The sequence below is a fragment of the Bufo gargarizans genome, chromosome 1, assembly GCF_014858855.1.
Source record: "Bufo gargarizans isolate SCDJY-AF-19 chromosome 1, ASM1485885v1, whole genome shotgun sequence".
NCBI classification, from domain to species: Eukaryota; Metazoa; Chordata; class Amphibia; order Anura; family Bufonidae; genus Bufo; species Bufo gargarizans.
The window spans coordinates 109,110,248-109,165,598 of NC_058080.1; the positions used below are offsets into that span (position 1 = coordinate 109,110,248).

Consider the following 55,351-nt stretch of genomic DNA (forward strand, 5'->3'; position numbering starts at 1 on the left):
GGACAGAGATAAGGAAAATAAGGGGGCCGGTGGCAGAGCGCAGCGACCAGCCTACCACTGCCCCCTGCTACAATAGGAGCACTGTGAAAACAATAGTGACATTATACCTGACTAGTGGGAGAAAAGAATGCGACACAGCTGAGATTTATTTATAAACTGATTTATTAGGTCTAAAAAGACATTTTACATAAAGTTACGTTTTAGTATTAACAAGCGAGAGGCATATGTAACACAAGGCAACCATTAGTCTAAATGACTATCTGTAAATAATGGTATAAAGTGCCTGTATGTATGCCTTGGTTCTACTCTTTATGTATACATCTACTCCCATGCCTCCATATTCCATATTCCACTGGACACAAGCCGAGACCTAATACGAGATAATATTATACAATGGTACTTGTAGAAGACCCTGTGCAGGGACATCTTTATTTTTTGCTAATTTTTACCATAAAGCCATTGGATCTAACAAATTCCTGCTTGTTTATGACGCCATGTTACCTCGCAGTAGCATATTGTCAGCGTGGTGAATGTTCTCATGTTGGGTGATATGCTGGTCACGAGTATTGTATTATGCCTTAGGTCACACGTCAGTAATTCTCAGATGTGGGCTCCCCATGTTCTCCACGGACAGCATAAGTACCCATTCATTTTAATGTGTCTTTTTACACATCCGTGTTTTAGCACAGTTTGTGGTTTTAGCTCGGAAGCATGTGCTATTTTTGCCCGTGCTTTTACGGATCCATCACATCCATTATGGTTTATGGATCCCTGAAAAACACAGACCAGACACGGATGCCATCCATGTTTCGTCCGTGATTTACTGACCACTTATAGGAGGTGCTCTGAAGACGAATTTTCAGCTGTGCAGTGTCCGTGGAACACGGAGAGCAAAAAACAGACACAAGGAACAAACACAGATTCTTCACGGAAATCTTCACGGTCACGGCATATTGCAGTCCCCAATGCACAGGTACCGTCCGTGTGGCCTGGGCTGAAGGATGCAGACCCTTTCATGTTGAATTCAAGCATGTTCTATTTTTTGGTGGTGTGGAGGCAAAGACTGAAATGCCAATGAATCGCTCTGTAATGCTCCCGTGGCCTTCCACTCCATGCCTCTGCTCCGTATCTTTTGGATTGCGGACCCATTCAAGTGAATGGGTCTGCATCTGTGATACAGTGCGCACACTATTGGTGCCTGTATTTTGCGGACCCGTTGATTGTGGGCCACAATATGGGCATGGTCACATGAGCCCTTAGGCCTCTTGCACACGAACGTGTGCTGCCTGTGCTCGTGCTGCGGACCACAATGCACGGGCACCGGCCGTGGCCCAGCCGCATGCGGATCGCGACCCCATTCACTTGAATGGGGCCTGCGATCTGTCCGTTCCGCAAAAAGATAGGACAAGTTCTATCTTTTTGTAGAACGGAAGCAGGGAACCGAAACCCTCGAAAGCACTCCGTAGTGCTTCCGTTCCATGGTTCCGTTCCGCACCGTATCTCCGGATTTGCAGACCCATTCAAGTGAATGGGTACGCATCCGTGAGGCGGAATGCACACGGCCGGTGTCCCGTGTGTTGCGGACCTGCATTTGGATCAACTTGCAGGATATCAGCCTGAACTAGATGGACAGATGCCCTTTTTACAGCCTTACAAACTATGTTACTATGTTTTACTACAGCACAAACCACCATGTGTAAACCCAGCCACTACCTAAATAAAGGGTGTGCAAGTTTATATAGGATGCACTTGATTGATGTCTGGTGAGGAACAACTGCACCCAAATTATATTTTAGAGTTTCTGTATGATTTGGTTATTTTCATTATATGTATAAAGATTGTAGGCTCTTTTTTTTTCATTAAAGGGGTTGTCTCGCTTTAGCAAATGGCTTCTAGGGGGTCATTTATCAAACTGGTATAAGGTAGAACTTAGAAACCAATCAGATTCCACCTTTCACTTTGGACAGCTCCTTTGGAAAAGAGGAATCTGATTGGTTGCTATGGGCAACTAAGCCAGTTCTGCTTTACACCAGTTTGGTAAATGAGCACCTTAGTCTAAAGATGCGCCAAATTTATCACAGTAACTGATGCTGGATAATAAATCTGGTGCATCTTTATACGGGCTAGTCTATACCACCTTTAATTGGCTTACTTTAAGGCAAAACTTTGAAAAAAAATTCTCTAAAATAATAATATATTGGACATGCGCCGCTCAGGCACTAGTGAAAAACTGTTCCAAGAAGAATAAATGTAAACGGAGTCACGTGCCGACCTGGACATCAACCTCCAAACAAGGCTTCACTCAGATCTTGGATGCCATTAATCTCTCTACTTCGTTGCTATAGCCAACTTCATTCTTGGCGTTGCGAAACCCTGAAAACTCTTAAAAGGAATGCATGTGTAAACCCTAGAAGAAGCTAGAGCAAATCTCGAGATGGATGAATTCCAAGACTTAAGGAGTTTTATGATGATTTTATCTTGATATCCGTTCAAATTCTGAGTTCCTATCCAACCTTGGATCTAAGGTCCTGAGCTCTACTGATGCTGCGAGTACGGGACAGTAGAACTGCAGTCAGGGCAGACCACAATGATGCAACGAGTTCAGCTCACATGAGCCGTGGTTGGCCTAGGAAAGTGGCTGTCACACGGACGACATTTCATGAACCACACATGGCTGAGGGAAAACAGCCTAGACCTAATCGGAGTACTCAGAGGAAACCCAGGCAAACATGGAGAGAACAGCAAAACTCAAGGCTATTGCTCTTATGGATTTATTCTATTGTTGAAGTAGAAAGTCCTAAATTTCTAAAATTTCAAAGCAAACCTAAATGCAGAAACAAGGCCAAATGTGGGCGTGAAATAAAACAGTTAATGAATATTGATCTAATTGCCTGCATTAATTACATTGGTGCTAAACGTCAATCATGGTGGTTAAACACTATGAGGTCTACTGACATTAGCTGTCGGCAGTACGGAGACAATGCTACTGAGATGTACCTGGCATCAGTTAGGTAGTTTATTTTTCTCCGGGAACACTGTTTTGGGCGACAGAGTGGCGTCCAGTTATTTCAAAGTTGTTGTGCTGACATACTGCAGTGATGCTGAAGGCAGGGAGTCTGAGAAAATCTCATTAATCATTTTAAATTAAATCCAACCTTCCTGTCTCTCAGTGGCAATAAGAAAGCCAAGATTTGCAATTACGAACTTCCCTCCAACAAAGTTGTATGGCTTTTTTTCTTTTTTTTTTTTTCTGCTTTCCAGTTTAATTGGGAAAGGAGGGTAAACCTTTCAAACGTAAAAAAACAAACAATTGTCAGGATACAAATTACACAGAAAAATGAATGAGACTATCACGTTCTCTAAAATCTTTGCTCTCAGATGAACATTTCCTCCTGTCCCCATTCAAAAAGAAAATGTAGGTATCACATTACTATTTTTCCAGTTATCAGGCCATTTCACAGAGTTGCGGTTAGCCCTGTTTGCATAAATTTACAGTAACTACACTCTGTGTTTTCTTCCAGGAAAACATTTTCCTTCTTCTTCCAACCCAGAAGTTAATTTAGTTTGAAATTGTTTAAAATGGAGAAAAGTAAAGAATCAGTGCTCGAGCAGTCATGCCAAGATTGCATTTTTCTTGCCCAGGAATCTTGAAATTCCACCTTCTGTCCCGACGTAATGTATTAAATACCCATGGGAGAAGCAGGAAATCCTCTGTGCCTGTCCTTTGTCTCTGTAATTGCTCTTTGGGAGATTGTAAAGGACTTTATACACAAGCTAAAAGCTTTATTAGGGTCTGAAAAATTAAGCAGTTGTGCAAATTTGGCCAATTTTGTTTAACAAAATATACATAAGAAATACAACAAAAAACTGTAAAAGAAGAAAAAAAAAAGTACATAATATTCAAATGTAATAGAGTTAAAAAGATGTACATGTATAATAAAAGTGCAACATATATTTAGTCCATTTATTTCTCTTTCAGTCTTTTAAAGAAAACCTGTCAGAAATCCTTGGGTATATTTTACTAAATACTTACATTCCCAATAAAACTACTATTATGAGGCATCACTTCTTAGAACCCTGTATTGTGTGGTTCCTTTGTTATTCCCCCTGGAAATGTATGAATAAACTGACAACTGGGCGTTACAATTTCCCTTGGCAGGGGTGTCCCTGACACCGATCGTTACTTCCAGCATTTGCAGATCAGTACTTAAAAAAAACTTGGTAAAAGTTCTTTAAATGCTAGTGACACATTTGGAGTATTTTTTTTTTTATTTTTTTTTACTGAAATGCATGTGTTTTGGCAAAAATAATTTTTGTAATTGGGTTTCATTATACATTTTCAACTGTCTGCTGTAGCCTGCAGGATACATTGCACACTGCTCAGTTATATTTAGGGTGAAAAATGTCAGTTGAGCTCTCTTACAGCTCAGTCTGTAGTTCCTCTCTCTCCTCCCCTGACATCTCCTGTGGCCGCGCTGTAGGCACGCAGGCTGCGGTCTGTTACTTGCTGGCTAGGCATCTCTCTGCCAGTAGGGTGCACATGCACGCTCAGTCTGGCTCATAAAGGGCCAGCATGCACACCCTATACTTCCCCAGCCAATAGCTGGATACTCTGAGGTTCTTAAGGCATCTTCCAATATGGGAAGATACAGCTATATGTGGCGCTCATAGGGTGAATGAGTTAGGAAATGGTAATTATACAAAGGTGCAATATGCTCACCTGTTTGTGTTGTGCTACCTCTTGGACAACACCAATGACCGTGAACTGAAGATCAAGACAGGTGGCGTTTCTAGTCGGTGCAGCCGGTACTACCAGAAGCCGTTTAGGCAGGAGTCAGGGGGGGTGAGGTATGGTATAGGGAGTTGGCTTGACTGGTGCTGTCAAGCTGCTTGAAGATAGTCTAAGGCGCAATACACGAGCAGATAGAAGATCAGGTGGAATCTGTATCTGCTTATAATTTGGAGACAACGCGATTTGAGGTACTAAGACCCTTTATCAAGTCTGTGCTTTATGCTCCAAGATGGTCTGGAAATGTTCTTGTGCATGACATCCTGCTCATGCTCGTGCCTCAGTTTCAGCTATTATATATCTATGGTGGTTCTCAACGTAACCCCATGGGGTGAATGTGGACCTGGCTTTGTCCTCAGTCTTGCAGGCACTGCCACTCCAGCTCAGACTCTGATTCACCACAGCACTCCACAGAGCTTATGTCAGTGATCTCCTTTCTGATCCTGAGCTGTCTGCCATGGAGTCCACATACTCTGTGTGCCCTGACTTCGGTCAGTCCTTGACAACGGTTTTGCCTGATCCATTGGTACTTTGCACTGGTGTCTCTTCATCCGCATGGGTCAGCCACAGGCATGGGATTCAGCCGGAGAACCGGCTGAATCCCAATCCGGTGCAGCAGGATATGAGCGATTGCATTGTGGAAGCGCTCATCTCCCTACATTCATCTGTATCACCGTCCTTAGGACAGCAATGCAGATGAACACTGAGGGCAAGGGAGAGGCGTCTCCCTTCCCTGTTCCTCCGATAGGCTGCTGGCATAAGGCGTCATCGGGCCACCTGAGCGGGACACAGGCCAGAAGAGGCCTGCATCGCATCGCTGACAGGGTGGAGGTAAGTGTTTATTTTTTTGCTTTTCTGTGGCGAAACTGAGGGCATTGTTTGCACATATGCAACACTATGGGGGCATCTACTGGCTGCATGGCTAACACATGGGGGACACTATAGGGGTATCTACTGGGGGCATTGCTGGCACATGGGGACACTATGGGGACATTGTTGGCACATGTGGACACTATGGGGGCATTTCCTGGGGGCATTGCTGGCACATGGGAAGCATTTACTGGGGGCATTGCTAGCACATAGGGAACACTATGGGGGCATCTTATACTGGCAAATTATGGGGACGCTATGGTGTTGGAGGGGAGGAAGAACACTATGGGGGCATATTATATAGGCACACTATGGGGGCACTAAGAAGGGGCATTTATACTAGCACATTTTGGGGGACACTATGGGGGAATCTTATACTGGCACATTATGGGGTACTATGGGCAAGAGGAGATGAGCACTATGTGAGCATTTATCAGGGGCATTATATAGGGGTGTTTTATACTTGCACACATTATGGGGGCACTATGGGGACATTAGCTCAACTGGGGGCACTGAGGGAATTTTATACTGGCACACAGAACGGGAGCATTTTTGAACTAGTGCACATTATTATTATTATTGAAGGTGGCAGGTGAGTTAAGAAGGTAGGAGGATGATGGAAAAGTAGGAACCTAAGATGTCTTTTGTCAAACTGCAGAGACAAGAGATGGGTGAAAAATCATCATGGTGTATATTGTATATGTGATTATGTGAGTGTAGTGTCTATATAGTCTATGTATGCATACCTCCCAACCATCCCAGATCTGGCATAACTACTGTGTGGGGGGCACAATGGAGACTAAGCAGGGTTGGGACATGTACAGATAGACATTGGGAGGAGTTAGAGGTGTGGGCCAGCGCTGGAAAAATAACTTCATGCAACACTGTTAGTTTAGCTCCTTAGGCTTTTTAAAAGTATCTGTGTGTAGCGTATACATGGAGTATTTATGTATGTGTACCATGTATATGGTGTATTTAGGTGTATGTGTGTTGCATATATATGGTGTATGTATATGTAAACATGTGTCGAGATGCCGCGTATTTGCCGTTGAGTAGGGAATCTGTTCTTAAAAATTTGAATCCCACCCCTGGTCAGCCATCACTTGAACAGAGAGCTAGCGGCCCGGTGGCTCCTTTGCAGTGAAGTCCAGATCCCTGTATAGGGATTACAGGGTGAAGACCAGGAGTAGCCCTAAGCTAAATGTGTTCCAGTGACACAGCAGACCCACATCTGCTTTGTAACAAGGTCATGTAGATTTTCTGCATTTGGTTAAACAACACATTTTGGGAGAGGGAAGCTCAATAGAACTGTCCAGGTTAATTTTCAACTGAAGTTTTACTGTAAAAAAAATAAAAATGAAAAAGTCCACATATGGTGTGAGTACCATTGACCCACTTCCTATAGAACCCTCTGATGATGCCATCAATGTTATGATAGGTGAAGCTATCTGTTGTGTTTTAAGGTTTCCAGTTTTGCATTGTATATAGCGTCGACAGCCATCATCGACATTGGGTTCTTGGCTTGTAATACTATAGAAAAATTTACACATCATATTTTGGTGCGGATTTTCATTCCCCTTTTTTTAAATACTGTAACTCAAATGGTTTTCAAAGAGGGAAGGATAATTATCCATCTGTCTTCTCTAATATCCAACTATTCTAAGTTAAATAATACAAAAATAAAATAAAAAAATACAGGGGCTGTCCACCCTTTAAATGGTGGCCAGGGATGAGCAAATCTACTTCGGATGAAACATTTCCCAAACTGGGGTTCGGTTCCAAGGTACCACTTGGAACCGAACCAGAGTTCGGGAAATGTTTTTTTACAGTAAAAATTAATTTATGATGTTATTACCTGAAGTCTCGCAAGACTTTGTGATGCAATACCTTCGGCTCATCTGAGCCAAACATTCTAATAAGCTCCGTACAGTATTGGAACAAAGTTTTATGCAAATCGACTTTGGATGTTTCATCCGAAGTCGATTCGCTCATGCCTAGTGGTGACCTATCTTCAGGATAGGTTATCACTAGCTGATCAGCTGGGGTCCGAAACACCAAATTCCCTCTGATCAGCTGTACGGGAACAGCTCTGGCACTGGAAGCAGACAGCTTGGTCAACTTTAGAGTGGACTAAGCTTTTCACCGCTGAGCAGCTCCCACTTAAGTCAATGGGAGCAGCGCAGTAATGAACTACAAGTAGACAGAGCTATCTGCTTCTGAAGCAGAAGCTATTGCTGAACAGCTGATCGGCAGAGGTGTGGGATTTCAGACCCCCAATGATCAGCTAGTGATGGCCTATCCTGAAAAGGATAAAAAGGTGGACAACCCCTTTAAGGAGATATATATATATCTTAGAAATATACTGATGCCTGGGAGCCAGGTCCCTCCATGGTATAGCATTGTTCATCCAATGACGAGACATTTTTCCTTTCAAGGTCAAGTCTATCCATAGAATTATGGAAAGGTGCACTTTTCAATCTGATCCCTTCCATTCCATACAGACTGGCTTAAGAGAGGGTCTGAACAAATCTCGGTTACTGCAGACAGAGGAGGAGGGTTGCTGCTTGGTCGGCTCAGAGATCTATCATATATTGACACATAGAAGTGTTTTTTCTCTAATTGCACTGCAAGTGTTATGAAAGAAGCAAAGTGACTTTTTCCCGCCTTACATTTAGTATTACTTGAAAAGTATCGAACATGTTAAATGTATGCTATCCTCAATGTAACATCAATAAAACTCAACAAACACTGAAGCTTTAGTTAAAATACTTTACATATTTAATATTTATATTATGATTATAAATCTCTTTAGCTTAGTATGTACAAATTACAAGATATTAAAAAAACAAAAACAAAAAATGCATTGGTAAATGCGCTCCAAAAGAAAATCTAGTGTTTTAGATCCAACACCCTGAAGAAGGCTACATTGTAATGTCAGTTTAACAGTCATACATGGCTAGGTCAGTCTAATGGCACAGTTAGGTGCAAGACATAATAAGCAAATCTATTCATAAAAAATGATTCTCCAAGTAGGTAGATTGCTAAGAAATGACAGAACACATCATTAGATTGTAGACAGAGGTTAGAATGACCAGCACTATCATAACCCCATATTTGCCAACTGGGTCAATGCTTTGGAGAGCTGTAGTAGTAGTAGTAGTAGTAGTAGTAGTTGTTGTTGACTAATGTTTTAGAGGCTAGAGATTAAAGGGGTTGTGTCATTTTAGACATTGGTGGCATATCACTATATGACCTCTGGGACCTGCTTCTATCTCCAGAATGGGGAGTCCAAAGCAGGGTGCACCGCACATGCGCCATACGCTGTCACTTCTATAGGAGTTCCGATAATAGCCAAGCGAGCATGCTGGCCTGTTTTTGGAACTCCCATAGAAGTGAATGGAGAGGGCACGGTGCATGCATGGCCACCTCTGCATTCACTTCCATGGGAGTGCCAGAAATAGAAGAGCCAGTGCTCAGCTATTATAAGAACTCCCATAGAAGTGAATGGAGAGGGCACGGTGCATGCATGGCCACCTCTGCATTCACTTTCATGGGAGTGCCAGAAATAGAAGAGCTAGTGCTCAGCTATTATCAGAACTCCCATAGAAGTGAATGGAGAGGGCACGGTACATGCATGGCCACCTCTGCATTCACTTTCATGGGAGTGCCAGAAATAGAAGAGCCAGTGCTCAGCTATTATCAGAACTCCCATAGAAGTGAATGGAGAGGGCACGGTGCATGCATGGCCACCTCTGCATTCACTTCCATCGGAGTGCCAGAAATAGAAGAGCCAGTGCTCAGCTATTATCAGAACTCCCACAGAAGTGAATGGAGAGGGCACGGTGCATGCATGGCCACCTCTGCATTCACTTTCATGGGAGTGCCAGAAATAGAAGAGCCAGTGCTCAGCTATTATCAGAACTCTCATAGAAGTGAATGGAGGGTGGCCGTGCTTGCTCACTGTGCTCACCTTAACTTTGTGGAGCCTGTTCTGGAGATAGTTCCCAAAGGTGGACCCAGCACATATCAGTCATTTGTGGCATATCCTAGCGAGATGCCACCAGTGTCTGAGATGAGACAACCCCTTTAATCTTCTACACAGCTACATGGCCAACAAGGTAAATGTTGTCATAAAGGTGCCCTACAAATTCTTCGCTAATATTCTGAGCAGCACGACGTGTATTTCTGATAAACTCTCTCTTCGACATTTTGTTCTTCACATGGGGACTGGCGAGATCAATGGAAAGCAGAATCAAAGAATAGCACAGTACATATACCGCATCTACAACAGAAGACAAGAAAAGCACAAGTTAATAAAAAATACTTGCCAATTCTTTCATTTCCTTACCTACAGTATCTGACAAAATCACCACATTGGCAGCGAGGGGAGGGGAAGGAAGCAGAGAAGCATATTAGTCCACCAATGAATGCAGAACCAGATGGAGCAGAGGCGCTATCAGAGGCAATGATTTGTACATCGGTAGAAGATTTCTGAATCCCTAAGAGAAGCCACCAGCTCTCCTATTGAAATCAATGGAACTTTAAAGAGAACTTATCACCACAAAATGCAGTGCAGTCTGCAGGTTATAGAGCAGGAAAGTGGAGCAGATTAATATTTAGTTTTATGGGAAAAGATTCAATAAAATATGTAATTGATATATTTAAATCTCTGCTATTTCTGACTTCAGTTGCACATTCTGTGTAAGTGTGTATACAGAGATAACTGTCAGTCACTGATAGCTGTAAATGGGGGGGGGGGGGTTATTAGTGATTGATAGTATTGTCTGTGTAAAGCCTCATTCACACATCAGGGTTTAACGGATGTGTGCTGTACGTGTTCTCCACAGACAGCACACGTCCCCGTTCATTTTAATATGTGTATTCACACATCAATGTTTTAGCACGGTCCGTGGATTCGCGTTTTTAGCACGGATACATGCTCCATTTTGTCCGTCACGCCAATTATAGTCTATCTGTCCGTGAAAACCCTGGATGCTATCAGTTTTCCATCAGTGTTTAACGGATCATTAAGTAGAGATTCTTTGAAAATTATTTTTCAGCTGTTCAGTGTCAGTAAGACACGGATGCAACATGGATCCTTCAAGAACAGCGTCACGGATGCATCACTGACCACCTGCTCACGGATTTGAGCACGGACACAGACGTTTGATTGAGGCTTAAGTGTGTATACATAGATAGCTGTCAATCACTTACAGCTGTACATGGGGGGGGGATGGGGGGTGTTATTAGTGATTGATAGTATTGTCTGTGTAAATTTGTATACATAGATAGCTGTCTGTCACTGATGGCTATATACAGAGGAGGTGTTATCAGTGATTGATAGCATTCTCTGTGTAAGTGTGTATACATAGATAGCTGTCAGGCACTGAGAGTTGTACAAGAAGGAGGTATTATCAGTGATTGATAGTATTCTCTGTGTAAGTGTGTATATATAGATAGCTGTCAGTCACTGATAGTTGTACATGGGGGAGGTGTTATTAGTTATTGATAGCATTCTCTGTGTAAGTGTGTATACACAGATCGCTGTCAGTCACTGATTGCGGTACACGTATGTAAGAGCAGAGGTTTAAAATGTATAAATGACAAATTTTGCTGAATCTTTTCCCATAAAACCATATATCAATCTTGTCAGCTCCTCCTTCTCTATAACCTGCCTGTGGTTTGCACTGCATTTTGACAGGTCCTCGTTAATGTCCTGACAGCTACAGTATTGCAATAAAGTCGGTGCTTGAAAGAGTTTGTTTTAACTAAACATGCTTTCTAATCCTATCTGGCTACTGTTAAACTAACTGACTTAAAGGGGTTGTTTCACTTCAGCTAAGGGAATTTATCATGTAGAGAAAGTTAAGTTACTAATGTATTGTGATTGTCCATATTGCCTCCTTAGCTGGCTTGATTCATTTTTCCATCACATTATACACTGCTCATATCCAGGGGTTACGACCACCCTACAATCCAGCAGCTGTGGCGGTGCTTTCACACTAGAGGAAAAAGCGACAACCTCTCTGGTGGCCGGGACAGTGGGAGCACACACAGGTATGCATGTGCAGCAGATCCCTTCCAGGCCACCTCGTAGCTGTGCTGCAGCGGTGACCGCAACCCCTGGATAGGAGCATTGTATAATGCGATGGAAAGATTAATCAAGCCAGCAAAGGAGGCAATATGGACAATCACAATACATTAGTAAGAGCCTTGTATTAAAAGGGTTTTCCAAGTTTTTTTTTACTGATGACCTATCCCTGGGGTCAGCAATCTGCAGCACCTAAGCTGTTGTGAAACTACAATTCCCAGCATGCTCCATTCATTTCTATGGGAGTTTTGAAAAGAGAAGAGAAATTACACATGCTGGGAGTTGTTGTTTCACAACACCTAGAGTGCTGGAGGTTGCTGACCCCTGATCTATCCTATGGATAGGTCATCAGTATCTGATCGGTGGGTTACGACATCCAGCACCCCCGCCAATCAGCTGTTTTGAGTAGGCAGCGGTGCTCCTGTGAGCGCCGCTGCCTTCTTACAGCGTACCAAGCATCATGCGTCAGTTAGAAACTCTTGTAAAACGCTTTTAACTTTGTATACATGATAAATGCCATTTGCTGAGAGAAGTGGGAGAAATTATTATTTTATTTTTCATAAGATAATGCAGAACATGCTACAAACATAAGGAGATTCAACTGCAAGAACGCAGGAAAGGTGAGAACTCTTAGAATTCTTGTACTAAAACTGAATGCAGTCTCTTGTGGAGTATATAGTCTGGCAGTACCTGGAATAGTATGGCTTATACAATCAAAGAGTCTTGACTTATGATATTCACAGCCACACAATCGGATAGCAAAACTTACAAGAAATGAATAACTGGCTGCCAAGTCTGGCCCAGAGATGGAAGATGATCTGTGCTTTGAGCTTACCTATATATTAGACTACTCTGATATTTTTTTACATTTGACCTGTTCCCTACTGCATGTATTTTTACTTGAAGTAGGTCTTTCCATCCAGTCCTGAACTACAGAATAAGGGCTCGTTCACACGACTGTTGGTGTCCCGTTCCCGTATTGCAGACCACATTTGTGGACCTGTAATACATGGGCACCGTTCCGTTGTCATTCCGCATCATTTCAATGGGTCCGCAAATCCGGAGATGCGGAACGGAACACTACGGAGTGCTCTCTGGGGTTCCGTTCCGTGCCTCCACACCGCAAAAAGATATATCTTTTTGCGGAACGGAGGGATCGGAGACCCATTAAAGTGAATGGGTCTGCGATCCCCATATGTCTGCCCCACGGAAGGTGCCCGTGCATTGCGGACTGCAATTTGCGGGCCACAGCACGGGCTTCACACGTTTGTGTTAACGAGCCTTAAGACAGCAATAGCGGTCAACAAACTAAAAAAATATACTAATGCGCAGTATATAATAGTGAAAAGAACATTATTCTTCTATGTTGCTAATACAAATTCACTGTAGTGAAAAAAAATAAAAATCTATTTTCTGCTCACACTTAACCCCTTCAGGACCCTGCACTTTTCTTTTTTTTACTCCCTACCTTGCCAGAACCATAAATGTTTCCCTTCGTCATATGAGAGCTTATTTTTTGGTGGGACAAGTTGTGCTTTCTAATGGCACCATTTACTATTGCATACAATGTAGTGGGAAGCTGGAAAGAAATTCCAAATGGGGGTTGGGGGTAGTACAACTACAATAATACCACATTTATATAAAACATTTTTTTGTTTTAAAACTGAAGAGAAAAAATAACTATAGAAATGTTATTTTATTTTTTTCAATCACCATGTTTTGACCTTATTTTGGAGTGTGCATGACTTTTTGATCACTTTTTATGAAATTTTTTTGGGGTGGTGAAGTGACCAAAAAAAATGTCAAATTGCTATTTTTGATTTTTTTTTTCCGTTACACTGCTTGACGTATGGGATAAATATTTTTATGCTAATAGTACAGGTGTTTTCGGATGCGGTGATTCCCATGTTTAATCTCTGTATTTCAGGGAAAGGGGGAGTGATTTGAATTTTAATTTTTTTTTTTACACTTTATTTTTAGCCCCCCTAGGGGACTTGAACATGTGATTATTAGATTGCTAATACCATAGACTGCAATCAAACTGCAGTCTATAGTACATGATAGGCAGGTCTGGGAGCCTTCACAAGGTTCCCTGGTGCCATAGCAACCAAATGGTTCCCGCGTTCTTGTCATGAGAGGGGTGTTCGGTCACCGGAGGGAGCCCGCTCCATCTAAATAACTGCTGATTAGCTGATAAGAGTTGTCTCCAGTAACAGGCACTGCCAGTAGGTGTCTGCTGTGTAACACATGTTTAGCAGATGTAACCAAGGGGTTAATAAACGGAATGGTGATAGGTCCTCTTTAAATGGAGGAAAGTTTTCATGCTGCCCTAGGAACTTTGGTGCAGCCCACTGAAGTCCATATATTAACTAAAATAATATTCTTCTCAACAAGTGACGGAAACGTAACTTTAACAGGCCGCTAACTTCAAATAAAACAATTCCAGCATTTATCTCCAGGCAAACCTGATTTTTGGCTGGAGTTGAGGACTTTTTCCGCCATATGTTTAATTATCTAGGTTGTACATTGATCAGTGGTGTCTGATCGCTCTGACCCCATGATCTAGAGAATAAGTTGGATTTAGACCTACACTTGATGAAAGAGAAAGCTGCACGTTGTGAACGGAGCTAAGATCCCGTTCTTGAGATTGCGGTAGGTGTTTAGTCATCAGACCGCCAAGGATAAACGTTAGTTGAGATCTGCAACGATCAAAACCTTATTCAATCTTACCAGGGCTAAGACCAAGGTCTCGTGCTAGTGTAGGGTTGCAAGCACAAAATCGGTGTGAAAATTTTGTAATGAGTGTTTCCAGGTATTCCCCCCGTTCCTCTGGTGCATGTATGTGCCGGAAAAACTCTCTCAGTGCATTTGGTAGAAATTGATTGCTGAAGTTGTGCAAAGTCACGAGATCGTCCAATACATCTCTCCTGGAAAAATAAAAACACGTTAAGTACCATATACCTTGTCAGTGTAACATTGAGTATACAACATTAAGGGTCCATTCACACGTCCGCAAAATGGGTCCACATCCATTCATTCAATTTTGCGGAACAGGTGCGGACCCATTTATTTTCAATGGGGCCGGAATGTGCTGTCCGCATTTGCTGATCCGCACTTCCGGCTCCACAAAAAAATAGAACATGTCCTATTCCTATGCGGACAAGAAAGGCATTTTCTATGAGAGTGCCGGCGATGTGCGGTCCGCAAAATGCGGACTGCACATTGCCAGTGTCCGTGTTTTGCGGATCCACAAAACACATACGGACTTGTGAAAGGACCCTAACAGAGACTGTGGGGAGATTTACTTTCTAAGCAATGCTCCAATCTCTTCCACACCGCAGCAGTCAGACGCACAGTCCTCTTTTCCAACACATTCAGGCATATTAAAACAGTGGAGCAGGACTGCGGAAATATGGCGTTCATACCTAGTGGACTATTTTTCAATTAAAAGGGTTGTAAAAAAATAATAATTTGATAAATCTGTCCTCAAAAGTAATGTTTCCACTAACTATGGTAATGTCTTCCAGGTCTATCATATGAGGCGCCCATCAAAGCAGAGAATTTGAAAAGTTATTTTATTGTAAATGTCGCAGCAAATTTACTTTTTATTTGGGGATTTGCGAGTATACGGTCCTGCAGTACACCCACAAACAGGAGCTTTGCTTTTAGGGCTCATGCCACAGGTAAGTGCAGTCAGTATGAACGGAGAGTTACTCACCTTTCATCAAGGTATATCCTTAGCTTCTTCCAGTTGAGAGTTCTAGTATAAAAGATAAACTTTGCTATTTCCTTTGGTGAGTCGTCAAGTATACCCCGGGATAAAAAATATTCAACTCCCTGAAAGAGAGCAAAGAAAGCCAGGTAAAATCTACAGCCAACTACAAGTCTCATCCATACACGGAAAACTGAGCGTGCTGCTAATTTTCTAAATCGCATGCAGATTCATTATATGCGATAGAAATATTCCACCACCGCTGGAATACCCCAAAAGTGGTATTCCTATGTATTGTGTAAAAGGAAGTCAGGAAGCCGAACAGGGCTAGGTCATGCAGTGGATTCTGCCATTATCAAAATCCACCGCATTTTCAGAAATCTCTCTGTCACAGCTTTTCAATTTGAATGCTTTGGAACGGTTTGCGGTTTAGCCGCGCGGCCATTAACAATAAAGATCGAACATGCAGTGCGGTCAGGAAGCAGGGGACCAAACTGTGTCACGGCCGCTCCATGTGGTTGTACCCCAATACCACTCTGCACACCCGGTGGGAGGGTTGGTTGCATGGTGCTGTAATAAGCCACCTATATATCTTTATTAGATTTTATTTTTTTGGTGCTCTGCTGCCACAGAAAGCGCTGGGGGGGGGAGGTGCGCAGAGACCCCCGCTGATCTCTCCAACCAGTAGTCTGAAGAGCTCAGCCACTTCTCCTCACTGCTAAGGCTACTTTCACACTGGCGACTGGTGCGGATCAGTCATGGATCTGCACAGACGGATCTGTTAAGATAATACAACCGCATGCATCCGTTCAGAATGGATCCGTTTATATTATCTTTAACATAGCCAAGACGTTTTCTATTGTGCCAGATTGTGTCATAGAAAACAGATCCGTCCCCATTGACTTACATTGTGTGTCAGAACGGATCCGTTTGGCTCAGTTTCATCAGATGGACACGAAAACGCTGCAATTTTAAGTTGCCATGTCACATTTGAAGACCCCCTGATTCACCCCTAGAGAATCCTAAACTCCAAAAAAAGTTACCCCATTTTGAAAACTACGGGGTAAGGTGGCAGTTTTGCTGATACTACTTTAGGGTACATATGATTTTTCGTTGCTCTATATTACACTTTTTGTGAGGCAAGGTAATAAAAAACTGCAGTTTTGGCACCGTTTTTATTCTTAGTTTTTTTACAATGTTCATCTGACAGGTTAGATCATGCGCTATTTTTATAGAGCGGGTTGTTACGGATGTGACCATACCAAATATGAGTTTTACATAATAAAGCATTTTTGAAAAAAAATATAAATTTTTTTTTTAGTGTCTCCATATTCTGAAAGCCATGTTTTTTGTTTATTTTTTGGGCGACTGTCTTATGTAGGGGCTAATTTTTTTCGGTATGAGATGACGGTTTGATTGGTACGATTTTGGGGTGCGTATGACTTTGATCACTTGGTATTGCACGTTTATGTAAGGTGACAAAAATTGGCAATTACACTACAACCTGTGATGTAATGCATTGGCTGTCAGCTGACAGCCTGCCTGTGAGACCCAGCTTAAAGGGTTTCTACCATCAGAAATACCGTTATGTAGCTGACTGACATTAGCGATGCGCTAATGTCAGCACTACATAACAGTGTGTTTTTTACATTTCTCAATGCAGCTGTTCTGATAAAATAAGCACATATATAATATGCTAATGAGCCTCTAGGTGCTATGTGGGCGTAGATTCAGCACCTAGAGGCTCCGTCTACTCACCCTTTATCCCGCCCAGGTCCTCCGTTCTGCCCGCCCTGCTACTCTTAAATGATGTCCAAGTTCCATGCATCGTTGAGGAAATTCTGCGCCTGCGCCGTTCACTTCTGTATTCGGCGCAGTGAGTGAAGGTCGCGCTCCTGGTGCCGGCTTCCTCACTGTGACGTAGTTGCCGCAGGCGCAGTGAGGAAGCCGGCACCAGGAGTGCGGCCTTCACTCACTGCGCCGAATACAGAAGTGAACGGCGCAGGCGTGGGATTTCCTCAACGATGCATGGAACTTGGACATCAATCAAGAGGACTGGGGTGGGCAGAACGGAGGACCTGGGCGGGATAAAGGGTGAGTAGACGGAGCCTCTAGGTGCTGAATCTACACCCACATAGCACCTAGAGGCTCATTAGCATATTATAAAAGTGTGTATTTTAGCAAAACGGCTGCAGGGACAAATCTAAAAAACATACTGTTATGTACTGCTGAAATTAGCACATCGCTAATGTCAGTCAGCTACACAACAGTAATTCCGATGGTAGAAACCCTTTAAGGGGCTGGATGTCACAGGCTTCCGTAAAAGGCAAGCTCCGATGCCAATGGAAGGCATTGGGCTTGCCTTCTCTGCCATCGGGTCCCCGCCACTGCATGGCGGGGAACCGATGGAGAAGCGGAGGCCACCCGTACCCTCCGCATGCCGCGGTCAGCTTTGACCGCAGCATACAAGGGGTTAACACGCCGGCATCAGCGTTTTCACCGACGCTGGCATATGCAGCAGAGGCACGGCTGTCAGTGACTGCTGGGTCTGTGCCGCTGATCGGACAGGCACAGCTCCTGCACCCGCCCTATCAACCCGCTGTACATGTATGGCGCTGGTCCTTAAGTCATGTCCACCAGCGTCGTATATATACGGCGAGGGTCCTTAAGGAGTTAGAGGCCCTGTCATATTCCACAACATAAAATGCATGCATTATTATATAGATCTCATACGCCTGATGATACTGGTGTAGTTACTTTGAAGAAAAGAGCTAGAGACTGGACTCATTCTGACATGGATTTTCAAAGTAAGTACACCAGCCTCCTCCGGTCTAAGATATCTATTTAATAATATATACAGTTTGTATTGTAAAATCTGGTTACAGATTCTCTTTAAAATCTTTTTTGGGGAACATATCTGCACAAGGAATCTCCAACACGTATGAAAAGTTTTTATCAAATTTATATGACTGAAATGTGTAAAGTTATATCATCTGTATATTCCAATTTAATTGTTATCCAGGATTATCTTTGTTACAGCGCAATCCTTACTGTACCTCAACTGGGTTAGCGTTAAAGGTTAAACTTCCTTCATCCAGGCGCATGTAGAGATTTCGATACGAAAATCCTGGCGGGTGTCTTTTACTGTATATGGAACAGTGTCCCCAGGTTGATTTACATAACCTAAACAAAGAGAACATACCATTAGTTCGTGTCCAAAAGAACTTACAGTAAGCTTAAAAAAAATAAAATAAAAATAAAAAAAAATAAAACAAGTTGTTTACTGATAAAAAGGAGGTAAACAAAAAATAATAATTCAACCACTGAGATAATGGACAATTGTCCTCGAGTTCAAGAGCTCTAGAAAAGTAGAAACACATGCCTGCAATCTTCTACAAACAGTGCCATAAACATCCAAAGGTTGGGTGTGGTACTGCAGCTTAGCTCCACTGAAGTGAAAGGAGCCGAGCTGCAATACCACACACAATCCATGGACAGGTATGGCGCAGTTTCTGAAACAAAGTACCCACGTTTTCTAATCCTACACAACAAGGAGAACAAAAAAAAAAAAGATCTTTTCCAAAACAACAAAAAAAAAAAACAACACACACACAACTTTGTATACACATTAGGTTAAATGTAGATATCCAAAGCTAGGGTTATAAGATGTTTTTACCCTACAACAGACCGTTTTGGTCACGTTCTGTTCGCATAGGAGCATCTGCCGAGATTACATCCAATTTTCCTGAAATAATAGAGCAGCGTGCAGCGCTAATTTTGTCTGGTAAAATGACGGATGCTGTGATGGAACCTGACAGATCCGATTGATCCTAAGTCGATATGGTCTATCGGGGGTCTATGTTATGTGATGGACCTTGAACAGCTTGAATTCTCTTTTTCTACTCCTATGATGGATATCTCTGGCCTCAGTGAAGAGCTGGAGAGGAAGTGATGGATCTTGTAGGTAAGTAGAGCTCGCTTCTTTACTGCAGCCTATTCCCCAGTGTTGTCTGGTTTGGCACTGAAATCTGACAATTCCTTTAACAGAGTGGCACCCCCGCACGACATTTTGTGCCAACAAGGTCCATCTTAAACTAAAGACCAAGCTAGGGGCTTTTACCACCTGTTTGTAGACATTGATTTAGGAGATAACACGATGACTGTCTGCAGCCATTACTAGGGAGTGAACAGGAGCTTATAGCATAGCGTACTATACGTACCAGTATGCAGTAAGCTCCAAAGCTCCCTCTAGTGGCTGTTTATTTAAATTTACTCGCTTATATATAGCACCAACATATTCCACAGCGCTTTAAGGATACTTTCATCACTAGTTGTCCCCAGTGAAGCTCACAATCCAAATGTCTAAAAATCAGTATGTTTTTGGAGTGTGGGAGGAAACCGGAATACACGTGAGAAACTTATGCAAACACGGTAAGAACATACAAACTGTATGCAGATGTTGTCCTTGGTCAGCAGTCATACAAGTTGTTAAATGCTGGTATAGTCGCTGACAGTCTCGCTTAGACGTAATTTCACGAAAGTCTTCCTCGTAGACTGGTGGATTACATTAATAACTAAAAGCTTGTGAATCCAATTTCAAAATAAGTAGAAATGATCCAGAATTGCAGGCAATTATTCAAAACCTGAGCAGATCAAAGCCTACTCAACTGATGAAATACGGTACTTAGATACTGCAACAGGAAATGGAGATATAACATTGCCAGTTACAAACCCAGTACAAACTAAAACACAGCACTAACCAATAACACACAGGGAATTGGTATCCTAGTGGCTGCTCTGCTCCGACATAATGGGAACGGTTCCTAAACAGATGTTAGAATATGGGACATGGAGAGCATAGGAGGATTAACAACGGCTGGGATTTACTCCAAATGATAGATTTAATAGATTGATGTTAATATCCGATAAAAAGAAATGCCATTTTCCTTTTTTACGTCTAGATTCCTGATGCAAAACAACACATTTGTCTATAAACGTTTTTTAACAGTTTTTTCAAACTTTACTGGTCTAATTATTCTGAGACTTGTATATAAAGTATGGTAGGAAAAGCTGCAGATCAAGCAAAAACTATTTGTTTAATTTATGCACAGAATATCTACCATCCAAAAGGGTAGAGTTTATTGTATATTTGTAAAGTATTCCTATATTTTATGTATTTCATTATATTTCTAAACGTTTGTTTTAGATGGTAATTTCAAAGTTTTCAAAGAGCCTGGTTAAGCTAGTTTCACACTAGCGGCAGGGGAGTCCGGCAGGTGAACAACCTGTCAGATCCGTCCTGCCGCTAGTTCACGTGTGCCCCCGGACTGCGGCTCCGTCCCCACTGAATATAATGGGGGCGGGGCAGAGTTCCGGCAGCAGCACAGCAGCGCACGCCGAGAGGCGGCCGGACTAAAAGTATTGCATGTGCGCTGCTGTGCTGCCGCCGGAACTCGGCCCCCCCCCCCAATTATAGTCAAGTGCTTGTTTTGTAAAAAATGGTCCAGCCATCTTAGGAAATTAGGGGAGTAGATATAAAGCTGCATGAGCCTGTCACCAACCGATATCTGTAGTGCTTCTGGGTACATGGATGCAGAGGAGAGTTTGGTGGAGGATCAGGTTCAGAAAATGAAGATAAATGGGCTATATATGGAGAGGAGTCAGATCAGGGGCAGCGATAGGCCACCTTAAAAAGATGTGTTTTTAGGGAGCACCTAGAACTGTGTATACTGTGATTTAACCTAATTTCTTGGGGTAAGGCATTCCAGAGAAATGGTGCAGCTCGGGAGAAGTCTTGGAGACAGGAGTGAGAGGTTCGTATTATGGTGGATGTCAGTTGTAAAATCGCTGGAGAGCTTTGTGGGCGAAAACGAGCTGTTTAAATCGGATTCTCTACTGTATGGGAATCGGAGTAGAGGTTAGACAGATAGGTGACCCTGGCTGCTGCGTTCAGGATAGACTGGAGGAGGGAAAGTCTGGTGAGGGGGAGGCTAATTAATAGTGAGTTACAATAATCAAGGCAGGAATGGATCAGGGCAACAATGACAGTAGTGAGAAAGGGATGGATTCTAGACATATTTTTGACGTGCAGGCGACATATGTAAGCGGGCGAGAGATTGAATATAGGGGGTGAAGGAGAGATCGGTGTCAAACATAACACCGAGAGAGTAGGCAAGCTGTCTATGCGTGATAGTAGTGCCACACACAGAGGGAGATATCAGGTTTAGGTAGGTTAGTATTTCATTAAACCAACAATAAAAACTAAGGTGCCCACAATATCTCAAGAATTCACATTCCTGGAACTGAATGTGGAAAATTAAAGAGTTATTTAAAATGGGTCAAATGCCGGAAGCCTAGAAAGCAAAATGGGGGAGCTGGAGTCCATTGCACTGGAGGAACTCATAGTTGTGTGGCTGAGACATGGTTGGACTCTTCGGATGATTGGGCTGTTAATATTCAGAGTTTTAAACTCTTCAGAGTTTTAAACTATGGGTCTGTGTACATGAGGATAGGTCATCAATAAATATAACTTGGACAACCCCTTTAAGGGCGACTGGGCAAATAGAAAAGGTGGTGGTGTGTGCCTGTATGTTAGAAGTAATATGAAGGCAAGTGTGAAAGAGGAAATTGTGGGTGAGGACAGTGATAATACTTGCTGCAATCTATAGACCCAATAGTTACAAGAATAGGTGCACTACTGTGGTGGATAAAAACAGTAACATCTGACTAAGCCCTCACACTGATGTAAAAAATGAGACTTTAGCCAGTATATCCTTATATTAAGGACATACCTGAGCCCGCGCACCACACCAAGGTTTCTGAAGTGGCACAGGACCTAACGCTAAACCTACCTGTACCGTATGGGTAGTACCAGGAGCCATTGGACAAATTACAGCAGTGTAAGGTCCGACTCACAGCAAACAGCTCCCAGTGCCCTCCAGTGTGACTAACCACACATACAATGGGAGGAGGCTTAGAGTCCCACCCATGGCTGGCTGATATGTTGCAGACCTCACAGGTGCACCTAAATGCTGCCTATGGATGGTAATCAAGGCACATTTAGATTGGAGTTTATACACCTCCACCTATAAATATACGATTTAAATGACAAAAAAAGTGGTCTCAAAAGGCAGGAAATGCTGGACCCCAAATTCTGTTGTGCATTTATGCTCGGGGGAGCAGATACTGGGCTTGTGGTCCTGTGACACTTGAGAAACCTTGACGTGGTGCACAGGCTCAGGTATGTCCTTAATATAAGGATATACTGGCTAAAGAAATGTATATAAAACAGGCACTCACCAACTGGTATGTCTATAGTAGATAGTTTATATATTGATAAAAATCACATATAAAATATAATATAAAATATATATCATAAAACAATGTACACTGGAATCAATAGTCTGGATACATGTGACTGTCACGTTAACTATATAGCTGGGTAGCAGTAATTTACATAAAAATAAAGCTGTGCATATGTTAGTGATAAATAATAAACAATAAATATATAAGGTATGATATCCTGTGAATATTAGATAATAAATGTCCTGAGAGAAAAATATATATATAAATGTTCTGTGAAGGGATGAAGATAGGATTATCCTGTGAAAAATTCTGTGAAGAAAAACTTGTGATAAAGACTTGCAGAAATTTGGTATCTTCTTATGGAGATATTGTATCCATATAATATAGCGCTAGTATAGCAATAAGTTAGTTTTCCTGCATAGAAACTGTGTCCAATAACACTGCTATAGCAATACAGATCCTCCGATTGCACCAGCGTGCAGAGTCCGCACTCACGGTTCCATAAGGCTTATATTGGTTTATAAAAGGGAATCGGGTTTAATAACTATACAAGCGAGAGACACTCTGAAGGCAAGGTAAGAGGGTTGATGAATAGGGGGACGCCCCATTTATTAAACCCGATTCCCTTTTATAAACCAATATAAGCCTTATGGAACCGTGAGTGCGGACTCTGCACGCTGGTGCAATCGGAGGATCTTTATTGCTATAGCAGTGTTATTGGACACAGTTTCTATGCAGGAAAACTAAACTTATTGCTATACTAGCGCTATATTATATGGATACAATATCTCCATAAGAAGATACCAAATTTCTGCAAGTCTTTATCACAAGTTTTTATCACAAGTTTTTCTTCACAGAATTTTTCACAGGATAATCCTATCTTCATCCCTTCACAGAACATTTATATATATTTTTTTCTCTCAGGACATTTATTATTTAATATTCACAGGATATCATACCTTATATATTTATTGTTTATTATTTATCACTAACATATGCACAGCTTTATTTTTATGTAAATTACTGCTACCCAGCTATATAGTTAACGTGACAGTCACATGTATCCAGACTATTGATTCCAGTGTACATTGTTTTATGATATATAATTTTATATTATATTTTATATGTGATTTTTATCAATATATAAACTATCTACTATAGACATACCAGTTGGTGAGTGCCTGTTTTATATACATTTCTTCTCATTTGTTGGTTATATCGGATGAACAGGTGATTCATCCAAAAACAGAGCACCTTAACCATATCAGCAGATACGGGTGAGCCACGATATAAATTTAATTAATTTTATATACTGGCTAAAGTCTAATTTTTAACATCAGTGTGAGGGTTTAGTCAGATGTTACTGTTTGCATCCACCACAGTAGTGCACCTATTCTTGTAACTATTTATTCTACTATATATCATTCCACATATCCACACATTTCACCATCTGGTGTAGGATGTCTCTGTGGCACTTGTGGTCTGCTGCGGGCATCCTCCACTGTATGCATTTTTTGCTGGGGATAGCCCTTAGCAACAGACCACAAGCGCAGTATCTGCTCCCCCCCACCCCCCCTCCCGAGCATAATTGCACAACTGCATTTGGGGTTGAGCATTTCCTTCCTTTTGAGACCATGTTTTTTTGTCATTTAAATCTATAGACCCCTCAACATTACTGAGAAGATAGAGGGTCCAAATAACCAAATAGAGCAGGCTGCAGCGCTGGGTATACGTATAATGGGAGATTTTAACGTTCTAGGCTCTGCCTCAACTGAAAAAAAGAGGAGAAGATTCCTCAACTTGCTGCAGGACCACTTTTTGGGCCAGTTTGTAGAAGATCACACTAGGGGCAATGATCTGTTGGATCTGGTAATTTCTAATGATGAAGAGCTTGTTGGGAATGTCACTGTTTATGAAACACTAGGTAATAGTGACCACAATATAATTATATTCCCCCTGAACTATAAGAAGCAAACTCTGGCTGGGAGGGCAAAAGCACCTTTCCCAGAGTTGAGGGCAGCTTTTCAGAGCATAGACTGGGAGTAGCTACTGTCACATAATAACAAAGGATAAAGGAAGAGCTTTAAATCTACGTTGGGTAATTATACTGAAAAACTTATTCCTGTAGGTAACGTGTATAAACAGCTAAAATTAAATCGCACAAGGCTTACAGCTCCTGTAAAAAAGACAATAAACGACAAATAAGGGCATTTAAAAATACAAATCTGAGGGGTCAAATGTAACCTTTGGAATTTACAAAGGGCTTAAAGGGGTTGTCCAGGTTATATTTATTGATGACCTATCCTCAGGATAGGTCATCAATATCAGATCGGCTGGGGTCCGACACCCGGCACCCCCGTCGATCAGCTGTTTGAAGAGAAGGCGCACGCCGTGCCAGCGCTGCCTCCTCTTCATTGTTTACCTGCTCGCCGTTGCATCTGGAGCAGTGAGCAGATGTAATTACACCCAAGCCGTCCCAATAATGGGGGGGGAGGGGGGGAACTGCGCCACCAATGATTATAATATATAATACTGGGTTACTGGGTTGGGGGGGGTGCACTGCGCCACCAATGAAGATAATTAACCTGTTAATAGAAATGTAAGATGCGGGTGCTGGCGGCATCACATACCCGGCCTCTATAAAAAGGTGCTGCAATCCCCGTCAATTAGCCCCTCAGGTGCAGCACCTGAGGAGTTAATTGCCGTGGTTCGGCGGATTGCATCGCCCTGTCATAGAGGGCGGGTGCCAGGTATGTGATACTGCCGGCATCTGCATCCTACAGTTGTATTTATGGGTTAATTATCTTTATTGGTAGCACAGTGGCCACGGCTCCTCCCCTCTCCTCTGCTCATTGGTGGCAGCAGCACAGCGGGGAGAGGGGGGCGGGACTCTCTCCTTCTCCATTGTGCTGCTGAGGAGAACATGGCGCGCGCTGAAAGCAGCCCACACTATGTTCTCTAAGATACTAGGCTGCGCAATAGCGCAGCCTAGTATCGGTAAATAGCAAATCCCGGTATAGAATCGATCCTGGTCTAAAAATATCAGTTGGGTATCGATACTTCGATAACCGGTGCAACCCTAGTACTGTATAGTAGGAGACGTGCCGATAGTATGAGATATGCCGATAGTACTACAGCTCAGCTCCCATGGTGGATGACGCCTTCTGCTTCCAGCGCCATCCAATCTTTTGTTTCCGGCACGGGTAGCTGCCAAGCACAGCTGATCAGTGGGATGCTAGGTGTTGCACCTCCATCAATCTAATAAAACGCTAGAATGACCCTTTACGGTTTTCTTTTCCATTAATTCCACAAGAGGTTTTGTGAACGGACATTGGCTCCATAGCAGGTTCCCTACACAATGGGCTGCCAGTGGTTTCTGTGATTAGATCAATCACTTACAAATGATGATTTCATCACTAGGTCCCATCACTCAGCTTCTATGCACAAAATGCAGTATCCTTCTGTCCAGAGGTATTTCTTGAATTCTTCTGATTGAATCCTACATCTATTGTGGTATTTAAGTCACATCTGAATCCAATCATTCATGTTTCACATCAATCACTGGAGGTAACTGGAGTAGTGGGCTAAAATCTTGGTGAGCACTTCAACGTTTGTGCTTTTTAGCTCAACATAATTGACCTTTGACGTACAACTCTCAGACATTGTGGGTATTTCTAGAGGACAGTTTCCCACTGTTCTTACCTATGATCCCACCTCCGTTCCCAAACAGCAGTAAACCACAAAACTCTCTAGAGACCCTACGGAGCTCAGTTTCCATAAAATCAGTGCCATGCAATTATCCCAGAAGTAATACAAGAATGAAATACAAGACACCTTTAAAGGAATGCACTGAAGGTACGTAGGAGCGTTTGGCTTCATATTCATAATCCCACACGAGACAATTCAGAGCATTAGAGGTGAACTTTTATACCCCTTTATCATTAGAAATGACCCCTCCTTCAAACAGAAAACTTAAAAAAAAAATACCAAATAAAAAAAGGGAACACCCAGTTGTCCATTTATATATTTGTAATGGGAAACAGTACAGAAACATGTTTTATATGAAGAGATATGTGAATTGTTATTTTTTGCATTTCTGGCAGAGGCCAGTAGGAGAGATGTGAACAAAGGCTAAGTTCAGACATGATGGTTTCTGTCTTGGTTGATCTAGGAGTATGAGAATTTAAGAACTTCTAAAGCAATTTCAAAAAGTATGTTCCAATGACTTGAAAGGCCAAGAGGGAAGTTCACTTAAGAATATATCTATGTTTGTGAGAAGGATGGTTTTCAAGCCAAGGTTAATGCAGCAGTAAAATAATCATAGACTACAGTACATAAATGAAGGTCATTGAACTACCAGCATAAACAATATGGAAGGTATCTTCCTGGAACGTCATGCAGTCCATGCAGCGGCCTGTGATATTTATGGGTCATTAGTGTTTCCACTGAACTAGCCTATATTTTATCAGAAAATTTGAGGAAATGGAAGGAGAAACTAAACAGGTCATCAATAAGAAACAAAACTCTGAAGCTGTGGACTATAGAGAGAACATGAATTGCTGTATCAAGTGTATTCACATTAAGCTCTGGCAGGCTTCCACCATACTTGGAGGCATCTTCTACTTAAGAAAAGTTGCTACAGGCGCTTATCTGATCTTGTGTTGACATCTTAAACCTATCTGTTCACCATAAGGAGGAGGTTAATAGGTTTATATTTAAGTTCTGCGGACAAATTTTAGCCCCACTAAAAGGGTTTTTCCAAGAGAAAAAATATTGATGACCTATCCTCAGGACGGGATAGAAGGGTTCACCCAGCACCTTCACTGATCAGCTGTTTGAGGAAGCAGCGCAATGCCAGTGAATGCTGCAGTCTCATCACAGCGCCTTTTATTGTATAGTGGCAGTGCTTGGTATTGCACCCCAGGCCCATTCACTTGAATTGATATATAGCTCTATAATTTTTGTCCCCGTTTTTTTAACACATAATCCACTACTCTGCGCCTACAAAAAAAAAAACAAAAAAAACACATAGTGTAGCATAATATTTTTTTTTTACAATGCAATGTCTATGGGAGAAGTATGCGTTATTAGTTAGGTGCGCACTACGTGATTCTTTCCTAATGTATGTGATGAACGCAATGAAAAACAACCTAATCCATCCATACGTCTTCTCAACACCCATCATGCTTCTGCTACCATTACTTACCCATGCCAAAGCAGTTCATCATTAGCCAGGTCTTGCCATACGCAGGATGCCAGGCACAGGTCAGTTGCATTGAGATAGGACAATATAGTAAGGCTTAACTCGGGTGGCAGCATTTCAAGGTTAATAAACCCTTGTTCATCTTTTGCTTTCCTGGCTTTTAGTAGATGGTAGAGATCGATGCCTCCCTGGGTGTGTCTCCCATGGTTCATATTGCTGTCATGTTCTGCAGATAAGAAGCTCTGATCTATGTATTGCTGGTTTCTTGCAACTCTCCAGAGCCCTTGACCCATCTGTGATCCCTGTTTAATAAAATAGTAATTAGTACAAAAAGTCGAAAATGAAAATCAATAAAAGGGCAGGATGTAATGCAATAAAGGAACTAAGGGCACCTATGAACATATTAATCATTGCATTGTACTTAGGCTGAGCTTAACGTGGCAAAGTACTTTCATTAAACTTTTGATATGTTATAGGGAGATATCTAAAGTTTATATCAGTTGGGGTCTGAGCGCAGAGACCCCCACCAATCTCTAGTGCTTTCTCTCTCACTGCAGGACACCAAGACGGACTCAATGGAAAGTCTATGGGCCAGTCTCGATCCAGCCTCATGCAGCCCCTTGTTCTAGTGATCAGTGTGTGTGTGTGGGGGGGGGTCTCAGTGCTTAGACCCTATGTGCCTACAACATATCAAAAGTTTAATGAAAGTACAGTGCCACTGTTCAATTGGCCTTGAGTCTAAATTGTTAACCATTCATTGCCAGGAGCCTGCAAATTTTCACATATACTTCAGGCTGCTCTCCTTTTCCTGGATTGATACACTTGTCTCCCTCTCTCCATTATATGAAACATGCACACATCCGGGTTCATCATTTTTGTTCCCTCGTTGTCACGCCAAGTGGGAACAGACTGTTCATAGAGGGTAGAAGTTTAAGGGCCTCTGCAAAATCTGCTGTGTATTGTGCAGGAGAAGCCTCTGCCGTTTCAGTCTGTTCTTGGTTTAGCCTCATTGAATGGAGCCAAACCGTGACTGGACACCTACCACGGCTTCCAGTGACATCTGTCTGGACACTACGCCAAGAAACGATATGTCCCCTCTTGGTGCGGTTGTGGCTTCTAACTGCCGATCGAAGAGCTTCGCGACCTCCAATTGAAAACAATAGGAGGCGAACAGCACCCGGCCGCGTTTAAAATTTTGGCACAGAGTCTGCGCCAAAATCTGCTGCATGAACACAACCCTAAAAGGAACGCTCCAAACAAAACTGATACATTGTATTATGCCTAGTGCATGGCCTGAGGGAGCGGTCTCCCTGTCCTGCACCACAGTCCATGCAATGCCGGAGAATTAGTAAGCTAAAGGCACCAAAAACTGGTGTACAAGCCTCGCCCGATTCACTATGCATGCAGAAGAACAGACACAAAACCGCAGCTTGTGTCCGGTCACAAAACGCAATGCATCCTGAAGGGAGCATACACCATTCACAACACATTGGCCCGAAATGGAACAGTTTTGGCCCGGTTTTAGGATCCTCTGCCGGATCTCAAAACTGGAATAGCGAAACGCTGATGTGAAAGTAGCCTGAGCCGTAAAGAAACCATTCCCGCTAGACCCTGATGCACAATTCTCTCTGATGTCACCACATCTTTTATTTACTGGAAGACAATGGAAAATGCATCATCTGGTGAGGCAATTGGCGCTGATAAATAAGGCATAGGAGTCTGAAAGTGCGGCCTCATCAAATCGCTTTCATGAATGTATCCAGTTCATCCTGCAGGAAACGCTTGATGTCGGCTATAAATATTTAAAGAATGTTTTCCAAGAAGTAAACTTTACTCTCCGTACAAGAGGAAAATCTTTGAAGTGTCTTCCCCTTGCATCATCCTGACATTGTGCTGATCTTCCAAAATGCATTTCAGATTACAGAATAATCTAATGTTAGATACTAAAACCCCGCTAATGATTGGTCCCCGAGTGACTGATCTGTGTTCAGCAACAGTCGGCACTTTCCTGGAGAGAAATGAAACATCTTGCGCAGTGGGGAAGAAAAAAAAAAAAAAAAAAAAAAGGTATCAATGGAAATGGTAGGAGAAAGAGGGAATAAAATTGGGTGTACAGTAAATACATAGGGTACAGAAGGGAGACAAATCGTTCCAGAACAGCCTCCCATAAAGTTCTTACATTGTATCAGGTTGTTAAAACACCTACTATTTAGGGCACATTCACACTGCAGCATATGTTTGGCCTATGCACCTGGAAAGTCAAATGTATCAAACAGGCCCCCAATTCACCCAATGAAAGCCAAAAACATGTACTTTTGTTGCCTCCGTCAAACCAGTATACCTTGGTCTCCTCCCGACATACACTATATAAATGCAGTGTGAATGCATCCTTGGCTTGTTTCTTAGTTCTGACGGGTTCAGAGTAATTTTGCTGCATGACCAATATCACAGCAAACACACAAGTGTATGGCCAGTCTTCGTGAGGAGACATGAAGTACAGAGAGGAGGGTGGAGATGAGGCTGCTGAGCAGCAGCACTTGTCTGCAGTCTCCATTACCACAGCGTGTCCTGTCCATCCTCTCTGTACTTCAGGTCTCCTCATGGACTCCATCTCCTACAGAGATTCAGCTGAAGATCCTATTAATCTGTATTCAGGACCATAATCCCTGACAAGTAGGAGAGGAGGATGAGGCAGCTCTTTAGCTCAGTGTTGTGAAGTAACTTGTCCTGCAGTGTGATAGGACAGGTTTTGTGTGTAGGATGGCGGCTATTTTATTTCCCCTGATGATTTCTCCCTAGACAAGACAAGCTATTATAAATAATTAAAGGTATTAGGGAATATATTTATCATAACGTTATATTTAGGTATTGTCATATTCTTAATTCCCTGAGAACCCCTTTAATCTGAAATTAATGAATATACTGTTATTTGTGGGATTAAATAATCCCTTTATATGTGACAGCTCATAGAGTCCCATGGCTTTCAGTATCACTCCTACGCTGACGACACAGAAATCTACCTCTCTGGTCCAGACATCACCACCTTACTATCAAGAATCCCACAATGTCCATCTTCTATATCATCCTTCTTCGCCTTTCGCTTTCTAAAACTTAACATGGATAAAACAGAATTCATCATCTTTCCCCCATCTTGCTCAACCCCCCCAACAGACCTATCTATCACAATCAATGGCTGCTCACTCTCCCTGGTCAACCAAGTCCGCTGCCTTGGAGTGACCTTGGATTCTGCCCTCTCCTTCAGACCGCACATCCAAGCCCTTTCCACCACCTGCCGCCTCCAACTAAAAAACATCTCCCGCATCCGCGTTTTCCTTAACTTTAAATCTGCGAAAATGCTTGTACATGCCCTCATCATCTCCCGCCTAGACTACTGCAACATTCTCCTCTGTGGCCTTCCATCTAGCACTCTCGCACCCCTCCAATCTATCCTCAACTCTGCTGCCCGACTAATCCACCTCTCACCCTATTACTCCTCTGCCTCTCCCCTCTGCCAATCCCTTCACTGGCTCCTCATTGCCCAACGAATTCACTTCAAAGTACTAACAAAAACATACAAGGCCATCCATAACCTGTCCCCTCCCTACATCTCTGAGCTACTTTCCCGATACATCTCCACACGCACTCTCCGATCCTCACAAGTCCTCCTTCTCTCCTCTTATAACCTCTTCCCACAATCGACTCCAAGATTTCTCCCGCTCAACCCCCATACTCTGGAACTCACTACCCCAACATTTCAGACTCTCACCTACAGTGGAATCCTTCAAAAGAAACCTGAAAACCCACTTCTTTAGACAAGCCTACAACCAGTGACCCTGCTGCCTCTATACCGCCACGACCAACTTCACCCGCACCTACTGTGTCCTTCTCCCATACCATGTAGATTGTAAGCCCTCACGGGCAGGGCCCTCTCTCCTTCTGTACAAGTTTGTAACTCGTCTTGTTTATGATTAGTGGAATTGTCTGTATTATGTATGTGCACTGCTTCTCATATGTACAGCGCTATGGACTGAATGGCACTTTAATAATAAATAATATTGTATGTTCATAATAAAGATTACCAGTCAGTAGATTTTAAGGGGTTTTTGCTACATTCAGTAACTTTAAAATGCAGATTATTTTATGCTAAAACAGTTGGGCAGGACAAAGTAACTTAAGTGTGCTTAAAATAGATCACAGGCAAAAAAGATGTAAAAAAAAGAAGCTTGGGAGAAGTAACACTGTGCAGACCCCCCTGCCCTGTACATTTGTGACAGGCGAGAGGTGAAATGAGGTAGAGACTGTTTACTTTAGGACAAGAGTACAATGTTGTTTAGGCGGTAGAGGAAAAGGTACAGTAAACAGATACAATTACCATGGAGAACAAAGAGGGAACCGAAGTGAAAACCAAAAGACCTGAGGAACTGCAGTCTGGGACTTCTAAAAATAAGTGACATCATCGTCACTCAAAACCAATTCTGAGCTTTTATAGGAATTCTCACACTTTCAACATTTTGCTTTCCCAGCAGCGAGAAGGTGAAGGACATGTCATTTTCAATTTTCAGAGACGATACTGGCAAATTTGTAAATGGGTGGAGTTCATTGAAACCCCACCCAGAAGTGGATGCTCATGAGTGGGTTTAAGCTCATGAATGTCCTACAGAGGACTTGAACTAGTTTTGCACACCATAGGCCTCATTGGCATTCTTTCCCCCCAGCAACCAATAGCAGCACAGCTTTCATTTTTAAACTACAAGTGAAAAATATAACTTGCATTGGGATTGGTTGCATTGGGCAACATGGCCAATTATTCTGTTAAACAGCTTTGGTGTTTGAGGCTCAGTATTTCTGTGTGGATCACACAGGTCCACGGCTTGTTCCAGTATGTGAGGATCACACAGGTCCACGGCTTGTTCGGGTATGTGAGGATCACACAGGTCCACGGCTTGTTCGGGTATGTGAGGATCACACAGGTCCACGGCTTGTTCGGGTATGTGAGGATCACACAGGTCCACGGCTTGTTCGGGTATGTGAGGATCACACAGGTCCACGGCTTGTTCGGGTATGTGAGGATCACACAGGTCCACGGCTTGTTCGGGTATGTGAGGATCACACAGGTCCACGGCTTGTTCGGGTATGTGAGGATCACACAGGTCCACGGCTTGTTCGGGTATGTGAGGATCACACAGGTCCACGGCTTGTTCGGGTATGTGAGGATCACACAGGTCCACGGCTTGTTCGGTATGTGAGGATCACACAGGTCCACGGCTTGTTCCAGTATGTGAGGATTACACAGGTCCACGGCTTGTTCCAGTATGTGAGGATTACACAGGTCCACGGCTTGTTCCAGTATGTGAGGATTACACAGGTCCACGGCTTGTTCCAGTATGTGAGGATTACACAGGTCCACGGCTTGTTCCAGTATGTGAGGATTACACAGGTCCACGGCTTGTTCCAGTATGTGAGGATTACACAGGTCCACGGCTTGTTCCAGTATGTGAGGATTACACAGGTCCACGGCTTGTTCCAGTATGTGAGGATCACACAGGTCCACGGCTTGTTCCAGTATGTGAGGATCACACAGGTCCACGGCTTGTTCCAGTATGTGAAGATCACACAGGTGCACGGCTTGTTCCAGTATGTGAAGATCACACAGGTGCACGGCTTGTTCCAGTATGTGAAGATCACACAGGTGCACGGCTTGTTCCAGTATGTGAGGATCACACAGGTCCACGGCTTGTTCCAGTGTGTGAGGATCACACAGGTCCACGGCTAGTTCCAGTATGTGAGGATCACACAGGTCCACGGCTTGTTCCAGTATGTGTATCAGAGCTGTATATTCTAATGAAGTAAGCCCCTGCGTGTCTAGATTTTTACACCCTAGGAGTAAACAATGAACAACAGCAAGAAGAGATCTTGAAAACTGCAAGGAACCGATACAGAAAGTATACTGGAAAATTGTAGAAAAATTCCATGAAATGGGAAAACCCCAGTGTGCGGTATAGAGTGCTATTCTCCTGGTTGGCAGATTTGTATTTGGAGTATAAAAGGGTTTGTCCGCTTTATTTATATCGATGACCTATCCTCAGGACAACCCCTTTAAACTAGAGGTTTCTGCACAGTAGACTAGAAGAATGCATACTGACCGGACCGCTGGGGTGATTACAAAGTAGCCAAAATCTAATACATAATGAGGACAATCCGTTTCCATTAAGCGGATCCACCGACAGCTAGGGTAGTTGCGATACCAAAGTTTAGATTCAATTTCGATACCATAAAAAAGTATTGTGATACTCGATACCACGTGAAAAAAAAAAAAAAAAAAACACACCACACCAAAAAAATCTACGTGCATTCCACATTTTATGGAACGTCCGGCTCATATTCGAACAGTCCGATCCTATTTTTGGGGGGGGACAAGGTGACAAAAAAAATGGCGAATTGCGCGTTTTGTTTTTTGTTACGGCGTTCACCACATGAATTTTTTTTTTATATTTTAATAGTTTGCACTTTTTTGGGCGTGGCAATATGTAATATGTTTATATATAAAATTGGGAAAGTTTTTTTTTAAACTTTTTTTTTTAAACTTTTTATTTAATAACTATTAGCCCCCTTAGGGGCTAGAACCTGGGATCTTTTAATCCCTTGTCCTATTCACTCTTATAGAGCTCTATTAGGGTGACTAGGACCTCACACTCTCCCTGCTGCCCTGTACACACAGCAGCAGGGAGATTACCATGGCAGCCAGGGCTTCAGTAGCGTCCTGGCTGCCATGGTAACCGATCAGGGCCCCAGGATTACACTGCTGGGGCTCTGATTACAACAGCCACTGCACCACCAATGAAGAGGGGACCCTGTGGCCACTACCACCAATGCTTTTAGTACTGGGGGAAGGCACACTGCGCCACAAATGAAGTTTAGTAACTTTTTAATACAAATACAGGAAGCGGGTGCTGCGGCAGAATCACATAGCTGGCACCCGACCTCTATGACAGGGCGCTGCGATCCGCGGCAGATAACCCCTCAGGTGCCGCACCTGAGGGGTTAACTGCCGAGGATCGAAGCGCTCTGTCATATAGGCCGGGTGCCAGCTATGTGATTCTGCCGCCGGCACCCGACGCCTATATTTATTTTAGTGGCTGAGTTATTATCATTGGTGGCACAGTGGCCACAGCCCCTCCCCTCCTCCGCCCCTCTCTCTTCTTATTGGCAGCAGCGGCACAGTAGGGAGGGAAAGACTCCTTCCCTGTGCTGCTAAAGAGAACATGGTGTGCGCTGAGAGATGCATGCGCCATGTTCTCCGATACTAGGCTGCGCTACCGGTACAAAAGTATTGATTGGGTATTGAAAATTCGATACCCGCTACAACCCTACCGAAAGCTATCAAATGAACGGCGAACTGCTGAAAGTAAGGTCAAGGTCGCATGGGATAAGAAAGGAAATATTGCAGGATAAACTTTACAATAAATGATACATTTTTTGACAAGTTTCCAAACCAGCTGAAATGCTGACTTACGTCAGTCGGGAAGGTACAGCGCAGCCCCACAGCTCCTCAGTTCATGCTCTTCTGCCGGCACCGACCAAACAATGGCACTGTCATGCTACGCTGTGGAAGAGTAATATGTATGCATATTGAATAATGTCAGATACTTCTACATACACATGCATCCTTCAGGCCTCGTGCACAGGGTCTTTTCCTGCATTCAATACAGCTTTTTTCTTGTATTTAATGCAGATCCATTCATTTCAGCGGGGCCACAACAAATGCACGCCATATGCTGTCAACATCTGTATGTCCGACCCAAGTCTGAGGTTTGTGGACCGCAAAATACATACGGTCATGTGCATGAGGCTTTAGGGGGTATTTACTGTATCAATGGTCTCCCACAACTTGCTTGAAATTCCCAGCATTCCTGAAAATCTAGAATCACACTTTCTTTAGGAAACGGCTTAGAATACACTTCCCTAAAACTTACAGTCACATTACACTAGAACAGGCATCCTCAAACTGCGGCCCTTCCAGCTCTTGTAAAACTACAACTCCCAGCATGCCTGAACAGCCTACAGGTATCAGCCTACAGCAGGGCATTGTGGGAGTTGTAGTTTTACAATAGCTGGAGGACCGCAGTTTGAGGATGCCTGCACTAGAAGAACAGCAAAGTGGATACCTGTATTTTATTCAGTTTGCATGAATCCCTGAGTCTTATGTACTAAAGTTCTACATTTATAACAGGGAATGCCTCACCTAGAATTTTTTTCTGTCTGATTTTATTTTCTGATTGTAGATTTTTTTTAATCTATTTCCTGAACATGGTTATGGGTCGGCCATCTTGCCTGAGCAGCTGTGAACAGCATTAAGGGATATGCTTTACGGAAGCCCCGTGTGCCACAGACACAATAGACTGAAGGGGGCTTTATTGCCTTCTATGGGGGTGTTTTCTAGGCATACACTGTGCCCTGTGGAGAGATCAGAAGGGAGCACATAAGCTGTGGATCCCGTATTATCTTTATATAAGTGATATCTGTCATTGTAATCCTGCCTGTGATGGTAATGAGATAACTATTGAAAAGTGATTTGTATAAACCTAGGAGAGGTGCCTAATAGTGTTGATCACGAATATTCAAATTGCGAATTTTAATCGCGAATATCGTCACTTCGAGAATTTGTGAATATTTCGAATATCGCAAAATATATTCGTAATTGCGAATATTCGATTTTCGGGGAAAAACCAGTTCATGCGAATTTTTATGCGAAAATTTAAATGCGAATTTTATGTGAATTTTTTCACAATCAGGAAAATAATGCCTGGAGATCATGAATTCGCGAATATTCGCGAAATATCGCGAATTCGAATATTGCCCCTGCCGCTCATCACTAGTGCCTAATACAAGACAGGATTTTAGTATTTTTAAGCACAGATAGTGACGTGGAAAATTAAAAATAACAAGACCAAAATGTCTTTAAAAATGTTTAACATAAAAACATAGGTCATTTTCTCATGACGTATTTGGCACAAACCATTTGGGAATCTGCCACCAACAACTTGCCTATCACACTGATTGTATAGACACCTAGCTGTGGTTCACCTGATTAGAACGCTGGTTTTCTTTTGTTGATGCGAGGCTCCATTCCTGAGTTATGATACTTGCAGAGTAAGCCTTCGGTGCAATGAGGGGGTCACCATTGTGCTTGTTGCACCCAAGCAGCGCTCCTTTCTGTGGCCGGCCCCTCCCTCACTGCTTTGTCACTGCCTGGTCTTGCCAAAGCAGCAAGGGAGGGGCTGACCACAGAAATAGGTGGGGCTTGGGTGCAACAAGAGCAATGACGACGCCCTCATTGCTTCAAAGGCCTAATGTGCATATTTAAAAAAAAGTATCAAAACTCGGATCAACAAAAGAAAACCAGCGCTTTAATCAGGTGAACCTCAGCTGTGTCTATACAATCAGCTGGACATGGAGTTGATGGTGACACATTCCCTTAAAGTAGTATAACTTATCCCTTATCCACAGGTAGGGCTGAGCGATTTTGCCCAAAAATAAAATCTCAATTTTTTTCAACCCTATGGACAACTTTCGTTTTGAGTCTCGATTTTTCTTATTCTTGTTAATTAGGCCTCATGCACACAACCTTTGTGTGCATCCGCGGCCGTTGTTCCATTTTCCGTTTTATTCCATGGACCCATTGACTTTCAATGGGTCCGTGGAAAAAGCGGAAAATGCTCCGTTTGGCATCCGCGTCCGTAATCCGTGTTTCCAGTCCGTGAAAAAAATATGACCTGTCCTATTTTTTTCACGGACAACGGTTCATGGACCCATTCAAGTCAATGGGTCCGTGAAAAATCACGGCTGGACACAAGATTGTCATCCGTGTCCGTGATCTGTGTCCGTTTTTTCCTATCATTTCAAAGGCAAACTTGACTTAGATTTTTTTTTCATTTTTCATGTCCGTCGTTCCTCCAAAAATCAAGGAAGACCCACGAAAAAACGGACACGGATCACGGAACAACGGAAACCATTTTTGCGGACCGCAAAAAAAAACGTCCGTGTGCATGAGGCCTTAAACTGAAAAAATACCAAGACACAATTCAATACATTATATTCTTTATATTAGGCATGCCCAACCTGCGGCCCTCCAGCTGTTGCAAAACTACAACTCCCAGCATGCCTGGATAGCTTACAGCTAGAAGTGGTAGTTTTGCAACAGCTGGAGGGCCGCAGGTTGAGAATACCCCTACTTTATGGACAATTACCAATTATAATCTTGTTTATTTTTTTTATTTTTCTGGCAATAACCGTTTTGTTTTTTTTCTGTCAGGGGTGAGCCATATATTCGGAGTGTCCGGTATATAGAAGGGTGCTCTGTAAATAAGGGGTGTCCAATGTCTGTAAGTGGAGAAAAGCAGTTGCAAGGTTGGAGAGGCATGGAAGCAAGGGTGGGATCAAAGTGCATGGATGGGGCTGGAGCAAAGCAGGGTGGTACAATGTAAGGGCTCATGCACACAAACATATTTTTGGTAAGCATCCGATCCACATTTTTTGCGGGTCAGATGTGGATCTATCCGTATGTCCATTATATGGCATCCGCAAAAATATTAAACATTTCATGTTGTTGTCCACATTACGGACAAGGATAGGACTATTCTATTAGGGGCCGGACGTTCCATGCCGCAAAATGTCAAACGCAAGCAGCTGGTATCCGTGTTTTGCGGATCCGCAATTTGTAGACTGCAAAAACGGATACAGTCGTGTACAGGAGACCTAAATGACATGAAAGGGGGCACAGAAGATGGCAAGGAGAAGTTTAGGAACAGTTTTTGGCAGACTAATTGAAGCTGCAGCCTGCCTATACAGAACCCAGAGCAGGCTATAGCTTTCAGGGCTCTCCCGAGCCTCCCTCCGTCACAGAATAATTGCGGCAGATACAGGTGTGCCTCCTTCTCTGCGTCTGCTGCCGTTCTTACAGACTTCAGGATGGACACCGCCGTTTCAAGTATAGCTAATATACAAGCGGCCCTTCACCGACACATGTCACGCTGCTGTGGAGGAGGAGAAGAGGTTGGGCAGACTACTGGTACTGCCCTGATCACGGCCCAGTCACCTGGAGCACTGTGTCAGTCCCTGCAGTCCGCGCCAGGATTAATAGCAGGGACTGAAACAGCGCTCCTGTAGAGAGAGAGAGAGAAAAAAAATAAAAATAAAAAAATAAATAAAAAAAAGGAAGATGTGACGATATTCAACGAATATCATCGGGCTGTAAACGGGCCAATCCACAGGATAAGGGTCCATTCACACGTCTGCAAAATGGGTCCGCATCCGTTCCGCAATTTTGCGGAACTGATGCAGACCCATTCATTTTCAATGGCGCCGGAATGTGCTGTCCATATCCGCACTTCCGCATCCGTGCTTCCGTTTCCGCAAAAAAAAATAGAACATGTTCTATTCTTGTCCGCAATTGCAGACAAGATTAGGCATTTTCTATTATAGTGCCGGCAATGTGCAGTCCGCAAATTGCAGAATGCACATTGCCAGTGTCTGTGTTTTGCGGATCCGCAGAACACTTACGGACGTGTGAATGGACTCTATGGGTCCATTCCCACATCCGCAATTTCGTTCTGCATTTTGCGGAATGGAATTGCGGACCCATTCATTTCTATGGGGCAGCACGATGTGCTGCCCGGACATGGAATTGGGGACCCGCACTTCCGGGTCCGCAATTTCGTTCCCGAAAAAAATAGAACATGACTTATTCCCAGCAGTCAAACATTCAGTCGGACCCCCACCAATCAGATACTGACAACCTATCCTGAGAATAGGTCATCAATATTCTACTCCTGGCTGGAAAACCCCTTTAAGAGATATTCAATCCAAAACATGAGAGAACACATAAAAAAATGAAAAACAATACATACAGTCACAAGTTCTTCATTTTCCAAATTACTATGTTTTTTTTTGTTTTTAGTATGGATCGCATTTTTAATAGGTAAAATGCAAATATAATATTTTGTAGGATTTCCCAGAACTACATTGAGCACAATCCATATAGATAAGCTGCGTGACCTCATTTAGTTTAATCCACTCCGGGATTTAATGCAGATAAGCTTGTGTCTAAATTAGGCCGATTCTTGTACTGCCCTCCCCTCAGGTAATGGAGCAAGGAACCTCACTCTGTGGTGGGAACCCCCTCCCCCAATACATCCCACAGAGGATATGAAGATTAATAATAGTAAAATATCACATATGATAATGAGAGACAGGAATGTCTGCTGACGCCAGCCGACTCAACCTTCTGGACTTTGCTTCCTAAGACTCACACCTGACTGACGTCAGTAGAAAATGTCGCCCGTCACAGGTTTCATTCAGATCTGCAATTAAATGTTGTGTGGACTGTGACATGGAAGTGCGGATTATGGGGCAGATTTTAAGTGTCATTTCTTGTTAAAAAAAAAAAAAAAAAAAAACAACACCTCATGCTACTCATAACTGGGTGCCATATTGTGTTACACAGACGCCAGCGTAGCGCATACATTTTAAATGGTGGTAGAGACTGGTTTGTCTAGCTGGGCGAGATGCAAAATGGAGGAATTTCCCTTTCCTGTCACACAGAGATGCAATTTCCTGTTCCTCACAGATCCGCACAACCATTCTGTTTTGTGAATTTAGATGGATTTTTGAACTCCCTTGAGTTCAATGGAAAAACTCTATCAGCAAATATGCAGACAAATGAAAGGGGTTGTCCTGCCATTTATATTAATGACCTATGGTCAGCACACCCGGCACCACCGCAGATCTGCTGATTGAAGAGGAGGTGGTGCTCCATGTGCTGCTTCCTCTTCACTACACTGTGTGACGTCTCCTGAAGCGGAGGCTAAGGGTCCATTCACACGTCCGGACCCATTCATTTTCAATGGGGCCGGAAAAGCACTATGTGCTGTCCGCATCCGCATTTCTGGATACTCACTTTCAGATCCGCAATTCCGTTCCCGAAAAAAAACAGAACATGTCCTATTGTTGTCCGCAAAACACTGACACCGGCCATGTGCACATGGCCGGCACTATAATAGAAAATGCCTATTCTTGTCCGCTACTGCGGACAAGAACAGGGCATGGTCTATTTTTTTACAGAGCCGTGGAAAGGAAGTTCGGGGGGCACGGAACTGAAGTGCGGATGCGGACAGCACACTGTGTTCTGTCCGCATCTTTTCCGACCCCATTGAAAATGAATAGGTCCGCACCCCTTTCTCGGAATTGCGGACCATTCATACGGACGTCAAGGACTCGCTTCATTCATTCGTCATTACACTGCTGTAACTTCCGAGACGACGAGCAGTGTATTGAAGAGGAAGCAGCCCTCGCATGGAGCACCATCTCCTCTTCGAACAGCTGATCGGCGGGGGTGCCCGGTGTCCTGACAATAGGCCATCAATATAAATGGCCGGAAAACCCCTTTAATGAACATGCTGCAGATTTCAAAATGGAATCCACATATAAAAAATGTCCACAGCATGTACACAAGACTCCACAGGCTTGTTAAAGGGAACCTGTCACCGGGATTTTGTGTATAGAGCTGAGGACATGGGTTGCTAGATGGCCGCTAGCACATCCACACTACCCAGTCCTCATAGCACAGTATCTCCCGCTATATATATATATATTTTACCACAAAGTATACGCATTTTTTTTTGCTGATGTATGGCATACATTAAAAGGTATACACTGGGAAATCTTCCCGGAGTAAACCTTCAATGTATAATGCAAATGCTGGATATTTACAGTGCTGAGAAGTGTATCATTTCTCTTATGATGGAAGTGACGGTAAACACCACCCCCCCCCCCAAAAAAAAAAAAAAATAATATTATAACCGCTCAAGAACCTGTCATCTCCCAGTGTGTGAGGAATAAAAATATCACAGGGTTGTGGCCACTTCTGTTTTTCCTAGTGTGCAAGCTCGACCACCACTGATGAATTGCAGGGTGGTCGTACTTTTTCTACATGATAAATTCTATTTGCTGGGAAAAAAAATTAAAAGTGGCCCAATGTTGTAGGCGGGTCTAAATTGACAGAAGGCAGAACCAACAAAAATGGTGGTGCCAACACAAGTAGGCAGAGCTAGCAGTACTATTTTGCGGCATAAAATACTACCCCATCAGAGCCAAATACCAAACTACAGCACAATATACTACCCTGGCAGTACCAAATACCACAGTGCACCAAAAAATACTGCTCCTGCAGCAGAAGATACCTCCCCAGAAGATGTCCCACTATGGTGGCCAGCATCACATCATATCCTCCTACTCCAGTTGCCTCAGGATAGCAATACAGTTTAATTGAAGACTCCGGAGGGCACCTGTAGCCATCTTGTTACTTGGCTGGCAGCCACGAGGAGGGCTTAGGCGGGCCCCCGGGAAGTTTCCCTGTAGGGTCTAAGGCAGGAGCTCAAGTATCAAAGCTTTTGTGCTTGCCATTCCTGCACAAGGAGTGTGCTTTTACAGTGCCCTATATTTGAGAAGGAATGCTGTACGAGACATTGTCCTCTCCAGCTATACGTGGTTGGATGAGACACAGAGGAATCCTCCTATAGGGTGTGATAAGCTGGGCGTACACATGTATGGAGCAGTCAGGAGGGATAGCGTTTAGCCAGTGGCCACCTAAAATGTATGTCCAGCCATAGAAGACAATGGGGAAAGACAATGGGGAATGAGGGTCTGATGATGAGAGCTGGACTCTGCTACCACCAACTACTCCTCTTGTCCCTCAGACTTCAGCCTCATGCAAACATCCGTGTCCGTGCTCAAATCCCTGATGGTCAGTGATGCCTACGTGAAAATGTCCATGAAGGATCAGTGTGTTTGTTTATTGCTGTCCATGTGTCATCCATATTTCACAGACACTGTGCAGCTGAAAAATAATTTTAAAAGCATCTCTTTCTAATGATCTGTAAAACACAGATGGCATCCGCGTTTTTCGCAGACCCATAGACTAGCTACGTGTGCTGTCCATGGAGAATGCCTACCCGCGAACGAGGCTACGCGTGCTGTCCGTGGAGAACGCAGAAGCGTGAACGAGGCTACGCGTGCTGTCCGTGGAGAACGCAGAAGCGTGAACGAGGCTACGCGTGCTGTCCGTGGAGAACGCAGAAGCGTGAACGAGGCTACGCGTGCTGTCCGTGGAGAACGCAGAAGCGTGAACGAGGCTACGCGTGCTGTCCGTGGAGAACGCCCACGCGCGAACGAGGCTACGCGTGCTGTCCGTGGAGAACGCCCACGCGCGAATGAGGCTACGCGTGCTGTCCGTGGAGAACGCCCACGCGCGAATGAGGCTACGCATGCTGTCTGTGGAGAACGCCCACGCGGGAATGAGGCTACGCGTGCTGTCCGTGGAGAACGCCCACGCGCGAATGAGGCTACGCGTGCTGTCCGTGGAGAACACCCACGCGGGAATGAGGCTACGCGTGCTGTCCGTGGAGAACACCCACGCGTGAACGAGGCACTTTTCAGGCTCTGCAAGGATATCAGCAACAAGAAGTCCTGAGAACATCTGCCTCCATTACTTTACCTCATCGCTCCATTTATATAGACCTCTAGCAGTACATACTGAAACACAACACGCGCAATCCTTCATAGGTCAGGCAAGGGTCCGGCTCTCCCATATACATTAGACAGTAGGCTGACCCCACCTCACCACTAGAAGGCCATGTCTGGCACCTGCACAGCGTAAGGAGTCAGACCCCACTGCCCTGATAGTGATGACCTCTTTTATGGATAAGTCATCAATATTAAAGAGACAAAAAAAAGAACTTTTAAAGGCGGTGTCCAGTTTTTCTTTTTTAGTCGTCCCCTCCCCTCAGGCAGAGGTACTGTGGAGTAATCCATACTCACCAGCTCCCCGCCACTCTTCATGGGTCATGGTCACGTGCACTGCTGCAGCCATTGGCATGTCCCCAAAGGGCATGTCACTACTGGGTCATGTGCTGCTTGGGGATGCGTCACTGCTGAGGCCAGTCATATGTGACCCCATCCATACAGGGGGAGACTGGAAGTGCAGTGAAGGGGCGAGGGTGGATTTCTCCACAAGTAGGGAAGGATGAAGTCTTCGTAAACGTATGCGATCCTGGAATCCGCACTGGTCTAGGGCATTGCTCCGGATAATACAGATCCTTCTAAAACAATTAGCATATTGTGATAAAGTTCATTATTTTCTGTAATGTACTGATAAACATTAGACTTTCATATATTTTAGATTCATTGCACACAACTGAAGTAGTTCAAGCCTTTTATTGTTTTAATATTGATGATTTTGGCATACAGCTCAAGAAAACCCAAAATTCCTATCTCAAAAAATTAGCGTATTTCATCCGACCAATAAAAGTCAATCTTCAAATAATTATGTTCAGTTTTGCTCTCAATACTTGGTCGGGAATCCTTTTGCAGAAATGACTGCTTCAATGCGGCGTGGCATGGAGGCAATCAGCCTGTGGCACTGCTGAGGTGTTATGGAGGCCCAGGATGCTTCGATAGCGGCCTTAAGCTCATCCAGAGTGTTGGGTCTTGCGTCTCTCAACTTTCTCTTCCCAATATCTCTCACAGATTCTCTATGGGGTTCAGGTCAGGAGAGTTGGCAGGCCAATTGAGCACAGTGATACCATGGTCAGTAAACCATTTACCAGTGGTTTGGGCACTGAGCAGGTGCCAGGTCGTGCTGAAAAATGAAATCTTCATCTCCATAAAGCTTTTCAGCAGATGGAAGCATGAAGTGCTCCAAAATCTCCTGATAGCTAGCTGCATTGACCCTGCCCTTGATAAAACACAGTGGACCAACACCAGCAGCTGACATGGCACCCCAGACCATCACTGACTGTGGGTACTTGACACTGGACTTCAGGCATTTTGGCATTCCCCTCTCCCCAGTCTTCCTCCAGACTCTGGCACCTTGATTTCCGAATGACATGCAAAATTTGCTTTCATCCGAAAAAAGTACTTTGGACCACTGAGCAACAGTCCAGTGCTGCTTCTCTGTAGCCCAGGTCAGGCGCTTCTGCCGCTGTTTCTGGGGAATGCGGCACCTGTAGCCCATTTCCTGCACACGCCTGTACACGGTGGCTCTGGATGTTTCTACTCCAGACTCAGTCCACTGCTTCCGCAGGTCCCCCAAGGTCTGGAATCGGTCCTTCTCCACAATCTTCCTCAGGGTCCGGTCACCTCTTCTCGTTGTGCAGCGTTTTCAGCGACTTCCCACTGAGGTGCCTTGATACAGCACTCTGGGAACAACCTATTTGTTCAGAAATTTCTTTCTGTGTCTTAGGGCCCTTTCACACTTGCGTTGTCCGGATCCGGCGTGTCCTCCACTTGCCGGAGGTACACGCCGGATCCGGAAAAACGCAAGTGTACGGAAAGCATTTGAAGACGGATCCGTCTTCAAAATGCTTTCAGTGTTACTATGGCAGCCAGGACGCTATTAAAGTCCTGGTTGCCATAGTAGGAGCGGGGAGCGGGGGAGCGGTATACTTACCATCTGTGCGTCTGGGGCGCCCTGACGTCACTCTGGAGCGCCCCGGGAGCCGCACGGACTGTAAGTATGCTGCTCCCCCGCTCCCCGCTACACTTTACCATGGCTGCCAGGACTTTAGCGTCCCGGCAGCCATGGTAACCATTCAGAAAAAGCTAAACGTCGTATCCGGCAATGCGCCGAAACGACGTTTAGCTTAAGGCCGGATCCGGATCAATGCCTTTAAATGGGCATTCATTCCGGATCCGGCCTTGCGGCAAGTGTTCAGGATTTTTGGCCGGAGCAAAAAGTACTGCATGCTGCGGTATTTTCTCCGGCCAAAAAACGTTCCGTTCCGGAACGGAAGACATCCTGATGCATCCTGAACGGATTTCTCTCCATTCAGAATGCATTAGGATAATCCTGATCAGGATTGTTCCGGCATAGAGCCCCGACGACGGAACTCTATGCCGGAACCGGCCAACGCAAGTGTGAAAGGGCCCTTACCCTCTTGCTTGAGGGTGTCAATGATGGCCTTCTGGACAGCAGTCAGGTCGGCAGTCTCACCCATGATTGAGGTTTTGAGTAATGAACCAGGCTGGGAGTTTTTAAAAGCTTCAGGAATCTTTTGCAGGTGTTTAGAGTTAATAAGTTGATTCAGATGAATAGGTTAATAGCTCGTTTTCATGATATGCAAATTTTTTTAGATAGGAATTTTGGGTTTTCATGAGCTGTATGCCAAAATCATCAATATTAAAACAATAAAAGGCTTGAACTACTTCAGTTGTGTGTAATGAATCTAAAATATATGAAAGTCTAATGTTTATCAGTACATTACAGAAAATAATGAACTTTATCACAATATGCTAATTTTTTTAGAAGGACCTGTACATTCCAGAGACTTGCATCATCAGCAGAGACACAGGAGGGGCTATACGAGGCTTTCCGTTCCTATCCGATCCTGGCTTGGGTTAAAAAAAATGCATCAAAAACTGCAAATGTGAATGTACCCTAAGACTTATAACCAGGCTGTAAATCTACCGACTGTTCCTCACACCCAAGAGAATATTCTGTTCTGCACTGAGCTGTTAAAGTGACTAAAAAAGGTGGCGGTCCGACCGAAACAGGTTTTTCAAGATTCAAAAAATCATCCAAATATGCTGTACGTGAGATATTATAGTATAGGTATATATACACAGTGTGGACGGTTCCCATCGATAAGGTCATCCTCCCCCCAACATAATAGTCAATCACGGGGGGCTTCTGAAGACGGACTGGCAGCCATTAGCTGATCAGTAGAAGGGCTCGTTCACACGACCGTGGTCTGGTTCCGCATCCGAGGGACATTTTTTTGCGGCTCGGATGCGGACGCATTCACTTCAATGGGGCCACAAAAGATACGGATAGAGCTCCGTGTGCTGTTCGCATCCGTGGCTCTGTTCCGTGGCCCCCGCAAAAATTGAGTCGTGTCCTATTCTTGTCCGTTTTGCAGACAAGAATAGGCATTTCTATAAAGGGCCGTCCTTTCCGCAAATTGCGGAAGGCACACGGGCGGCATCCGTGTTTTTACAGATCCGCAATTTGCGGACCGCAAAATACAGCACGTTCGTGTGAACAAGCCCTAAGGCCTCGTGCATGCGAACATATTTTTTTTCCGTGTCAGTTCCATTTTTTTGGCAGACCGTATACAGAACCATTCATTTCAATGGGTCTGCAAAAAAGACAGAAGGTACTCCATGTGCATTCCGTTTTCCGTATGTCCGTATTTTTGTTCCGCAAAAAAATAGAACATGTCCTATTATTGTCCGCATTATGGACAAGGATAGGACTGTTCTATTAGGTGCCAGCTGTTCCGTTCCACGAAATAGACACGGACGTCATGCGTATTTTTTGCTGACCGCAAAATAGATACAGTCGTGTGCATGAGGCCTAACAAGGAGCTGCCATGATGGAGAATTTCGGCTATGGTGACTAAGTGTGGTACTATGACGGGGTTACCATAGCTTCATGTAGGACATGCATCACTCTGTACAGCTTCCCTGGCTCCCAGCCATGCACTTCTACAGGGATAGTCACAGCTCAGTGTGGGAGGGCCCCTGTATACGGATAGGGGCCCTAATTACTAGTGTGGAGTGAACTTGGGTTTTCCGTCGTACAAGGTTCGGATTATGCAGTCATGGATTCCGCTACCACGGATCAGAACCCGAACCTCGTACGCTGAACTTCCAATCACAGCACTGCTAATAACACATAGGTGTCCTCTGATGGGAAGCGCTCTTATCTTAGGCACTGTTCACATGGAGGGGTGAATGCTGCTACCAACTGACCTGTACACTCCACATTTTAGGCAGAATCCTTCTTTAACTATTGTCCAGTCAAAAGAGTAACTTTTTGTTTTTAGGTTGGGGGGGGGGGCATAGATCTGAGAGTGCAGAAGATGCAGCAGTGTCACACACACACACACACACAGTACACCACTCAGGCCACTTACCGCGATCCCATCAGACGCCCCGCACCCGATCCTCACCCTCCACACTCTGGAGCTGTCAGCTTCCTAAGCTCCCACTGATATTTTTTTTCTTTAGCCAGGTCATGTGACTCTGATGTCACTAGGCGACGGCAAGTCGATTAGGTCAAACGCGCTTCGTGCCTATGGAAAAGAGTTGTGTAACTATGGCAACAGTGTGTTCCTGTTCCTGGCTCATCAGGCCCCGCCCCTTGTGTGTGTGCTGGCTCTTCCACTCTGCTGTGTGTGACAGGACACATTACTAGTGCAGGAAGTGTGATCAGTGACAGTCCCAGCAGATCTGCACGCTCTGCCTGAGTAGGTGTTGCTTAGACTCAGAGCTCCTCCATGTTCACGACTCCTTCATTACATTTTCAGATTTGACAACCTGTCCTGGAGCTCTCCCCTTTTTCCCAAAGCCTCCCAGAGGTATAAAGCTCTATAGGGAAAATGACAGAAACAAACACCTCACCTACAGCATGCTGCATTAACCCCTGAATAACTGGGCCTGAAGAGAGCTTCGTGACCAGACACTTTTTTCGTGATTTAGCGCACATGGTGGTTTAAAGGGGTTATCTGATATCTAAAAGATCCCCCAATGTCTGGATTATACTTACCTGCTCCCGGATCCCTGCACAGCCGCCACTGCATTTCAAACCTCAAAATATTTGGCGACGGGGGAGCAGCCAATAAAACCACAGAAACAAGATAATAATGCACTTATTAAAGCAGATGCAAGCACTATATATGGACTAAGTCCTCACCCTGATATGATAATGTCTGAGACACTTAGTCGATATATTTTGATCAAAACACATCTAAGCCCGCCACCAAGCGTCAAGGTGGTCTCAGGTCAGGCGGGTCCTACGCTAAACCTACCTAAGCCGTTGGGCTTCTATGTTCAGGAGCGCAGACCCCGCACATATGGTGTGCTGCTCCTAGTAACCTCCATGTGCATCAAGCAACCAATGGGAGGAGGAGCAAGCACAGCCATATGTACCACCTAATCAAGGCGCTCATTGGATAGAGGAGGGGGGCAAAAGTGCAGAGGAATGCTACTCCCAAGATACTAGGTGCGCATTCACACTTGAAGGTGCCACTCCCTCAAGCAAACACTACATAAAAAAAAAATCACAGAGCAGCCAATAGCCTTAAAGGGGCTTGTCCCCATCGTGGCCTGCTATTGGCTGCTCCCCCCGTCGCCGGATGTTTTGATCCAAGTGACGTGGACATGCAGCGGTGCAGGGATCCGGAGCGACGCGGGTGACGGGGAGCAGGTAAGTACGGTATATACCATACACGGGGCCCGCGCCTTGGTGGGATGTTTTAGATATCAGATAACCCCTTTAATAACCCAATTAAGAATTTTTTGAGTTTTATTTTAAAAACTGTGGCTTTTTATTTTTTAGATATGCAACCTGATCCCAAAATAAATAATTGAAATGAGTTCCCTATTTTGTATGGGTCATTTTGTTATATAATTTGTATACAGGGTATCCAACCGTCCAGAAATTCCTGGACAGTCCATAAAAATAAGGCACTCTTTCCAGTGTCCGTGAAGAAAAAAAAAATAGACGTGGCTGTGATTTTTTTGAGGCTGGTGGTAGATCAGAAAATCATTGTGATTTTAATTTTCATAATTCTATGGCTCACACTATATGCCAATGCATTCATATGAATATATCGAAGCATAGACATGTATTACTTAGATCTTTAAAGGGAGTCTGTCACCACATTTGAGCATATTAGACTGATCAAATAGCGTTATATGTGCCCTCTCAAGTGCCCAGGGCGGCGTCTCAATCGTCCGAGCCCCAGGCAGCACCTCCTCAACGGCTCATAACCCCGCCCTCCGTGTGCCTCTGCCCGCCCGTTTACTCTCCTCCTCTCTCCTTTTCCACTGCGGTTGCGCGGTCAAATTCGTAGCGGGCGCATTTACAGAATCTTAAAAGTTCATTTTTGGCTGAAAGAAAACTCTATTAGATACAACAAAGGTACCGTTTTTAAGTTCTCGGTGGCACATATAACGCTATTTGATCAGTCTAATATGCTCAAGTGTGGTGACAGACTCCCTTTAACATTCATTGTGGTTTTCCAATTTGTCTGTAAAAAATATTTTCTGTCCGGGATTATTGGATACATTGTCCTTGAAAAAAGAAAAATTCAGGTTGGCAACAATATATATATATACACAGTACAGACCAAAAGTTTGGACACACCTTCTCATTCAAAGAGTTTTCTTTATTTTCATGACTATGAAAATTGTAGATTCAGACTGAAGGCATCAAAACTATGAATTAACACATGTGGAATTATATACATAACAAAAAAGTGTGAAGCAACTGAAAATATGTCATATTCTAGGTTCTTCAAAGTAGCCACCTTTTGCTTTGATTACTGCTTTGCACACTCTTGGCATTCTCTTGATGAGCTTCAAGAGGTAGTCACCTGAAATGGTCATTCCAACAGTCTTGAAGGAGTTCCCAGAGATGCTTAGCACTTGTTGGCCCTTTTGCCTTCACTCTGCTGGTCCAGCTCACCCCAAACCATCTCGATTGGGTTCAGGTCCGGTGACTGTGGAGGCCAGGTCATCTGGCGCAGCACCCCATCACTCTCCTTCATGGTCAAATAGCCCTTACACAGCCTGGAGGTGTGTTTGGGGTCATTGTCCTGTTGTAAAATAAATTATGGTCCAACTAAACGCAAACCGGATGGAATAGCATGCCGCTGCAAGATGCTGTGGTAGCCATGCTGGTTCAGTATGCCTTCAATTTTGAATAAATCCCCAACAGTGTCACCAGCAAAGCACCCCCACACCATCACACCTCCTCCTCCATGCTTCACGGTGGGAACCAGGCATGTAGAGTCCATCCGTTCACCTTTTCTGCGTCGCACAAAGACATGGTGGTTGGAACCAAAGATCTCAAATTTGGACTCATCAGACCAAAGCACAGATTTCCACTGGTCTAATGTCCATTCCTTGTGTTCTTTAGCCCAAACAAGTCTCTTCTGCTTGTTGCCTGTCCTTAGCAGTGGTTTCCTAGCAGATATTCTACCACGAAGGCCTGATTCACACAGTCTCCTCTTAACAGTTGTTCTAGAGATGTGTCTGCTGCTAGAACTCTGTGTGGCATTGACCTGGTCTCTAATCTGAGCTGCTGTTAACCTGCGATTTCTGAGGCTGGTGACTCGGATGAACTTATCCTCCGCAGCAGAGGTGACTCTTAGTCTTCCTTTCCTGGGGCGGTCCGCATGTGAGCCAGTTTCTTTGTAGCGCTTGATGGTTTTTGTGACTGCACTTGGGGACACTTCCAAAGTTTTCCCAATTTTTCGGACTGACTGACCTTCATTTCTTAAAGTAATGATGGCCACTCGTTTTTCTTTACTTTGCTGTTTTTTTCTTGCCATAATACACATTCTAACAGTCTATTCAGTAGGACTATCAGCTGTGTATCCACCTGACTTCTCCACAACGCAACTGATGGTCCCAACCCCATTTATAAGGCAAGGAAATCCCACTTATTAAACCTGACAGGGCACACCTGTGAAGTGAAAACCATTTCAGGTGACTACCTCTTGAAGCTCATCAAGAGAATGCCAAGAGTGTGCAAAGCAGTAATCAAAGCAAAAGGTGGCTACTTTGAAGAACCTAGAATATGACATATTTTCAGTTGTTTCACACTTTTTTGTTATGTATATAATTCCACATGTGTTAATTCATAGTTTTGATGCCTTCAGTGTGAATCTACAATTTTCATAGTCATGAAAATAAAGAAATCTCTTTGAATGAGAAGGTGTGTCCATACTTTTGGTCTGTACTGTATATAGAGCAAAAATCGGACTGCACTCCAAAACGTTTCTTCAGTAAAATAGTGTGTTTTTATTCACCCATATGGTGGCAAAGAGCGACGTTTCGGCTCAAACATGAGCCTTTCTCAAAAATGCCAGAAATAAAGCAATAAAAACTGTAAGCCTTAAAGGGGTATTCCAGTTATATACATGTATTATATTGGGAATAACTATTAGATCGGTGTGGTCCTACAGCTCCCACTGCTCAAAGAACAGGGACCCCTTACCGCATGCGCACTTCGCTCGACGATGCCATTACCTGTAGTGCGCACGGGCGGGATTTCAAACAGGCTCAGGAATTACGTCAGCGCGCCGGCTCTTGAATATATTATATTAGAGGCGGTGCTGGGCACCGGGCCGAGGGGTGCGACTGGGCACCAAGTTAGGAAAGGACATCCCCTTGGGCACCTTATGTAAGTCATTAGCATATCACTAAAATTGATTTTATAAAGAAATTAATCAGGACTATTCGTTAATAAGGGCATCATTTAATACAGCTCAGGGAGACCTACAAGTAGCTATGTTTTACTGTAGGGGGTAAAATGTGGTGACAGAATCCCTTTAAAGGTCTGCACATGCACAGACCGGAAAACCGGATCTGTCAATCCAGCAATTTCTTGAACACTCGGTACCGGATCGTGTTCTGGAATTTTGGCCGGAGAAAATACCGTACAAGGGACAGAACGGAAGACATCCTGATGCATACGGAACAGATTGCTTTCCATTCAGAACGCATTAGGACAAAACTGAAGCGTTTTTTTTCCGGTATTGAGCACCTAGGATGAAACTCAATACTGGAAAACTTTAATGCTAGTGTGAAAGTACCCTAACAGGAACGAGACCTGCCAGTCATTGTTAGCAGACCCCTCTCCCTCACAGTGCTGGTGCCTGCTGTGGCCTGTCTACTACCCCAGTGTCACTATACTGTCTAGAAAACAACACCTCGGATTGCTGGAACTGAGGTGTCCTCGCCCTCATCATCATCAACCCTAGCGATCAGTAGTTTACTAGGGGTGACCATGGTGATAGATGCCATCAGACGGGCTTGTATGGGGACATTATGCGCCATAGGACACTTGGAATCAGAGTTCAGCAGGCCTGGCTTGTGAGAACCCAGAAGGTGCTGCTAGCATGCCACACCATGACTGGGCGATTCAGAACCAGTTCACCGCAGTGACGTCACCGTGCAGGGATAATGCACGCAGTGACGTCACACCGCAGGGATAATGCACGCAGTGACGTCACAGCGCAGGGATAATGCACGCAGTGACGTCACAGCGCAGTGATAATGCTCGCAGTGACGTCACAGCGCAGGGATAATGCTCGCAGTGACGTCACAGCGCAGTGATAATGCACGCAGTGACGTCACAGCGCAGGGATAATGCTCGCAGTGACGTCACAGCGCAGGGATAATGCTCGCAGTCACAGCGCAGGGATAATGCACGCAGTGACGTCACCGTGCAGGGATAATGCTCGCAGTGACGTCACAGTGCAGGGATAATGCTCGCAGTGACGTCACAGCGCAGGGATAATGCTCGCAGTCACAGTGCAGGGATAATGCTCGCAGTGACGTCACAGTGCAGGGATAATGCTCGCAGTGACGTCACGGCTCAGGGGTAATGCTCGCAGTGACAGTGCAGGGATAATGCTCGCAGTGACGTCACAGTGGAGGGATAATGCTCGCAGTGACGTCACGGCTCAGGGGTAATGCTCGCAGTCACAGTGCAGGGATAATGCTCGCAGTGACGTCACAGTACAGGGATAATGCTCGCAGTCACAGTGCAGGGATAATGCTCGCAGTGACGTCACAGTGCAGGGATAATGCTCGCAGTGACGTCACAGTGCAGGGATAATGCACGCAGTGACGTCACAGTGCAGGGATAATGCTCGCAGTGACGTCACAGTACAGGGATAATGCTCGCAGTGACGTCACAGTACAGGGATAATGCACGCAGTCACAGTGCAGGGATAATGCACGCAGTACAGGGATAATGCTCGCAGTGACGTCACAGCGCAGGGATAATGCTCGCAGTGACGTCACAGTGCAGGGATAATGCACGCAGTCACAGTGCAGGGATAATGCTCGCAGTGACGTCACAGTGCAGGGATAATGCTCGCAGTGACGTCACGGCTCAGGGGTAATGCTCGCAGTGACAGTGCAGGGATAATGCTCGCAGTGACGTCACAGTGGAGGGATAATGCTCGCAGTGACGTCACAGCGCAGGGATAATGCTCGCAGTGACGTCACAGAGCAGGGATAATGCTCGCAGTGACGTCACAGAGCAGGGATAATGCTCGCAGTGACGTCACAGCGCAGGGATAATGCTCGCAGTAACGTCACAGAGCAGGGATAATGCTCGCAGTGACGTCACAGCGCAGGGATAATGCTCGCAGTGACGTCACAGCGCAGGGATAATGCTTGCAGTCACAGTGCAGGGATAATGCTCGCAGTGACGTCACAGTGCAGGGATAATGCTCGCAGTGACATCACAGAGCAGGGATAATGCTCGCAGTGACGTCACAGAGCAGGGATAATGCTCGCAGTCGCAGGGATAATGCTCGCAGTGACGTCACAGCGCAGGGATAATGCTCGCAGTGAGTTCACAGCGCAGGGATAATGCTCGCAGTGACGTCACAGCGCAGGGATAATGCTCGCAGTGACGTCACAGCGCAGGGATAATGCTTGCAGTCACAGTGCAGGGATAATGCTCGCAGTGACGTCACAGCGCAGGGATAATGCTCGCAGTCACAGTGCAGGGATAATGCTCGCAGTGACATCACAGAGCAGGGATAATGCTCGCAGTGACGTCACAGAGCAGGGATAATGCTCGCAGTCGCAGGGATAATGCTCGCAGTGACGTCACAGCGCAGGGATAATGCTCGCAGTGACGTCACAGCGCAGGGATAATGCTCGCAGTGACGTCACAGCGCAGGGATAATGCTCGCAGTCACAGTGCAGGGATAATGCTCGCAGTGACGTCACGGCTCAGGGGTAATGCTCGCAGTGACAGTGCAGGGATAATGCTCGCAGTGACGTCACAGTGCAGGGATAATGCTCGCAGTGACGTCACAGCGCAGGGATAATGCTCGCAGTGACGTCACAGAGCAGGGATAATGCTCGCAGTGACGTCACAGAGCAGGGATAATGCTCGCAGTGACGTCACAGAGCAGGGATAATGCTCGCAGTGACGTCACAGCGCAGGGATAATGCTCGCAGTAACGTCACAGAGCAGGGATAATGCTCGCAGTGACGTCACAGCGCAGGGATAATGCTCGCAGTGACGTCACAGCGCAGGGATAATGCTTGCAGTCACAGTGCAGGGATAATGCTCGCAGTGACGTCACAGTGCAGGGATAATGCTCGCAGTGACATCACAGAGCAGGGATAATGCTCGCAGTGACGTCACAGAGCAGGGATAATGCTCGCAGTCGCAGGGATAATGCTCGCAGTGACGTCACAGCGCAGGGATAATGCTCGCAGTGACGTCACAGCGCAGGGATAATGCTCGCAGTGACGTCACAGCGCAGGGATAATGCTCGCAGTGAC

General features: G+C 44.4%; 1 protein-coding gene across 2 annotated transcripts; it reads right to left on the reverse strand.

Annotated features, from left to right (window-relative positions):
- Positions 1 to 9,361: 9,361 nt before the first annotated feature.
- On the reverse strand, positions 9,362 to 48,072 carry FBXO8 (F-box protein 8). Of its 2 annotated transcripts, none has more exons than XM_044287072.1 (7): positions 47,941 to 48,072; positions 35,484 to 35,573; positions 27,974 to 28,272; positions 18,519 to 18,645; positions 15,469 to 15,587; positions 14,481 to 14,677; positions 9,362 to 9,941 (listed from the first exon to the last, which is right to left on the reverse strand). In XM_044287072.1, exons 3-7 carry the CDS (start codon positions 28,261 to 28,263, stop codon positions 9,754 to 9,756), a joined length of 921 nt encoding a protein of 306 aa, XP_044143007.1. In that variant the 5' UTR covers positions 28,264 to 28,272; positions 35,484 to 35,573; positions 47,941 to 48,072; the 3' UTR covers positions 9,362 to 9,753. The 2 variants fall into 2 exon arrangements, with proteins under 2 accessions (XP_044143007.1, XP_044143079.1); XM_044287144.1 differs by having other exon boundaries at positions 35,484 to 35,568; positions 47,941 to 47,976.
- Between the last annotated feature and the right edge of the window lie 7,279 nt (positions 48,073 to 55,351).

Coding starts and splice junctions, on each gene's coding strand:
- FBXO8 (XM_044287072.1), bottom strand. CDS start 28,263: ATGGGTCAAGGGCTCTGGAGAGTTGCAAGAAACCAGCAATACATAGAT. Junction 14,678..15,468: donor AGGATATACCTTGATGAAAG/GTGAGTAACTCT, acceptor TTATTTTTCCAG/GAGAGATGTATTGGACGATC. Junction 9,942..14,480: donor AGACCTTGGTCTTAGCCCTG/GTAAGATTGAAT, acceptor CTTCTGTTGTAG/ATGCGGTATATGTACTGTGC.